The sequence below is a fragment of the Sus scrofa genome, chromosome X, assembly GCF_000003025.6.
Source record: "Sus scrofa isolate TJ Tabasco breed Duroc chromosome X, Sscrofa11.1, whole genome shotgun sequence".
In the NCBI taxonomy this organism is placed as follows: domain Eukaryota; kingdom Metazoa; phylum Chordata; class Mammalia; order Artiodactyla; family Suidae; genus Sus; species Sus scrofa.
In genome coordinates, this window is record NC_010461.5 from 122,837,720 (window position 1) to 122,909,332 (window position 71,613).

General features: G+C 46.5%; 1 protein-coding gene and 1 pseudogene across 3 annotated transcripts; both read left to right on the plus strand.

Annotated features, from left to right (window-relative positions):
- LOC100620453 lies at positions 22,988–23,826 on the plus strand (annotated as a pseudogene).
- Positions 34,422–45,257, plus strand: VMA21 (VMA21, vacuolar ATPase assembly factor). Of its 3 annotated transcripts, none has more exons than XM_003135457.4 (4): positions 34,422–34,675; positions 34,821–35,089; positions 40,628–40,737; positions 41,284–45,257. In XM_003135457.4, the coding sequence occupies exons 2-4, from the start codon at positions 34,980–34,982 to the stop codon at positions 41,424–41,426; spliced, it is 363 nt and encodes a 120-aa protein (XP_003135505.1). In that variant the 5' UTR covers positions 34,422–34,675; positions 34,821–34,979; the 3' UTR covers positions 41,427–45,257. The 3 variants fall into 3 exon arrangements, with proteins under 3 accessions (XP_003135505.1, XP_013841938.1, XP_003360530.1); XM_013986484.2 differs by having other exon boundaries at positions 34,456–34,675; positions 34,857–35,089; XM_003360482.4 differs by having other exon boundaries at positions 34,464–34,675; positions 34,821–35,348.

Below are 71,613 nucleotides of genomic sequence, written 5' to 3' on the forward strand. Positions count from 1 at the left end.
CGAGCCGCGTCTGCAACCTACACCGCAGCTCACGGCAACGCCGGATCGTTAACCCACTGAGCAAGGGCAGGGACCGAACCCGCATCCTCATGGTTCCTAGTCGGATTCGTTAACCACTGCGCCACCACGGGAACTCCCCCCTGATCTTTCAAGTCTCAGTTTACTTGTCATTTATTCCAGGAGGCCTTCCTTAATCATCTCTGCTCCCACAACTCCCGGGACTTTCATGATCCTGCAACTCACCATCTCTGCCTGCACCAAAAGTGGCTTTTCAAAAGCCCATCCTCCCCAAAGGACCGTGGCCTGCTGGGGGGCAGGGGCTGTTTCCGCTGGAGGAGGCCTGCAGGTATGTTCAGCAGGGCAGTGACAGACTCACGTCTGTGCTTTTCACGTGGACCTTGGGCGCATGTGTGCAAGGACCAGAGGGCGCTGAGACGAGGACCAACAGACTAGTTGGCAAGCTGTGGCCATCACCCATGCGAGAAGAGATGAGGCTTTGTTGGGGGATGTGGTAGTGGGGACAGAAAGCAGGAGAGAAAGAATTCACAGTTTATGTTAAAAGCCCCATGAACAAGACTTGGTGCTGATTGGATGTGGCAGCGGAGCAAGATGGGGGAATAGAGGCGGACTCCACATTTCCGGTTTAATCAACCGAAAGAGGCAGACCTGTAGAACATTCCAGTGATGATGATAGCTATTATCTTTAGGCTCATTATGTATGTCCTTTTGTCTTTTTTTTTTTTTTTTTTTTTTGCTTTTTCTAGGGCCGCTCCCGCGGCCTATGGAGGTTCCCAGGCTAGGGGTCAAATCAGAGCTATAGCCACTGACCTACACCACAGCTCATGGCGACGCCGGATCCTTAACCCACTGAGCAAGGCCAGGGATCGAACCTGCCACCTCATGGTTCCTAGTCGGGTTCATTAACCACTGTGCCACGACGGGAACTCCTATGTATGTTCTATACCCTTTACACATACTGATAATGATAATTATAAAAATAATGATGATAATAATAATAAACATTTATTGAGGCCTCTTGTGGCTCCAGGAAACATACATATCCATCCTAGCACAGGGCATGATTTGCCAAGGTCACACAGTAATCTGTAAAATGGACATGGTTACCAGGGTTATGACGACGTAGGGGCCATTGTTATCATGTCCATTTTACAGATGACATGGCCGCTACCTCACCAGCTGTTAGGAGGATTAAATCCATTACTGTACATAAAGCACCTAACCAATGCCTGGCAGAGATAAAGTACTAATTTTGTTCAATATCACCCCCAAACCCCACTCCTTCCCAGGTATTCCCTGGTCATATTCAAGACAAAACCTAAATCCCAAGCCTCGATTCTTCTCTTTTCCTCACTCTGTGAATGCCGTCCATCAATAAATCCCAGAGCTTCCTCCAAAGTGTATCTCAGATCTCACTGTCTCCTGCCTGGACGGCTGCAACAGCCTTCAGCCGCCTCAACTCAGCCATTCCTGTGCCTCCTAACTCGGGTTCCCTCTGCTGCAGCCAGACAGAACTTCTGAATGCACTTTTCAAAGGCAGCACTAATCGGCTTTTTTTGCCTGCTGTGAACCCTCCTGCATCCAGCACGATCTGCTTCCAGTCTTCTCCTCCCTAGACTGCCAACCACGTTGGAACCCGTGCCTAGATACACATACCTTCTCCCAACACTCCTGAGAACGTGCCAGATCTTGCCATCTAGAAAGCTCTTCCCAGGATCTCAGCTAGATGAACTCGTGGCACAGCAATGTTTTTAAATCCTCCTATTTGGCACAACTTGACCGTTGGCCATCAGAGAGGAAGGGGAGCTTGCTCAAATTCCCATCAAGGGGGTTTTCAGCTTGTTCTTTGAAAAACTTTCTTCGAGCTGTGTACCCAGCCCTATCCTTAGACATTTAGAAAGCAGAGAGGATTTTGTCTGGAGCTGCCTTCCCTGAAGGCGATCTTGACTGTGAAGGACGCTGTAAGGTCATGCAGAACTGTGAAGATGTAGGTATCACCATGAGCATCTCCTTGAGCATCTGTTGGTGTCCCTACGAATCCCACCCTTTGGTGGCCCTTACCCTCCCCCATCTGGCCTGGTCCTCGAGGTCAGAACGCAGGCGACCCGGCCAGTGAGCTGTCCCTACTGCTGCTGCTGGGCTGATTTCTACAAATTGTTACACCTTTGTAATGGCCTTGCCTCTGGCGCCCCGGTCATGCCTGCCCCTTTCAAGTTCCGTGCCCCACACAGCGGTGAAGGCAAGGTGGTGGCCTTGGGGAGCGGCGGCCTTTCACTGCATCCCCCTGCCCAGACTCCCGGAGTACCACGGGGGGACGAGGGTACCCAGAGAGCCCACGAGCATCTTCCTCCCGCCTGTGCCCTCCGGGCGATACAGAACGGCTCCGCAGTGCCACCTAGAGGCCGCCGGCGCCAGCCGGCCAAGAGCGTTTTTGTCTCCGTGTGGACTTGGGGGACCACCTGGCAGGGGCTGGTGCCTTGGAAGTTTGGACGTGTGCCTGGCTGGACCATACTGGGAGAAGGGCGTTTCTGGGTGTATGGCTGTGCACCCAGTCCCCTCGCAACCTGTCTCATGTCTCCTCCGCACCGCGATGGATCCACTTCTGACCACCATGGCACAGAAAGCTCTGGAGAAAGCCAGGAGTCCCTCCAAACCTCTAGTCTTGACCAAATTGTCGAACCGGAGAGCAGGCCCCTGCCACACCCCCGACGCGGGAGCTGTTCGGTAGATAAGCTGAAGGTGGCGCTCCCGGGAACCGAAGAGCGGGGACTGCCACTTTGGGTGTTGGGACAGTTAGCGAGCCATTTCCCAAAAGGCCATTTCAGCCTGCACCCCGCACCACGATCCAGATGGATGGAAGGGTTTAATGTCTCAGGGGAAGAAATGATTGGCAAATGCTCGTATAGATTTACAATGGGGAGGACTTTCGAAATATAACCCCAAACACAGAAATTATAAAGGAAAAGACTGGTAAGCGTAGTTAAGGTTAAAAACTTCTGTGCAGTAAAAAAGGAAAAAAAACCATAAAGTTAAAAACCAAAGTAACACACTTGGAAATAAGAACCTATATGGAAAAGAGTGGTTAATATCCTTAATATATAAGGAGATTTTATAAATCAAGGAAAAAAGACAAACACCTCAGTGGGAAAAGTGGAAAAATACATGACAGGCAACTTATCAAAAGACAAAGAGAGGACTGAGAAACATTAAGAAATGTCCAGCCCTAGGAGTAATCAAGGGAAGGAGCATTAAAACCACATAGATTTTTTTCAACTACCAAATGAACAAAATTTTCAAAGAGGGAAACCAACCCGTGGAGAAGATGAATGATGGGGCCTGGGGGATGGAGCAAGGGCGAGGCTTTTCTGGAGAGCAACTGGTTGTCACAGATGAAAATCCTTGACAAGCCTGACACATCCTTGTACCCAGCAATGTCATTTTTCAGCATGTCTCCTGAAGGCATAATAGCAGATGTGTGCAAAGAGTTAACTGCCCAGGGAGTGCTCACTGTAGCCGTATTTTTATCAGCCTGGAAAGACGTTCAGGCTGTAGCGTTAGGTGAGAAAAGCAGGTTAAAAGGAAATAGTATGCATAATATCATCCCTTGTATGTAAATAAAAGTAACGTATGCATAGTGGAGATAAAGAATAGATTAGGCCATGCAAGAAAATATTTGACAGGGATAGCCTCAAGGCGGGAAGGAGGAGTAAGGATGGCACATGAGGAGTTCCCGCCATGGAGCAGCGGAAATGAATCTGACGAGGAACCATGAGGTTGTGGGTTCGATCCCTGGCCTTGCGCAGTGGGTGAAGGATCCGGTGTTGCCGTGAGCTGTGGTGTAGGTGGCAGACGTGGCTCGGCTCCCGAGTTGCTGTGGCTGTGGTATAGGCCGGCGGCTACAGCTCTGATTGGACCCCTAGCCTGGGAACCTCCATATGCCGCAGGTGTGGCCCTAAAAAGACAAAAAAAAAAAAAAACCAAAAAACAAAAAAACAAAAAAACAAAGAATGACACATAACTTTTCTCCTCTTGGCTTTTGATATTCTCTTGTATTTCAGTGTAGAAATATCTACACTGGCTCTTCTCTGGCCTTCATTTTTCTTTTGCTTTCTTAGATTTTTTTTTTCCAATTATAAGAGTAATGCTGGCTTGTAAAAAATTCAGACCAGGCAGAAGCACATAGAGGCTTTTGCTCTCACCACTCCGTTCCCCAGAGAAGGACCCCTGTGGACATGTTGGTATATATTTTTCCAGACATTATGTATGTGTGTATAAACATACATATGTGTGTTTTAATACAAATGGGATCACAATATATACACAATATACACACTGTCTGTAACTTGCTTTTTTCACTAAACAACATGTCATGGACATGGTTCCGTGTCAAGACATGTAGATCTTCCTTAGGCTTTAAAAAAACACATGCATGCCTTTCACCAGCTGGAGGTTTTTACCATGTACAGATATACCCAAATCTTTATTTTCTCATTGCTCTGCAGTGGGTATGTATTACTCGCTATGGAGATATAATAAGATGTTGTCTTGAAAAAAATAGGAAAAAAAATCAAGAGAGGGAGGGGAAAGGGAGACGATTTTGCCTGTCCACTGTCACTTTCCTGTGGATTTGGGGGCCCTCCTACTGGGGAGATATCTTTGGTTCTTGAGAGCTGCCGGGGCTTGACAAGATCCAGAAGAAAAGACACGTGATTAAGGAAGAGAGATCCAGGGGCTTTGGGATTTCTGGTGGGCTTGCCCAGGCCAGGCCTCCGGGCTTGGGCGAGGAGGCAGGCAGCAGAGCAGAGATTCTAGCTGGGACTCCAGTGACATTTAGAGAGGACCATAAGCCTAGAAATGACATCTAGCATAACAACAGTGAGGGCAGAGAAGCAAACCGCCTTTTGATCTCTTGCCAAGACTCAGGACAAAGCTCTCCCTCTGCCCACACCCCAGTGACCTGTCCCCTGGCTCTGATGACCATAGCCCGCTCCAGGACGGCCCAGTTCACCTGCCTTCTTCTACAGAGGAGGGAAAGAGGAGGGCCAAGGCCAATGCCAGCAGGCAGCTGGTGACCGACATGAGTCTCAGACCCAGCAAATCCGATCCTGACTCTCTGATACATTTCCTCTTTTTTTTTTCTTTTCTTGTTTGTATTTACTAAGATTATTTCCAGAATAAAACTGCCTTTCCATCATAAAATGTATACACACTAATTATGTAAAAAGTAGGCAGTAAATATAAAAGCAGAAGAAAAAGTCCCAATTCTACCACCTCTCTGTGGCCTATGGAGGTTCCCAGGCTAGGGGTCCAATAGGAACTGCAGCTGCTGGCCTCTGCCAGAGCCACAGCCACACAGGATCCGAGCCGTGTCTGCGACCTACACCACAGCTCATGGCAACGCCGGATCCTTAACCCACTGAGCAAGGCCAGGAATTGAATCTGCCTCCTCATGGATCCTAGTCGGGTTCATTACCACTGAGCTGCAGTGGGAACTCCCATATTTTTTCAAGTTTTCTTGAAGTCACATCCATTCCCTTTCGGATTCTTTCCCACACAGATGATCACGGAAGACTGGGCAGAGGTCTCCGAGGCCCATTTTCAACTTGCTTGGCTTGATCTGACCCGCCCACCTTTGCTCTCCCACAGTCAAGACAAGCTATCAAGACAAGCTATCCCAGGGCCTCTGCTCTACCCAAGGCAACTCCCGGAGGCCCCACATGGACACTCATGGCGGTGGGGGGCAGCTCTTCCTTAACTGCAGGTGCCGTGTGGGTGATCCATCGAAAGTGCCCTGGGCTGCAATGTTACACCGGGGGCCCCCCGCGCCGAGCCCCAGACCTCCTGATAACAAAGGGGGCTGTCCCCGAGGTGAAATCTGGCCCCAGGGCTGCTGTGGAAAGGATTCCACACAAACCCTGGCTGAGAGATGGGGAAACTGCCCCAGACTCGGCGCCTGCCCACAGGCCTGCTTGGAAGTCAGAGGAGCAGCTCTGAGCGCACCCCAAGCAGAGAGGTGACCAAGAGGCAGGTGAGAGGACCGGAGCCACAGAGAGACGCAGGACCTTTCTGCCACAGAAAAGGTGGTAGAACTGGGTCTTTTTCTTCTGCTTTTATGTTTACCGTCTATATTTTACATAATTCGGATGCGGTCCTAAAAAGCATAATAATAATAATAATAATTTTGAAAATGAAAAAACATTTTTAAAAAGGAATTAATTTCTGGCCCTGAGTCTAATGACAGCTTTTTCCAAACTTGAACCCATTAAAATAAATCGTGGGGGTCCTTCCTGCTGAAGAATTGCAATTTTGCTTTGACATTTGACCAAAAGAATTTTTATTGCCTATTCATTTTTAAAATAAATTTATTTGATATGATTTAAAAATTTTTTTTCTAAAAAACAGAATGGTCTTGGGGACAGAAGAGCTGAAGAGCAGGGAGCTGGAAAGATCCCGGGGGTCCTGCCTGCAGGAGACCTTGGTTGAGACGCTGAGAGAAGGGAGCCAGGGCTCCCAGATCCCCTCCCCAAACCCCCTCCCCACCACACTGAGCCGTGTGGAAACATTCCATGAGCACAGGGGATGAGCAGAAGGGGAGGCAGCCCAGGGGAGCCTGAGGAGCGCGAGCTTTGGACTGTGTGACTGTGAGCAAGTGACTCAAGCTCTTGGAGCCTTAGTTTCCTGAAGCATGAAGAGCAGACCAGCATCTCAGGTCTGGGGGGAGGAGGAGCCAGCAGTTGATCTTACCATTGCTTTTGTTCTTATTAATTTTCATTAGGGCGAGCATATGTCCTGGCGGCTAGGGAGAGGCCCTTTTATGCCGCCGTCCCAGCATACTTATTAAACAGCTCTTTCTGCCACGTTCAAAAGTACACACCAGTTTGGAGTTCTTGATGGCTCAGCGGGTTAAAAATCCGGGGTTGTCACTGCTGTGGCTTGGGTCACTGCTGTGGCTGAGGGTTGGTTCCTGCCCTGGGAACTGCTGCATGCTGTGGGCGCAGCAGGAAAAAAAAAAAAAAAAGTCCCCCAGTGCTCCCATCAGCTAAGGCTGCTTGGATTCAGTTGTTCATGGTTGTAGAACAGCCGGAACAGTCCCTGCTCAAAATAAGCGCTTGGTTTGGTAAATTCAATAACTGTCGGTACATCAAACCGTTGCCACCCCTCCGTGTGCCTGAGATTTGAGACACAAAGTCCCATAAAAAAATGAGCAGTGTTCTATTTGTTTGCTTACTTACTGCCAAGTCAAAAGCCCACACAGTCATTTCATTTAAAACTCTAGAAAGCTTGTTGAAACAGTTGCAAGATGATTCCCACCAGCCAAAAGTGGCGGCTTGGGGACAGGCTCTGTCTGTGCTTGCGACGGCCTCACCTGGAAAATGAATGACCCAGAAGCACTTCCTCTCCCCACCTGTGCCATCACTTCTGTTGCGGAGAGGCGCCCGCATAGCTCCAGGCTGTGTTCATCTGACCCCAGAAGGGCTGATTGTTGGAAAAGCCCCATCCAACGAGTCTGTGCCACTCAGCTGGTCTCTCAGGTGGTCGTGGGAGTGGCCCACCTTCCTGTTTTAGAATATCAAAGCCACTTTACTGACATGAGAAAGATGCCAGACATATTCCACAGGAAAAGTAAGGAACCCTTCGGGAAAAGGAGGAGGCCCGGGATTTCACTAATGAAATATGTCTCATAAATGACTAGACATAATTCCCAGTGAGCATGATAATGTGAGGAGAAAAAAGAATGCATCCATGTATGTGTAACTGGGTCACCACGCTGTACAGTAGAAAAAAAAATGTATTGGGGAAATAACAATTGAATACAATTTTTAAAAAAAAGAAAGAAAGAAATATGTCTTCAAAGGAAGCTGTCCACAGTCATTTCTTTCAAGGAGAGGGCAGTTAAATTATAGAACAACAAAGGACAAAGCTGAGATACTGGCCCAAAGACACTCAGTCAAATTAGAGAAAAAGGACAGAGCGCCGCACTTGGCTGAGTAGCTGTACTGCCGGCTTCTGTGGGCACTGCTGGCATTCTTCCCACCCAGTGCCAGGGCACTGCCGCGCCCTTACCTGTCTTCACCCCAATGGAAGCCCAGGCAGGTGCATCAGCTTTACCTGTGCGGCCCAGTGGCCAGGGATTTAGCATCCTTCTGCAGATGTGGCTTAGATCTGCCATTTGTTTTACTGGATAGGTTCCTGGGGGAAGAGAACATAGGGCAGAAAACGAAAGCCTCTACCCTGGATCATTTCAAGGACAGAGAGATTTAGGGTAGAAATATAGGCCGAATGCCACAAAGCTCCGGTTCTGAAAAATACATATATAACACCTTTGTTCAGTTGAAAAACGGGAGTGAACCAACTGCAGATGATTCTGCAAATCCATGTGACTAGGTATTACAGTGCTTCAGAACCAGATAAGGACTCTGCGAGAGATGATACAGAAAAGAACACCCTTTGAGTACAAAATTGACGCAGTTTTTATGCGAAAATATTCACTGGGCCTGTCACGGACTAATCACCCCTCTTTTACAAAATTATTTCCCTTCCATTATCTCATTTGATCCTCACAGCAGCCCTTGATAGGGACAGAGGGGAGGATGATTATCCTCATTTGGGAGAGGAGCAGATTGCAGCTATTACTGCCAAAGCCACGTCAAGAGAAGAGCGCGCTGGAGCTGGACGTGGAACCCAGGGCTTGGATGCTCAGGCCAGCGGCTTTTCTGCCTCACCCAGGGGTCTGCCTCTGAGCAGACTGACATGTGAGCTGAGAAACCCCTGCCTGGTGACCAGGGGGAAGCATCGGGATCAAGGCACTGGGGTGGGGGGTGGGGGAAGAGGGCACACGTTGCCCCAGTGCAGGCCGACCCCATTGCTGGGCCGCGCACCCGGGACAGACCCGGTGGGAGCACTTTACCATGAGCAGCAGTCTGTATCACTCTCCTACCAACTCCAGGGGAAGGTAGGCTCTATAATTCAGCTCATTTCAGAGACAGGAAGGCAGAGGCACAGAGAGGTCTGGCTAGCGAGTTTGGGGTGATGTGAACCCAGAGGGTCTGATTCCAGAATGTTCTCTCCACATCTCCTTTTTCTTTTGCCTCCTGGCTAGACCTTTTTTATCCTGATGAATCCATAAAGAAGCGAAGGGCTTCTTTCTTTCAACCCTCTTACTTGAGATGGTCCGTTATTCTCACCCACCCACTGATTGCTGGAAAGTGGCTCCCTGAATCTGTCCACCTTTTCCGAGCAGCTGCCCCAATCCATGCGTCGATTTTCCCCAAAACCTGTCTCCCCTCAAATCCTAGGAAAAGTAACGCGCTTTTGTTCATAGAGACGTGGGGGCGGGATTGATGCCGGAATGGATTCGATCCACGTTTTTCTGGGCACACGTCGCAGAGTGCCTGGAGCAAGACCTAGATACCTGGCTCCCGAACAAATAAGACAGTTGCCTTAGGGTTCCGTTTTTCTTGCTTTTTAAGGCGTCGGAAGAACCCAGGCGAAGGAGGGGCCGGGCAGACGGGCCCCGCCCGTCGCCGCCTTCCAGGCGGTTCCCACGCCCAGGCGGCTGCCGGCGCGGCCCCTCTGCGGGGGCCGTTGGTGGTCCCAAGGCTTCGCTGAAAAGCCCCGGGCTCCTGATGTGAGAACGTGCAGAGAGGCCCGGTGGGCGCACAGGCAGCCCGCTTAGACTGCCGGAGGTACGGAGACTCGGAGCCGGACCGCAAAGCAGCCCCGGCCCGGCCCCCCGGCCCGCCCGCGGTCGCCTCCCCGCCCGCCCCGCCGGAGCACCTGCAGGGCCAGAGCCGCAGGGCAGGGAAGGCAGGTCGTGGAGGAAAAAGGCCTTTTGAATGACTTTCCCACACGTTCTGAACAAGTTGTAAAACCATGAGAAAGAGTACAAATATGAAATAACAATCAGCTCTAACCCTCCCAACCAGTGTGAAACGTACACGTTTCGGTAGATATTTACATTTATGTACATAGGTTTGTATATACATATGCACACGTATATACATATGTATGTCTATACAAACATATAGATGTACATTTACTGGAATTTTTACAAAATTGGGATCACACTCATTACCCAGTTCGGATCTTGATAGGTTAATGCTTATTGAGAGTTTCCCAATATTATCCAACAGTCTTCAAAAAGTGAATTGGAGTTCCCGTCGTGGCGCAGTGGTTAACGAATCCGACTAGGAACCATGAGGTTGCGGGTTCGGTCCCTGCTCTTGCTCAGTGGGTGAAGGATCCGGTGTTGCCGTGAGCTGTGGTGTAGGTCGCAGACGTGGCTCCGATCCCGCGTTGCTGTGGCTCTGGCGTAGGCCGGCAGCTGCAGCTCTGGTTCGACCCCTAGCCTGGGAACCTCCATATGCCACAGAAGCCGCCCAAGAAATGGCAAAAAGACAAAAAAAAAAAAAAAAAAAAAAAAAAGTGAACTGAACCGGCTTGATTATATGACTGTGCCAAATTAGTGTAACTATTTTCACGTTATTGGACATTTATGTTGTCTTCAATTTTTCACCAGTATAATCTCACTACGTTGAACGTCCTTGGACATAGTAACAGATGACATGTTACGATGATGAAAAGTTAGACTTTTGTTAAAAACGCCGGGAGGGCCATCAAATAGGTGTACTGAACAAAGGTGCCAACCCCAGGGTGGGGTGGGGGGGACAAAGTGGGTGTTGAGTCAAGCCCACGCTCCACTCTGAGGACAAAGCATCCTGGTGCAGGCCTGTGTCCACCTGGAGGAAGAGGCGGCGCCTTTTTCATGGCACCGAGGTCCTGCCCGTTGGCCCAGCCCTGGACAACTGCGGGAGTGGGGATGTCCTTTGTGAATCTACCCAAAGCATCGTACAAGTGAGCAGCCCTGGGGGCGAGGTTTCATTAGTGCTGATAACACGTCTAGGCGGAAAGCACTCCGTTCCCTGGTTCGCAGATAGGGACAGCGAGGCCGGCTGGTCTCCTGACTTCATGGGAACTAAGGTCTGGTCCAACTGTTGGCTGCACGTGGCCAAGTGTCCCACAGAAACCTGCGCGTTTATACTCCCATCAGCAGCGCAGGAGACAGATGGCTTCCTCCTCCCCTCCCGCACTGCGAAGGCCGGCTCTTTGAAACATTTACAGGCTTATGGGTGAAAAACACGCCATGGTCTAAATCTCTTTCTTTGCAAGTGAGGTTGGGCTTTTTTTTTTTTTTTTTTTTTTTTTTGTCTTTTGTCTTTTTGTTGTTGCTATTTCTTGGGCCGCTCCCGCGGCATATGGAGGTTCCCAGGCTAGGGGTCGAATCGGAGCTGTAGCCACCGGCCTACGCCAGAGCCACAGCAACGCGGGATTCGAGCCGCGTCTGCAACCTACACCACAGCTCGCGGCAACGCCAGATCGTTAACCCACTGAGCAAGGGCAGGGACCGAACCCGCAACCTCATGGTTCCTAGTCGGATTCGTTAACCACTGCGCCATGACGGGAACTCCCCAGGTTGGGCTTTTTTATGTGTGCTCTTCATTTACATAACTTCTTGTGTGTAGCGCCTATTCAATCTTTTACCCATTTCCCTCCCGGGAGATCAGGATTTTGCTGGTTGACTAGAAAGAATGTTTTAGGTTGAAAAGATCCTCCCTTGGATATTTTCTATAATTTATATTGCACTTGCGAATAGGAGATTTTTCCCTTTGTGTTCAAACTCATTATTGACAGATTATAAGCAAGCTTTGGCTTTTTGTGTGTTTAGTCTGGGCCCAGTCACTTTACTGAATTCTTTCATTGGTGCCAATAGTTTTCCAATTTTCAAGCTCTTCAGAGTTTCCTATGATCAAAAAATTAAAATAAATAAGAGTAAATTGGAAAGAGATACGCAAGGGTGTTAAGGAAGGCTAAGTAAAGAAATGTGCGGCATCTATGATTTGGAAACCTCAGCAATGCAAACATTCTCTTCCAAATTACTGTACAGATTCAGTGCATTTCTAATAAAAATTTCAGCGTGTTTTTCTTGTTGGTACTTGACAAGAAGATTCAAAACTTTAGACGAGAGAACAACTGGCCGAGAAAAACTGAGGCGTTTCTTGCCCGAGAAGGTGTGGAGGAAAAGGAACCCTCCTACACGGTTGGTGGGAATGTAAATTGGTGCAGTCACTGTGGAGGACAGTATGGAGGTTCCTTAAAAAACTAAAGATAGAGTTGCCATATGATTCAGCCATCTCACTCCTGGGTATATATTCAGAAAAGATGAAAACTCTACTTAGAAAAAAATACCTGCACCCCAATGTTTATAGCAGCATTATTTACAATAGCCAGGACATGGAAGCATCTTAAGTGTCCATCGACAGATGAATGGATAAAGAAGATGTGGTACATATACAAAACGGAATGTTACTCAGCCATCGAAAGAATGAAATAATGCCATCTGCAGCAACATGGATGGATCTAGAGATTATCATGGTAAGTGAAGTAAGTCAGACAGAGAAAGACAAATACTGTATGATGTCACTTATGTGTGGAATCTAAAAAAATGACACACGTGAACTTATTTACAAAACAGAAATAGACCCATATAGAAAGACATGGAGAAAAAACTCTTACGGTTACCAGAGGGGAAAAGGAGAGAGAGGGATAAACGAGGAGTTTGGGATGAACAGATGCACATTACTATGCATAAAAGAGATAAAACAACAAAGTTCTACTGCATAACAACACAAGGACCTATTATTTAATAGCTTGTGATAACTTATAATGGAAAAGAATCTGAAAACGAATATATATATTATATATACTGCAATATGACTTTGCTGTGCATGTGAAACCAACCCAACATTCGAAATCAAATACATTTCGATAAAAATTGAAACAAAAACCCAAGACATTTCTGAGGAACGGACTAAGGTAAGAGCTGTCTTTATCGATCACTGAGATGGAGGAAATGGACTATTTGCAAAGTGATAACAAAACAACTGATTATGCACCCTGAAAAAATGAAATTGGATCCCTACCATTCACCAAAATAAATTCCATGTGAATTAAAGACTTAAGGGGGGGGGGTGTCCGGGTCCAGCCAAGATGGAGTAACTGCATTCCACTCTCCCCCTCCCCGTCCCACTGATTACATGGGAAACCCTGGCTGAATACACAGGTCCCCATGTATTTGAGACTGAGAGGTGGAGAACAGAGGGAGGACCAATGAGGGGCCCCGGGATTCAAGAGATGATTGAGCAGTGAGTTCTCTAGATGTTTGTTTTTCCTCATCGCTTAGGCACTAGATCAGGCCACAGCCCAGAAATGCGGACCCAAGGAGTCCTGAGGAAAGCCTATCCTCTCAGGCCAGTCCCCTCCACTTTATTCGAAAATCAACTGCACATGAGCCATAAGTCTCAATGTAAAGCAGACAAGTATATGACCTTGGGAACATAGGAGGGAGAGCTTTTGGCCTTATGGATCTTAGGCAAGTCGCCAAAAACATAACCATTAAAGAATAATAAGTTGGGGAGTTCCCACTGTGACACAGTGGGTTAAGAACCTGACTGCAGTGGCTCGGGTCACTGCAGAGGTGCAGGTTCCATCCCCAACCTGGCACAGTGAGTTAAAGGATCCGGCATTCTTGCAGCTGCACCATAGGTCACAGCTTGGACTAGTTTGAGGCTTGGATTCAGTCTCTGGCCTGGGAACTTACATAGGCCATGGGTGCAGCTGAAAAAGAAAAAAAAATTGATAAACTGGATCTCAAAAATTTTAAGTGTTTGCTCTGCAAAAGACCTATAAAGAGACTAAAAAGACAAGCCACAGACTGGGAGAAAATACCTGCAAATCACAAATCTAACAAAGAACTTGTATCCAGAAAATATTAAACAAACAAACAGACAAACCTCTCCAAACTTAGCCGTAAAGCAAAGCAAACAATCTGATTGAGCAAAGAGGTTTAACCTGACACTTCACCACAGAGGAAATACAGCTGGCAAATAAGCACATGAAAAGTTGCTCAACATCATTAGTCATTAGGAAAACACAAATCAAAACCACAACGAGACATCACTACACACTCACTAGGATGGCTGAAATAAAAATCATAGGCGTTCCTGTCGTGGCTCAGTGGTTAACGAATCTGACTAGGAACCATGAGGTTGTGGGTTCGATCCCTAGCCTCGCTCTGTGGGTTAGGATCTGGTGTTGCCGTGAGCTGTGGTGTAGGTCGCAGACGTGGCTTGGATCCTGCATTGTTGTGGCTGTGGTGTAGGCTGGCGGCTGCAACTCCGATCCGCCTCCTTGCCTGGGAACCTCCATATGCCATGGGTGTGGCCCTAGAAAATACACAAAGACAAAAAAAAATCCATAAATAAAAAGTAAACAAAATTTTGTGAGAATACTAAATGCTGGTAAGAATATGGAGAAACTGAATCACTTAAGCCTTGCCAGTGGGAGTGTAAATGATACAGCCAATTTGGAAAACATTTTTGACAGTTTCTTATAAAGTTAAACGTGCGCATATCATATGACCAGCATCCTACTCTTGTATATCCATCCCAGAGAAATGAAGCTTCATGGTCGTGCAGAAACCTACGCATGAATATGCATAGTAACTTTTTTTTTTGGCTGTGCCTGTGGCATGCAGAAGTTCCTGAGCCAGGGCTCTAACCCAAGCCACAGCAGTGACAATGCCAAATCCTTAACTGCTAAGCCACCAGGGAACTCCATACAGTAGCTTTTTTTTTTTTTTTTTTTTTTTTTTAAATGGGTGTACCCATGGCATATGGAAGTTGCAGGGCCAGGGATTGAATCTGAACCTAGGCTGCAGTGCAGCAACGCTGGATCCTTTAACCCATTGCACCAGGCCAGGGTTCTGACCCACACTGCCGCAGAGAGCCAAGCCACTGCAATTAGATTCCGAACCCACTGCACCACAGCAGGAACCCCAGCTTTTAAAAATAATAGTCAGTAACCAGGGATGTTGAGCTTTTTTTCATGTGCTTGTTGGCCATCTGTACATTCTTTGGAAAAATGTCTATTCAGGTCTTTTGCCCATTTTTCCGTTGGGTTGTTGGTTTTTTTGCTGTTGAGTTGTGTGAGTTGTTTGTATATTTTAGAGATTAAGCCCTTGTTAGCTGCATCATTTGACACTATTTTCTCCCATTCTGTAAGTTGTCTTTTTGTTTTCTTTTTGGTTTCCTTTGCTGTGCAAAAGCTTGTCCGTTTGATTAGGTCCCATTGGTTTATTTTTGCTTTTATTTCTGTTGCTTTGGGAGACTGACGTGAGAAAACATTTGTAAGGTTGATGTCAGAGAATGTTTTGCCTATGTTCTCTTCCAGGAATTTGATGGTGTCTTGTCTTATATTTAGGTCTTTCGGCCATTTTGAGTTTACTTTCCTGCATGGTGTGAGGGTGTGTTCTAGCTCCGCTGATTTGCATGTAGCTGTCCAGGTTTCCCAGCAATGCTTGCTGAATAGACTGTCTTTTTCCCATTTTATGTTCTTGTCTCCCTTGTCAAAGATTAATTGACCGTAGGTGTCAGGGTTTATTTCTGGGTTCTCTATTCTGTTCCATTGGTCTGTCTGTCTGTTTTGGTACCAGTACCACACTGTCTTGATGACTGTGGCTTTGTAATATGGCTTGAGGTCTGGGAGAATTATGCCTCTTGCTTTGTTTTTGTTTCTCAGGATTGCTTTGGCCTTTCTGGGTCTTTTGTGGTTCCATATAAATGTTTGGATTGTTTGTTCTAGTTCTGTGAAACATGTCATGGGTCATTTGATAGGGATTGCAGTGAATCTGTAGATTGCTTTGGGTAGTATGGCCATTTTTACAATATTCATTTTTCTAATCCAGGAGCATGGAATATCTTTCCATTTCTTTACATCTTATTTAATTTCCTTGATGAATGTTTTATAGTTCTCAGCATATATGTCCTTTGCCTCTTTGATCAGGTGTATTCCCAGGTATTTGATTTTTGGGGGTGCAATTTTAAAAGGTATTGTGTTTTTGTATTCCTTTTCTAAAGTTTCATTGTTAGTATACAGAAACATGACTGATTTCTGAATGTTAATCTTACCTCACACCAGTCAGAATGGCCATCATTAGCAAGTCCACAAATAACAAGTGCTGGAGGGGGTGTGGAGAAAAGGGAACCCTCCTGCACTGTTGGTGGGAATGGAAGCTGGTACAACCACTATGGAGAACAGTTTGGAGGTACCTTAGAAAACTATACATAGAAGTACCCTATGACCCAGCAATCACACTCTTGGGTATGTATCCAGACAAAACTGTCCTTGAAAAAGACACAGGCACCCGCATGTTCATTGCAGCTCTATTCACAATAGCCAAGACATGGAAACAACCAACATGTCCATCGACAGATGATTGGATTAGGAAGATGTGGTATATATACACAATGGAATACTACTCAGCCATAAAAAGGCACAAAATAATGCCATTTGCAGCACCATGGATGGAACTAGAGACTCTCATCCTGAGTGAAGTAAGTCAGAAAGAGAAAGACAAATACCATATGCTATCACTTATATCTGGAATCTAATATATGGCACAAAGGAACCTTTCCACAGAAAAGAAACTCATGGACTTGGAGAACAGACTTGTGGTTCCTCGGGGGGAGAGGGAGGGAGTGGGGTGGTTGAGGAGCTTGGGGTTCATGGATGCAAACTATTGCTTTTGGAATGGATTAACAATGAGATCCTGCTGTGTGGCACTGGGAACGATGTCTAGATACTTACAATGTAGCCCGACAATGGGAGAAAAAATCATGTATACATGTATGTGTAACTGGGTTCCCATGCTGTACAGTGGGAAAAAAAATGTGGAAATAACAATAAAAAATAAAAATAAATACAATCGGGGAAATAAATAAATAAATAACACAAATAATAGTCAAAGGCTAGAAACAACCCAAATGTCACTCAGTTGGTAAATGGATGCAGAAAATAAGGTGCATCCATACAAAGGGACACTACTCAGTAATGAAAAAAAGCCAGGCTTAATAGAAGTGGACGTAACGGAGATGACATCAGCGGTTGCCAGGGGTCGGGGTGGGGGAGGGTAGTTCAAGGGAGTACACTGACTGTGATGATGGTTAAACACATCGATACATGCGGTCAAATTTCACAGAAGTGTACGCCAAAACAAAAAAGCTCGTGTGTAAAAAGCAGTGACCTCAAAGAAGGCCTTCGGTTCAATTAACAGTATCCTACCAGCGTCGATAACTGTGTTATGGTTAGACAACTGTTATCATTTGGGAGCTGACTCTCTGTACTCTTTCTTTCAATCTTTATGAGTATATAAAATTACTTCAAAATAAAAACTTCTAAAAACACTAAAATGAAAGGAACAGCTATAGATTTTTTTAGAAGGTAATACAAGACACCAGATCTTTAAATAGGGAAAGATGTCTTAAACGAGATACAAAAAGGTACAAACCATAAGGGAAAATACTACTAATATGAATTATGCTACTATTAAGAACTTCTGTTCATCAAAATAATCCCATATGTTGTCTCCTGAGACAGCATATGGTAAGGTGCCTTTTTAATATAGCTAATAAAACAAGCAAAACTAAAGCGTATACTACGTAGGCATACATAAATACATAAAATAATTGTTAAAGGCAATTAAATGAGAAACACAAAAGTGTATATGTCGATTAACAAGAAGAAATACAGCAGAATTGTTCAGAAGAAGACTGCCTGAGTTCAAAGTCTGACTTTGTCCCCAAATGCTGCCCATGACCTTGGCAAGGAACTTAATTAACCTCTCTGCTCTTCAGCAGCCTTGTGTGTAAAATGTAGCTAGCTCACAGGGTCTTTGGTAAGGTTTAGATGCGCTAATGCATATAAACTATGTGAAACAATACCTGTACTGTAGTGAGAGCCATCTAAGTGTTCGCTACTATTATTATTTTGAGGAAATGAAAGGCAGAGGGATGGAAGCGGTAATGAGACCTTATAATAAATTATGTTATTATTAATGTTCTAGTTTTTGAGTAGGCAGCAAGTTCACAAATATTCATTATACTATTAAAATAAAAAAATAAAACACAAGACATTCCAGCATATACCAGTGAGGATGGCATGAAATTGAGTGAAAAGAGAAGCCACATAATGAGAAGATACAGGTTACGATACACACATTGCCAAATAAAGTCTGGACTACATAGAGAGGTGGTCGACAAACTAACAAGAAAAAGACAAACAACCCCAAAACAACAACAACAAATGAGCGAAATATCATTACTAGGTATCTTTCATGGGTGAGGAAGCCAAACAGCCCATCCGTGGAAGGCAAGATGTTCAAACTCAATAAATGCAGATTTCAGTTACAGCAACATACTGACACCCTACTATTTGCCTAAGGCTGCCATAAGAAAATACCACAGACTGAGTGGCGACAACGACAGAAAGCCCTTGCTTCACACGTCTGGAGGCTGGAAGGTCAAGATCTAGGTATTGGCAGTTTGGGTTTCTCCTGAGGCCTCTCTCTTGGGCTTTTGCAGACAGCCGCCTTCTCCCTGTGTTCTCGCGCTGTTGCTCTTCAGTCTGTGTGTATCTGTGTCCTAATCTCTTATAAGGACTAGTTATACTGGATTATCCTAGTGACCTCATTTTATCATAATCATCTCTTCAAGACCCTATTTTCAAATACAGTCACATTCTGAGGCAGTAGGGGTTAAGACTTCAATATATGAAATTGGGGGAGACACTGTTTGGTCCACGCACAGGAATATTCATAACCTCATTTATTACAAATGTCCACCACCAGTAGAAAGCATTAATAAATTATGGTAGATGCATATAATCATATCATATATAGCAGAGACAATAAGTAAAATACAGTTATATGCAACAATATAGATTAATCTCAGGGACATCCCTTTTGGCAAAACCCCCCTAAATCATAATAATATATGCAGTACAGTACAAAGTTCAAAAGCAGATAAAACAATATGTTGTTTAGCTATAAATACAGGTGTTAAATTTAAGGAACTTCAAGGGAATAAACAGCGGCAACAACAAAACTGAATAGTAGTTAGCCTTGAGAGGGAAAGGAAAAGGATATATGTTTTAAAATAAACCAAGTAGTAATTATGTGGGTGTTTGTTGAGTCATTTTTTAAATCTTGTACATACTTCACAAATGTTTTCTATTTACTCATGATGTTATTTTTTAAATGTCTTTAAAAACTAGGCATTTGAAGAATTTTGAGGAAAAAAGAGCTGGAATTAAATCCATAATCACAATTCTTTACAAACAAACAATGAAAGGATGCTACATGCCCTCTTAACCAACATGCCTTGCTAGGCAGCCTCTAAAATGCTCTCTAAATATCCTCGCCTCCTTGTGTGTGTGTCCTTGTGTAATCCCATCTCCTTGAGTGTGAACTGGACCTAGAGACTCATTTCTAATAAGCAGAATACAGCAAGAGTGATGGGATGCCGCTTCCAAGGTTAGGTTACAAAAGGCCTGTGGCTTCTGTCTTGCTGGCCCTCCCCCAATCTCTCATCAACCTAAATGTCCATTGACAGATGAATGATTAAGAAGGTATGGTATAGATACACAATGGAATACTATTCAGCCATAAAAAAGAACAAAGTCATGCCATTTGTAGCAACATGGATAGAACTAGAGACTCTCATACTGAGTGAAGCTAAGTCAGAAAGACAAATACCATATGATATCACTTATATCTGGAATCTAATATATGGCACAAATAAACCTTTCCACAGCAAATAAACTCATGGACTTGGAGAACGGACTTGTGGTTGCCAAGGGGGAGGGGGAGGGGGAGGGAGTGGGATGGACTGGGAATCTGGGGTTAGTAGATGCAGACTGTTGCCTTTGGAATGGATAAGCAATGAGGTCCTGCTGCATAGCACTGAGAACTATATCTAGTCACTTATGATGGAACATGTTGGAGGATAATGTGAGAAAAAAGAATGTATATATGTGCATGTGTGACTGGGTCACTTTGCTATACAGTAGAAAATTGACAGAACACTGTGAACCAACTATAATGGAAAAAATAAAAATCAGTTAAAAAAAATCAATGTAATCCATCCCATTAAGAGTCAAAGCAGTAAAACACATTCATTCATAATAAAACTCTCAGCAAACTAGGAATAAAAGGGAACTTTCCTTTTTTTTAATGTCTTTTTAGGGCCACACCCGCAGCATACGGAGGTTCCCAGGCTAGGGATAGAATGGAGCTGTTGCCACGGGCCTGGGCCACAGCCACAGCAACGTGGGATCCAAGTTGTATCTGCAGCCTACGCCACAGCTCACGGCAATGCTGGATCCTTAACCCGCCGAGCAAGGCCAGGGATCGAACCCATGTCCTCATGAATACTAGTCGAGTTTCGTAAACTGCTGAGCCATGACGGGAACTCCAGAACTTTCTCTTCTGGAAAAGGGCATGTACAAAACAAGCAAGCAAACACCCACAATAAAATGCTCCTAACATCATAATTAATTGTAAAAGACTGAATCCTTTCCCCCTAAGATTGGGAGCACAGCACTAAGGATGTTCACCCTCATCGCTCTGTTCAACACCATACAAGAGGTCTTAGCCCAATAAGGCAAAGGAAACTTATAGACGCCTTCAGATTGGAGTGGTAAATAGAAAGATGTCTATATTCACAGGCAACATGACAGTCGGTGTAGAAAAATCCCAAGGCCTCCATAAAAAGCTTCTAGAACGGGATACAAGGCCAATATACAAAAAGTGAATTATATTTCTATAAAAGAGAAAAAAACAATAACAAAAGCATCAATTAAAAAAGAACAAGATTTTAGTACTCACACTGTCAAATTTCAAGACTTACTAGAAACAGTGGTAATCAAGACAGTGTAAGTCTTGGGGACCAGACTGACACAAATCAATTGAATGTAATGGAGGTCAGAAATAAACAGATACAGTCAACTGGCTCTTGGCAAGGTACAAAGGCAATTCAATGGCGAAAGTCCAGTCTTTTTAACAAATGGTGCTGGAACAATTGGCCATACACATGCAGAGTAATAAACTCGGACCCATATCTGGCACCCCTTACAAAAACACTCAAAATTGTTGTAGGTTTAAATGTAAAACCTAAAACTATAAAATATCTGGAAATACATACAGGAGAAGATCTTTGCAGCCTTGACGTGTGCAAAGGTCATTTAGATGGAACACACAAATGACAAGCCACAATAGAAAAAAATGGATATAATTTATAAATTGGACTTCATCAAAATACAATTTTAAAAATTGTGCTCTTCAAGAGAGAATGCTGAGAAAACAAAAAGACAAGCTACAGATGGAGAAAATATCCGCAAAGCACGTATCTGATACAGGACAAATGAATCAAAATCTATGAACTCTCTAAGCTCACGTGGTGGGCTGAATAAGGTCCCCCGAGATTATCTGGGGCCTAACTATTGGAATCTATGCATGTTACCTTTATGTGGTAACATTTTACGTATGTGATTAAATCAAGGATCTTGCAATGAAGTGATGATCCAGGATTATCTGGATGGTTCTAAATGTACTCACAAGTGTCCTAAGAAGAGGGAGGCAGACGGAAGTTTGACTGAAGAACAGGAGAACACGTTGTGTCCATGGAGCCAGAGGATGGAGAATTGCAGCCACAAGCCATGGAATACCCGCAGCTCCATATGCTGGGAGAGGCAAGGAATAGTTTCTCCACTGGAGCCTCAGGAAGGAACCAACCCTGCTAATACTTTCACTGACACCTTGACTGATACCCCAGGAGGCACAGCGCAGACTTCTGGTTTCCAGAATAGTATGAAAATTTACTTCTACTGTTTGGAGCCATTAAGTGTGTAGCAATTTGTTACAGTAGCCCTAGGAAATTAATTCAGCTCAGCAGTAAGTAAACAGCCCAATTAGAATATGGGCAAAGACTTGAACTGACACTTCATCCAAGAATGGCAAATAAGAACATGCAAACCTGCTTGACATTGTTAATCATTAGGAAAAAAGCAAATTAAAACAACAATGAGGTATCATTACACGGCTAAAAGAATGAGTAAAATTTTCTAAATAAATTAATATGTGGAGAAACAAGGCTCAGAGTTTGCTGGTGGGAATACAAAATGTTACAGACATTTTTGACAACAGTTTCTTGTAAAGTTAAATATACCTTTACCATAAACCCCCTCCTAAGTATATAACCAAGAGAAATAAAGACTGCCCACTACAGAGGTCTGTACATGAATATTCATAATAGCTTTATTTTTGATAATGAAAAAAAGCTGGAAGCAATCCAAGTGTCCCTCAACCCTTGAGTGGATAAGCAAATTGAGGAGGTACAATGGAATACTATTCAGCAATAAAAATAATACATTATTGCTATACAACAATGAGGATGAATCTTGAAGAATATCGTTCTAAGAAAACTAAGCTAGACACGAAAGTCTACAGATGCTGTGATTCCATTTGTACGATATCTGGAAAATTAAGACTCCTGGGATGGAAACCAGCTCATCGGTTACCAGGGATCTGATCTAGAGGCGGGAGCAGGAAACTTGATTTCAAAGGGGCGAGAGAGGGCTATTTAGGATAATGGAAAAAAATCACTCTTTTGATTATTGTGATAACTACGCGATTGTGTACGTTTGTAAAAATTCATAGAAATGTACATTCAAAAAGGATGAATTTTACAGTAAGTTTTATTTCAATAAACCAAAACATTTAAACTTGGGACGAGCTCTAAGTGGAAAAAAAGGACAATGTAGATCAATGTTATGGATATTGGAAATTGTCGTTGAATATGTTTAAGTGGGAAAAAAGTTTGAAAAATAGCAATTAAGAAAAAAACGGGTCTCTGCTGTTCAGTTGACTTTGTGTGTTCTGGCTTGTCCTCTGAGTTGCCACCAGGAGTTATTGAATGCTCTGAAGACATCCCTGGATCGCCAGTGAAAAATCTGTAATTAATCTGTACTGTGGGAAAAAAGGATAGTTGGTTGGTGGTATTCCTACTTGAAGGATATCATGTTTTCCAAACTAGCCATTGCTGTCATTCGTCGTGGCGTTCATTCTACAGTGGCTTCTGTGAACCAAGGGCATTGTCACCCAAAGATTATGAATGCTCTGAAGAGTCGGTGGACAAATTGACCCGAATGTCTAGGGCTTTCCACCATAACGTGCTTGAGAATGTGAAGAGTATGTTACTAAACTTTTCAACTACCACGAGGTCCTTCCTATGAATACAGAGGTGGAGCTGGAGAGACTGCCTGCAAAATTGCTCGGAAATGGGGATATACCATGAAGGGTATTCCAAAATGCAAAGCAAAGATCATTTTTGAAGCTGGAAACGTTTGCGGGAAAACATTCTTCCGCTATCTGCAGTTCCATAGACCCCACCACTCACGATGGTTTTGGACCATTTATGCCAGGTTTTGAAATCATTCCATATAACGATCTGCCTGCTCTAGAGCATGTGCTGCAGGAGCCAAACGTTGCTGCGTTCATGGTAGAGGCAATTCAGGGTGAGGTGGGCATCGGTGTTCCAGATCCAGGCTACCTCATGGGCTTGCATGAGCTCTGCACCCAGCACCAGGTTCTGTCTATTGCTGATCAAATACAGACAGGATTGGCCAGAACTTGTCGATGTCTGGCTGTCGATCATGAAAATGTCAGGGCTGATATAGTCCTTCTAGGAAAGGCATTTCTGGTAGTTTATACCCTGTCATCTCCGTGGTATTGTGTGATGATGATATAATGTTGACCATTAAGCCAGGGGAACATGGTCAATGTATGGTGGCAATCCACTGGGCTGCTGAGCGGCCATTGCAGCCCTTGAGGTTTTGGGTTCGCGCCTCCGCTTGTGATCAAGGAGGATGAGATTCTGGGGTGGGTGGAGGTCATTACCAAGACCATCTTGTCTTTCCGAGGGCAATGCCAGTTGGCAGCGGCCCCCGGGGAGCCAGCTGGAGACAGGCAGGTCATTGACGTCTTGGAAAAACCTCTGCGTTTCTGTGCTTAATGCAGAGGCATCGTCCACTCCCCTGTGTCGAGGGCTTTTTAAAACACACATATATTTTTCAGTTCATACATAATAGAATGACATTTATAAATGTGCACTTTTGAAATAATAAAACAAGAAACAAACAAACAAACAAACCGTGCACTTTGCCATGTAACATAACCAAGAGAATGTCCTGGCATCTATATGTAAATATTTTGTGTGCACATGCGCTTGCTGAGGCGAGAAGCAGCCCTATACATAGACAGCCTTTTAATCAAGCCCTTCCGTGTAATTCATATATGTTTTTATAATTTCCTGGCTGGAATAAGAGTTGGTAGTTGAAGCAGTTATATGAGGGCATTGCATAGGAGACTTGCTTAACATTATAAAGTCGAATCGCAGTCACTGACTTCTAGGAAGGGTTAATAGTGAGGCTTCTATAAAATACTAGATTTAAGTAAAAGCTCCATGTTGGCCAACTCCGGGATGCATTCTCTGAATGTCCTTGTTTTGAATTCAGAATTAATGTCTAACATTCCTAGATGATGTGGTGTTTGATAGAATTTGTTGGAAGTGTTTATTTGCAATGTCAAAAAAAAGACATCCGTACATACCCACGTGCGTAGGTGTACAGACCTGGAAGAAAATACATGAAGATATTAACAGTGATAATCCATGGGTATCAGGATCCCTCATTCATTCACTCCCTCCTTAATACATGACCTTGCGAAAGACACAAGGTCATGTATTAAGGACCTTGTCCCTCTTTTGACCTTCGTTTTACATGAGTGAAGTGACAGAACGGGGCTTTTGTATTTGCTATTCCCTTGCGGTTCCCTTTGCTTGGGACATGGCTTAGCTAATAGCTTCATTCACATTTGGCTTAAGCAGCACCCCCTCCGAGAAGCCTTCCAGGTCCTTTTTGACTGAAAAGGCCCCCATCACTGTCAGTTCCCTTACTCTGTTTTATTTCTTCTTCGTGGCAGTTATCAGTGTCCAACTTTCTTATTAAGCTTATTGTCTGTCTGTCCCACGAGCATTTGAGCTCTGTGAGGAAAGAATGTTTGTTTTCTTCACTGCTGTTTCCCAAGCACTGAGAACAATGCAGGCACTCGGGAGGTACTCAGTAAATATTTACTGAGTAGTTGACTGAATACATCTTCCAGAATCATACTTCTCAAATCTGTCACCTCCTCAAAAATGCCCGTGATCTTAAGGAACTTACAATCCCATCCCAGGGACATAAGCCGAAAGTGAATCAACTTAAAAAAAAAAAAAAAGTTTAAAAATAAAATAAAGGGAGTTCCCGTCGTGGCGCAGTGGTTAACGAATCCGACTAGGAACCATGAGGTTGCCGGTTCGGTCCCTGGCCTCCCTCAGTGGGTTAACGATCCGGCGTTGCCGTGAGCTGTGGTGTAGGTTGCAGACGCGGCTCGGATCCCACGTTGCTGTGGCTCTGGCGTAGGCCGGTGGCTACAGCTCCGATTCGACCCCTAGCCTGGGGTGCGGCCCAAAGAAATAGCAAAAAAACAAAAAAATAAAAATAAAAATAAAATAAAGGAGTTCCCCGGTGGCTCAGCAGGTTAAGGATCGGGCGTTGTCACTGCTGTGGCTCAGGTTTGCTCCCTGGCCCAGGAACTTCAGCATGCTGTAGACATAACCAAAAAATAAAATAAAAATAAAATAAAGCATTTCTCCAAAACAAAACAGCGAAACAGCTACCACTTAAGTCACTACAAGCAGCACTGGACATAGAAGGAGGAGGAGAGACTGATTCAGGAAGCAAAGAGGGGGCTTGGGATTGGCAAAGTGACTTCTGAGGAGAGCCTTTGGGCGACTGGGGTTGTGGGGGCCCGATCCGAAGGACTCTCATAAGAAATCCTCCCCTCAGATATGCCTTGATCTTATATTATAGCTCTTTCAGGAGTCATCCCCTCAAGAAACCTGGAAAACACTCTCTCTGATTCCCCTACAGCAAAACCTCGTGTATCATCAAACAGCCTTCATGTATCATTAAAAATTCAGGACATGCCCAGTCTGTTCCAGCCGCCTTCCCAAGTGAGAGGCAGCTCAGCTCAAGCAAAAGGGATGCGCTCCCATGGAGTGCAAGGCAGCAGCCACGCTGCGGACTGCAGGCCCTCGTGGGCTAAGACCACCGAAGGGTTGCGGCTCCCCCAGCTGCCTCTGTGCCCGCTGCAGGGGTCGTGTTTGCTCTGCAGAGGCCCAGCAGCTGCCAGACTTGGCCACAAGTGTTTACCCTGCTGTGCTGGCCACGGCCCAGGTTCCTTGCCTGCCTTTGCTCCTTCTCTAATTCCACAGCCACCAGCCACTCCAGGCACCTGGTCTCTGAGAGGTCTCTCTCGAAGGATCCCCTCCCCCAAAGGTGCTCCTGAGCACAAGCAACCCTGGGTGCCTTAGGGACATTGGGAATGACTGTGACCAGCCTGGGCTGGTTATTATTTATCAGTCTTTATTGTGCATTAGCTATCGCTTCCTAATACAATTCCCTTTGTTGTTGCTGGTAATTGTTCATCTCCCCCTACCAGGATCTAAGCTCAATACGGGCAAAGGTTTTCACCGGTTTTGTTCACCCATGTATGTATTCACAGTGCCTTAAACAACGGCCACTGCTCAAGTAGAGCCTACCGCGTGCCAAGCCAGGTTTTAAGCACTTGGTGGCAATGATATCATTTATAATCCTTCCAAGAACCTATGAGGAAGGTCCTATTTCGATCCTCATTTTACAGGTTAGAACCCTGAGGAACAGAGACGTTACATAGCTAGTCAGTGACAGAACGGGTATGTGAACCGGGCTTACCCATAACCACTAGGCTACACCGGCAAAGAACGAAACTAAACAGCGCCGTGTACGCAGTTGGCACTCCATAAGTGAATGAATGATGGAACCAACGGACAGAACTGCGACGCGATCCCCCTTGGGTGGAAAACCTGGTCTGCTCTCCTGCCACCTCGGCTGTCAGGACAATGACAGCCCCTGTGTCTCCCCACGGGGCCCCCTCCGCCCCTCCCTCCCGCCCCTCCTTTCCTCCGGGCGATGCTGGGGGGCTCCTTTAGAAAGCGGGTGCAGCAGGCAGCAAGCCCCCTCTTCAGTCATTCTTTCCTCTGGGTGTTTAACGGGGCCACCAATGCTCCCCGAGCACCTACAATGCCAAGGACTAGAGAAGCCACAAGGACTCAAGGAACTAATCTCTGCGCTCACAGATCAACAGTGGGAGGGAGGTCTGGGCGAAGGCGAGGTGCGATGGGCCAAGCCACCCGGACCCGGGACAGAGGGATGCAAAGCAGACTGGGATGAGGGCTTTAGGGGACATCTCAGGTGCTGGGGACATTTAAAGCTGCTTCACTGAAGAGGCAGCATTTTGGCTGAACTATTAAAGATGGGCGGGCCTTCAAGATATTGGGGAGAAGCGCTTTCTGAGCCCCAAAGGTGGCTGGAATTGGACACTGGGGACAGAGGGTCTTACCTTGCACCTGAGGGCAAGGGAGGGTTAGGCAGCGGGGGCCGTGCTTTCAGCCAGGGAAGGGGTGCCCGGGCTCTGCCTGAGTCGCGGAGCAGAGGGACCTTGTGGGTGTGCGCCCCCGCTTTACAGGGATGATAGCTTTCCTCCCTCCTTTCCTTCCTTCTTTCTTTCTTTTCCTCCCTCTCTCCCTTCCTTCCTTCCTTTCTTGCTGCACCCTCAGCCTGTGGAAGTTCCAGGATTGAACCCGAGCCACAGCAGTAACAGCACCACCAGGGACCCCGCTGATGTCTTTTATTGAGCTTCTGAGTCCCACCCGAGGGAGGTATGGGCTGGTGTTCTCGGCCCTGTCACATTACAGGGACCCCCAGGGCCATCTCCTGACACGGGGCCTCCCTCGTTGTCCTCTCTCCCATCTGTCCTGACTGTGCCACTCGCTGTCTTACCTCCAGCCACCCTTGCGTCTAATTGGGGCCCCGCTGCCTCCCCTGGGGAGTGGCAGAGACGGAAAGCTCGCCCCACTGTGCCATCGCCTCGCTTGGCACGCTGTCAGGCAGGCAAGGGGCGAGGCTCCGGTGGGCTCCCGCTAAGTGCCAGGCCCCACCCCTCAGCCCCGCAGTCGGGGCCTTGGCTTTGCCATCTGGGAAATGAAAAGCTTGGATTCTGTGATCTTGAAAGGTCCTTCCAGCTGCAACATTCGAGGGGAGGATTTCAATGCCCTCCTTTTGAAGCTCCGAGTTCTGTAGGAAAATGATTACCATAAAAATGTTTCCAGGTTGGTGCACTGGCTTCTGTCAGGGCCTCACTGTTTGACAACCACTGTGCAGACTTAAGTGATATTTACACACAAAAATGTTTTACTGCGGGACGCCATCCTTACCCCAGTGTCAGGGGCCAAGGATAACACCCCGTTACAGGCCTTCCCTGTTAGATGAAGAAAGAAAGATTCATTCACTCATTCAGCTAAGCCCAACTGTGTACACAAATCTGTAGTAGGTGCTATAAAAATATGCCTGATCTCACCAAGGGCTCGGAGAACACAAAATGATCTGATTTGGGGAGGAAGGGACTAGTCACCTAAGAGCAATCCACCCTCTGCTTCCACTTCCAAGGGGCTGGATGCTTCCATACAGCGCTCTAATAGCCCAAGAGGTAGAAAGTGAATGCGAGGAAGCAAACTCCAGGTGGCTTCTGCTCCTGGGTCCTGGTCCCCTCCCGGTGAAGCCCTTCAAACACCTGAACTTCCTTCTGCTACCCAGCCGGTTCCTCCAGCCATTCGTCAGGTGACACCTGGGTGCCAGGCTCACCACCCACCATACTGACTCTCGGCTCTCGTTCTTTGAAGCAGCTTGCTGTAGTTCCTCCTGGGAATCTTTCTCTTATGGCAGATCACCAGGCTGCCAGGGGGACTTACGCTGTCAAAAAAACAAGCAGTTCTCAGAATTCCCTCTGTGGCGCAATGGGATGGGCAGCGTCTCAGCAGCACCAGGACCCAGGTTTGATCCCCAGGCACGGCACAGTGGGTTAAAGGATCCAGCATTGCAAATGAGGCTCACATCTGATCCCCGGCCCATGAACTCCATATGCCCTGGGGCAGCCAGGAAAGAAAAGAAAAAACAGGCGATTCTCCCACTGCCACCTTTCTTCCCATATATCCTGGAAAGCCAGCTAGAGATGCCTTTAGTCCCGCCCATGTTCAGGCCCGACATTGGCTGATGGGGAAGTGAAGATGGAGGCAAGGGGGAAAAGGCACTGAGTTCCTTGTCTCCGGAAGGGGAAGTAGAGGCTGGAGGACCACTTGGCAGTTAGCAATTTTAGAACGGATTTCTTTAGTGACGGCGTGAGCCTCTATCGAGTCACACATGCCCAGAGACAGAGTTTGCTCTAACCTGTCTCCTGAGGCTCCGGGCCTCTTTGAGAAGAGGGGTAAGAATGATGGCTGTCTGGGCCAGGCCTTTAGACACGTGGAAAGCCACATGCCAGTGCCATGTGTCCAGATAAAGCATGAGGCACCAGTGTCAAGGCGGCGCTCCTGAGGGAACGTGGGTGGCAGGGGGCTGCCAGGCTTCCTGCTGGCTGCAGAACTTTCCAGCAGAAAGTTCTTTTAACTATAATTGTCCTGCAGTCAGATCTCAGCCTGCTTTGGGATCAGAGGACTGAGCGTACAACTTCTCCAAATCAGGATTTCTAAAAGAGCAGCTATTTTTGTGGTGCAAATGTTGACCTTCTTGGTTGACAGGCCAACAGACAGGGGCCTGCTCGGATGGGCTTCTCAAAGAGACTGGCTCCTCTCTCACCCCCTCTGGCGTCCTTAGGCCTGAAGTACCAGCTTGTCCACCACAAGGCGATGCTGGGCGTAATTCTTTGCAAGAAAACCTAGCTCCCCTAGGGCTGTACACAATGAGGTGCTCAGAGCCTGGAGGGTGGCAGGCAACATGGGGAGGCACGAAGCTTGGCCCTTACACATTTCGGGCACCCTAGATGAGCTCTGTACTCTAAGGACGCTTAGGGGAACTGCTCTGGGAACCGATCTTGTACATTCTTATTCTTCTGGCCTTAATATTCTCCCAGCAGAGTTTAGGGAGCAGAAAAGCAGCGGGAGGTGGGGGGGGGAGGGAAGCTAGAAAGGTGGGCCCAGCAGGATTCTCAGTGCAGCTCTGACTGAGGGCACGTGCTCAAGGCCCTGTGAAAAAGCTATCAGCCGTGCTCTCCTCTCCCCGACTCGTGTACAGTGTAGGGTGGACGTCTAGGAGCCCAAATGCACAACTGCAGGAATAGGAGACAGAAGGTGTCAACTGAAAAAAAAAAAAAGACAACCTAAAAGTTGCACATTTATATTTTATTTGGGGGGTGGGGGTGCTTCCTGAGGGCTACAGCCTGGGAAACAGCCTCTCTGCTCAGAGGAACTGTTCCTAAGAGGTAAGCGAGAAGCCAAGACATGAAGGAGTTTCTGTTGGGGAAAAAAAAAAAAAGCAGTTGGAATATCAAAAGATGCCAGCTAATCCCCCCAAAGCGTCATCTCCGGTGAATGAATTTCGTGCTTTTCTCTGTATGGAAAGATGCATACGTCTGGCTCGTTGACCGTCTTCCTTTGATCTGCACGTGAACTATCCAGGGCCAGTGTCCTGTTTTCCTCCATCCTGAATTCCCCACAAGTGCACCGACAACAGGTGGCTGCAGTGGCCACTGGCAAGACTGCAAACTATTGTGCAGGCTCGAAATGCCACAGGGGATACTGAAAGGTAGATGGCTCAAAGGAGAGGGGACAGAAACGGAGGCAGTGTCACTCCAAAGTGGCCCATGGGGTTTGTGTGGGTGATGAGGGCAGAAAGAGGGAGTTGGAGGGTATGAGGAGGGGGAGAATATAGGGGGAGGGGAGAGCACACGGGAGAGGCAGGCCCTGATCCGGGGCCTAAGGAGCTAGAAAGTATATATAAACCTTTTCGCTTTGCCAGAAGGTCTGTGGGTGACGGTACTTAGTGCTCTGCAGGCCTCAACTCCTAAGCTCCGGGTCCTGTGGGGCCCGATGGGTGAGACGGGTCCTCAGCATTCCTTGACTGCATTAGCAGGTCCCTTCACCAGCTGCAGATGCCAGCTTAGCTGTCAGCCGCAGAGCTGGAAGGATCTGCCAGAGGTAAATTTATATGGGCAAGGGAATGAGACTTGGGGACAAGGGGTGCTGTGAGGCTTCACTCAATTCCAAAATCTTCCTTAGCCTCAGTTTTTCCACCTGTGAAGTGGGGATATAAATTGTAGGTATTGCGAAAAATCGGCGCTGTAAAATCAAACACTGGACTCACGCTTTAGGACAATGGTAGTGGCCAGAGGCAGAGGGAGATGAAATAATGGAAAGAGGCAGAATTCAAGGAAAAATTCTCATCCTCGAGCAAAAGTTGCCTTTCATGAATAAATGTTGGCTAAATTAGCTAATTCTCTGATGCAAAAGACTTCAAAAGATAAACAGAACAAAACAAAAAAATCCCCCTGGCATCTCATTGCCCAGGGGGTCCTGACACAGAAGGTTTTTACTAAAACCTCCTCCAGCCAAAACCGGTTAGTAATTTTGTTTTTTTCCCTAGAAAAGGAACTAACATTTTTACCAGGGGGCATATTTTACCAATGTGTATTTTTAGAAAAGAAAACACATCGAGCCCCACATTATAAAGAGTTACTGTCTCCCCCCCCCCTTTTTTTTTTTGTTAAAGTATGAGTTTTGTTGGCTGTGTCGTGGAGCTTACTTCTACTGTCTTCATGGTTTAGTTTTTAAAATGCCACACTGCGCAAAGGTCACTTCAGAAAGTACTGGTTGGTGTTTCAAAGACGGAGCTTCCTCCCCGACACCCTCAGCTGGCCGTTCAAGGGGGAACTAGGGCAGGAGGTGTTACGGCTCCATGAGTCAGTAAAGCAAAACTGGGGGCTTGTTGTCAACTTGAATTTTGGGCGCACACTTTCCATGTCACTGGGTTTGTACTAGAGAGTCTAAAACAGTACAGAGGAAAAAACATTAGACCGATGCATTAGAAACTATGGTTTCAAAAAAAAAAAAAAAAGAAACTATGGTTTCTCTAATTCCCATTACTGATCGGTGAATTTGGAGCAAGTCCTTTCCTATCTTCAGCTCTCATTTCTCAACTAAAATGAAAAGGCCTGACTGGGGCTCTTCCAGCTTGAGAATCGTTTTCTGATTCGCAGGGGACATGCTGGAGGCCCACTTGCAGATGCCTCCGTAATGGCCACGCCTCTCGACGTGCTGTTTCATTCCCATGGCAACAGCTCTGTTTGAGCTCCCCTGGCCTCTAGCTCTTTAGCAGCTGCTTCAGGTAGGAGGTTTTGTCGGGGGCCATAGTGCTTGACTACTTCTCTTACCGTTTCTGAGTTGATGCTAAAAGTCCCTCTCCATTTACCGTGAGGTGAGCTCACAGTCAGTGTTGGTAGAGTGTGAAAATGAGATGAGCCAGGCTTTTGGTCCCATCTCACATCTCAGTTATGAATCATTCTTGATGAAGTTATCACACAACTGCCCCGGAGGCTGCTAATGTGCCAGCCTGGGAGGCAGGAATTGAACTATGCCCCACTAGATAAATGTGTGACCTCTAAGTCCCTACGGTCACCAGGCCAGTTTCCTCATCCGTCCCAGGAGGAGTTTAGAATACTGTTATGAGCTGGATGGTGTGCCCCCCTCACCCCGAGTTCATATGTTGAACTCCTAACCCCCAGGGCCTCAGAATGTGACCTTACTTGGAAATAGGGTCACTGTATCTGTAATTGGTTAAGATAAGGTCCTATAGGAGGAGGATGGGGGTGTGTCCCTAGTCCAACAGGACTGGTGTCCTTCTAAAAAGGATAAATTGGGGAGTTCCCGTCGTGGCTCAGTGGTTAACGAATTCGACTAGGAACCATGAGGTTGCAGGTTCGATCCCCGGTCTTGCTCAGTGGGTTAAGGATCCGGCGTTGCCGTGAGCCTGTGGTGTAGGTTGCAGACGCCACTCGGATCCTGTGTTGCTGTGGTTCTGGCGTGGGCCGGCGCTACAGCTCCAATTCAACCCCTAGCCTGGGAACCTCCATGTGCCACGGGAGCGGCCCTAGAAAAGGCAAAAAGACAAAAAAAAAAGGAGAAATTTGGACACAGATACAGACATAGGGAGAATGCCACGTGAAGAGAAATGCAGACATCACAGGGATGCTTCCACAAATCAAGGCTCACTAAAGATTGCCAGCAAATCACCAGATGCTGGGTGAGAGGAATGGAATAGATTCATCCTCATCACTCTCAGAAAGAACCACCCTCGCTGACACCTCGACCTCAGATTTTATCCCCCAGAATTATGTGGCAATAAATGTCTGTTGTTCAAGTCACTCAGTCAACTTGTGGAATGTTGTCACAGCAGCCTTTGCAAGCCAATACACCTATTATCGGTGGTTCTCAATCTTTTCACTATCCAGAATGCTTTTTCTTTTTGTCCTTTTGTGGAACTCAATTCATTTATTTAACATGTATTTATTGAGCACCTGCTGTATGACAGGCTCTTACTGTAGGCATTGGAGATACACAAAGTCAAAAAGCCAAGATCCCTCCCTCTTGTGTTCATTCTGTTTTAAAATATTTAGTTGGTCAAGTGCAGCATAGTTTCTTTTCATTTAGTCATAATTTGTGTATTTTCTCATGAGATAACAACGATTACTTCATCAATGTGATATAATTAGTGCCCCCAATCAAAGGAAGGTGATTTTTTAAGTAGCTATTGGTCCCTTACAGCAAATGAATACATTCAATTTAATTAGGTTTTTTAAAATATTAAAAATTGTCACACTGCCCTTTACTACATTTATGGATCCCTAGAAGTTCAAAGAACTCATCACAGGGGTCCTCACACTTTCCTTGGAACGGGCCAGATAGTAAATATTTTAGGCTTTGTGGACCAACTGTCTGTCACAACCACACAATGCCGCCATTGTAGCATGAAAAGCAGCCTGTAGGTAATACAGACGAATGAGCATGGCCGAGTTCCAATAAAATTTTATTTATGGACACTGAAATCTGAATTTCATGTCATTTTCATGTGTGGTGAAATTCTTCTTCTTTTGATTTTTTTCAGCCACTAGAAAATGGAAAAAACCAGTGTTAACTCACTGGCTGTAGAAAAGCAGGTGGCAGGCAGGCTGTATGTATTTGGTCAGCTAGCCAGTTTGTCGACCCACAAGCTATACTCTCTCGAATTCCACTTTGGTTCTGCGATGAGGTGGTTCCTACACCCGCAAGGGTCTAGATGAGGCCCAGAGAGGGATTACTAAATTTGAACTCCAACCCGGGCTTCTCACTGTCCAGTCCACGGCCCCTAACATCGCTCTCTGCGGCTCGTTTAGTCCTGATTTCAGATGTGGTCTTTGTATCCATGCGGTGCAGAAAATAGATGTGTGGTCAGCAGGCCCTTCCAGGAGTTGACCATGTAAGGGCTGTCCTCTTATTAGCAGCCAGTGGCAACCTAATTTTGTCAAGCCTGACCCTAGGCTTACGCACCCTTTTCGTTTATCCTTCTCTCGGGTTGCGCAGTCCGAGAGGCCCATCTGTCTCTTACTATTTGAGTCCCTGCTGTCTCATTGGCAGCTTTCTGAGCAGCTGCAAAATATGTTTTTAACTTTAAGTGGAAGTTGGGATCATCAGCGTCTGGCCTGGAACAGCCACTCTCAGCAAGGGCTCTTTCGGCTCTGACAGTCCCTAGCTTTACAGATCGGGTGAGTGTTAAACTAACTCCTCCCAGCTTTCCCAGGCTGGACTTTCACTGCGGGCAATAATTAATGAGGCGTTTGCTCAAGGGCTGGGGAATAATGTGCACTGCTTTTTTGTGTTGTTGTCGTCGGAAACTGCTTGGTTGCCTAGCACCCCAGTCGTCTGCCTGGTCGTCCTTCCTCGCAGATCATCTATTCCAGTCGCCTCGCAACAGCAGCTCGGCGACAGGGGCTGGAACCGGAACGAGAACTGCTCGCGCGCGCTCAGAGGGCGCCGGCGGCGGCGGCAGCACCGCCCTCCGGGAGGACTATGCTGCGAGGCAAGTCCCGGCTCAACGTGGAGTGGCTGGGCTACTCGCCCGGCCTGCTCCTGGAGCGCAGGCCGCTCCTGGCGGGGCGCACGCCCCGCAGCTCCGGCCGGTAAGTCACGTGAACGCTCGCGCCCGCGACTGCGCCTGCGCCGGCCGCAGCCTGGCGTCACCTCGGCGCGCCGCGCCTGCGCGCTGCGGCCCACCGCCCGGCGCTCGCCGGTACTTCCGGCACGGCCCGCCTCGACCGGTCGCCTGCCGAGCCGAGCCGCTGAGCTCAGCCCGCCTCTGAGCACCTGCCGCGGGCGTGGCGACGCCATGGAGCGCCTTGATAAAGCGGCGCTGAACGCGCTGCAGCCGTCCGACTTCAGGTAGTCCCGAGCGGGGCCGGGGTCGGGCGGGGGCCTGGAGCGGGGCTGGGGGGAAGGCCCGAGCCGAACGGGCCGGCCTGCGGTGGGTGGGCGTGAGGTCTGGCCCCTCCGGGCCGGGCTGCGGGCTGGAGGAGAGATGGGGAGCAGGTGGGGGCCTGCAGCGTCTGCGGCGCCCCCTACCCTGAGGTAGGGAGCGAGGACCTGGGGTCATGGGGGATATAGGTCGGCGGACTGACAGCTCCTGTTTCTGTCCTATCACTTTTCTCTGTGTTCTGTATTGCGATATTGCTGTCTGCAGTCTTTCTCCCCACTGCAGGTGAGCTCCCTGAGGACAGGAACCGGCCTTCTCCACCACCGTGTCCCCGACAGGGCCTGCATGGTTGGGGCTTAATCGGTGTTTGCTGAATGAATGAATGAAGTAATGGCTGTCCCTGGTTTGAGTCTGCTTTACTTGGGCAGTCAGCTGGATGGGAGCTGGTGGCTGAGCAGAGGGAATCTGAGGAGAGAGCAGATGGTTCTCGCGGACTAGCTTGGCCCTGACACCTCAGTAGGCCCCGGGAGTGGGGAGGCATTCAGTGATGACCTGAGTGCAGCGTAGGTGCTTTGTTACATACATTATCGGAATTAAGAAAGTGCTTACTTAGGTTCCTGATTTTTAAAAACAGTGAAGTTGACTTGGGGTAAGTGACTTGCCCAAGATCACATGGTTAGGTCACACGCTTAGTAAGTGTTCAAGCTGGCGGTTGTCCAAGCCCACTGACTCCAAGGCCCATGATCTTTGGCGCCCAGTGATGTTTTTCACTCTCACAATGGCAGTGCGGGTGGGTTTTGTTCTTCTTTGTTTTGTTTTCTATTATTTAGTGGTGAGGCTACCAACAGCTTATTTTCATTAAGTTGACCTAGAATGCAGTAGAGCCTTCCTGGACTGATTCTAGTGTTTCCTGATGGAATTTGCAGTAAGATCTACTTGCGGTGGAAGGCTTGCTTGCCATGAAAGGGAATGTTGTAAGTTCTTTCTGCTTCGTGTTTGCTACAGAAGTTGATAGGAAGGGGGTGAACTCTAGATAGTTTTAAGAGTAGGGGTACAATCAGGTTCATCTAATTCTGAATGTTGCCGTTTTTCATTTCTAACAAGTCTCAGTAACACCTAAGCCGAGACACATAGGAGAAATCAATTGAATGGCATCAGTTGCTTGGTTTTAGAGTCAGTCACCAGTGATAACCAAGCTGGCTTATGCCAGCAGAACTGCCAGCTTCAGTGGGCTGTGGCTGCAAGCCAAGGAGAAAATGTCCTATAAACACTAGCAGAAATTTGAAAACTAGTTTTCAACAGTTTGTATGCTTAACTTTGTACTGTGTTTGCGAGAATGAAAGTCAAATTTGGGGAGCTTAAGGTAAAGAGAGAAGTGAGAAGTTGGAGATAAGCTACAAATTGTTAAGATATGCTATATGTAGAGTGGGGGGGGGCTAGAAATTAACATGCAGAAAAGATTATGTCTGGGTGGTGGGGTCATAAGTGATTTTGTTTGTTTTAAAACATTTTTATGGTATTACAGCATCTTTTCAATGATAAACTTTTCTCCAAGCCGGGGGGGGGGGGGGGGGGGATAACAAATATTAAAGAGATAATCTAAAGAACAAGAGAACCAGTTGACCTTCCCTTTCTCTAGATTCTTAAGCTTTGTTTCTTTATCAGGTTAGATGATCTGAACACATACTTTAACTCGCCAGAAAAATACCTTGAGGAGTTCCCGTCGTGGCTCGGTGGTCATGAACCCAACTAGTATCCATGAGGACGTGGGTTCGATCCCTGGCCTTGCTCAGTGGGTTAAAGGATCCAGTGTTGCCATGAGCTGTGGCCTAGGGCACAGATGCGGCTCAGATGGATCTGACATTGCTGCGGCTGTTATAGGCCGGGAGCCAGAGCTCCAATTCGACCCCTGGCCTGGGAACTTCCATATGCTGTGGGGTGCAGCCCTAAAAAGCAAAAAACGACAGCAACCAAAAAAAACACCTTGAAAGTCAAGTGTTTTTGTTGGGGGTCTACAAAAGAAATGGCCAAATACTGACTTTTTGTATGTATGTATGTATTTTTATTTTTTAATAATGATTTTTATTTTTTCCACATGTATGCTTTTTTAAGTTTGTTATGCAATTTTTAAAGGTTATACTCCATTTACAGCTACTGCAAAGCATTGGCTGTATTCTCCATGTTGTCCAGTACATCCTTGCAGGCTGTCTTACACGCAGTAGTTGGCACCTCCCACTCTCCCACCCCATGTTGCCCCTCCCCCCACAACCCCTAGTTTGTTCTCTATATCTTCGAGTCTGCTGCTTTTTTGTTATATTCACTAATTCGTTGTATTCTTTAGATTCCGCACGTGAGTGATACCATGCAGCATTTGTCTTTCTCGGTCTGACTTACCTCACTTAGCATAATACCTTCCAAATCCATCCATGTTGCTGCAGATGACATTATTTCATTCCTTTTTAATGGCTGGGTAGTATTCCGTTGTGTATTTGTGTGTGTGTGCGTGCATGTGTGTGTGTGCCACATCTTCTTTATCCATTCATCTGTTGATGGACACTTAGGTTGCTTCCATGTCTTGGCTATTATAAATGATGCTGCTGTGAACATTGGGGTGCATGTATCTTTTGGAAGTAGCGGGTTTTGGAGGGGATATGATTCTGTATTTTTTATAGAACGACTACAGACACTCATATTCTTCATGAAGATTACACAGGAAATTCTTCTAAAATTTTTCTACTAGGAAACAGTGTAAGAGAGCTTATGTATATCGGATGAGAATTGTATAGGTCAGTGATCACCGAAGTGGGATGTATTACAAGAGGATTCACTGAAGTATGGAAAGAAAATAATAGAACGTCTCCATACATTTATTTTTGACCTTATCCTTTTAAATATCTATTTTTACATGTGTTTTGTATTTTAAAGAATGCATCAGTAATATGTGTATAGATAACTTATTTTTAAAGTCATTATACCTATATGGGGGTGTGTGCTCAAAACTTTCCTTCAGTGATGAACTGTACAGTCAAAAAATGTATATAGACCATTGGGGTAAACTTGAGATATTCCCTCCCTTTCTGGATTGCCAGAAACCTCCCCTCGAATTGTATACCCAATTACAAGAACCCCTTTGCCTGGGTTTTCTAGGGATACAGACAAATGTGCAGGTGTCTAGGACACCGCTGTCATGTTAAGTGCTGTATAACAGATAGGAACTAAGCAATGACTCGTTCCACCTGGTGTCATCAGGCAAGGTGTCTAGAAGAGAGGCCATTTGGGGCGGGACTTCGAAGACTGGGCTTTCTCCTTCCCGGAGATACAAATAAAAACTGGAGTCTCTTGCTGAGGATTACCAGAAAGAATTAAGTTCAAGTGTTGACCCTGAGCCTAAAGTTAGACAGGTGTTAAGTTTGTAGGGGAACACAAAGTTGCCCCTGCCAAAATGTCTCTTTGGTATGCAGATTGTTTCATACGGAAAACAATCAAACCCCGGAAAACAATCAAACCCCGAAGGACTTGGGAAGAAACTTTGACCTTCCCTCTAATTGCCTAAAAAACTTTAGGCTGAAGGCCTGTTCCTGGAAGAGAGCTGTCATCGGAGATCCCTGCGGAGTGTGAGCCAGGTGTGGGGGGAACGGAGCCCAGAAATCAGAGTCCACTCTGTGTGGCGTAGAGCCAGCGCGGCCTTGCCCACATCGGTTCACCAATCACTTGCTTCTCCATCTCCGCCCCCAGCACCCTCTTTCGTTAGCCGAAGACGGTGTTAAGGCGAGGGTTTCGTCATTTGGGCCAGTTAGTCGGTTTTCCTGGGTCTCTTCCATGTATGCATGGTATTAAACGTCGTTTGATTTTCTCCTGTTAGTCTGTCTCATGTCAGTTTAACTCGTAGACCAGCCAGGAGGGTAGAGGGAAATGCCTTCCTCCCTGACACAGTAGTGCGAGGATGGTTAGATTTCAGGGGAAAAAGGACCTTGAACTAAAGTGTGAAAGCCGTAGGGTTACTGCTCTTAAACATCATGTCATGTCTGAGGTGCGCATGTATCCCGGGTTGCTGGCAGCTTGCTACAGATTCACGGGCAGTGGCGCTGCCCTTTTGTACAGGGCAAATGCTGACATGTTTCGACTTGTTAATAAGTCAGTAAAACATGAAGGAATATTTGAAAGTGGGAAATTATTATCGTGTGTTCATTTGGAGTCCTTTTTCGTGCACACACATTTTTAACAGAATTGGAATAGCATGCATCAGGGGTTGGCAGAGGTGTTCTGGAAAGAGCCAGATAGTAAATATTTTAGGTTTTGAGGGCCTTGTGGTCTGGCGCCACCACTCAGCTCTGCCTCTGTAGCTCCTGGAGTCTTTGGTGATGCCGAAACAGACGGGTGTGGCTTTATTTACAGAGGTAGGCAGGGGCCTGCTGACATGCATGAAACACTGTAGTCTGCCTTGGTCATTTGTCACATGGGTCATTTTCTGAGTAATCGTCAACATTTTTTTTAACGTCTCCATATTGATAATGCATCCTTTGTGAAATCATTTTCCTATTATTGTTACATTTTAAGTAACAGCTTATCTGACCAGTTTTTCTTTAAGCACATAATATTAGAAGCTTGATTGCATTCTTCGGAATAGCTGTATTGCGTTCTGGAACAGAACTTTTTCCATCGAAATATTTCTGCCGATTGTGAAATAGTTTGTGGATGAGTAGAATTCGCTGGATAGAAAGTATTTTGCTCTCAAACTTTCCATGCAGCGTGTTACACGAAGGCTCTCTGAGTTGTGTTCTAGTACTTAATGACCAAGTTTCCTTCGGCTGCACCCAGATTGTTCCAGGCTCCTTTTTCTTTGGGGATTCTCCTACCTTGTCTGTACCGCACTCAGCCAGCCACTGATAGGACATATGCTTTGCGAAGGCACGTGCGTGTCTTGTTTTCCGTGTATCTTCTGCCCCCGCCCCCTCCCTCCGTTGTGAATCCTGTCCACGGTGCACCTGACACAGCCCTGGGGAGATGACACAGCACTTTTTTGCCCTTTACATTTCCCTTCCCATCGGATCTGCCTGGGATGTCTGGGATCTTCCAGTGCTGAGTCCGGGACACTCGGACACGCGGCTCCTCCTTCTCTGGCCGCTGCTTTCAGGGCGGGGGCAGGGCTTCCAGGGTCTTTTCGGTGGGTATTTACAGCATTTATGGACACAAGAAGCGCTGGAAATGGCTGTGCAGGCTCTGATTTTCTTTGTCTGCTTTCTTCCAGAAATGAAGGTTCGTTAGCCTCCACTCTGAAGACGCTCCTGTTCTTCACAGCTTTAATGATCACTGTGCCTATTGGCTTGTATTTCACAACTAAGTCTTATGTTTTCGAAGGTAATCCTAGACCACGAAACAAGACATTTCCCCCCTAACTCTGAGGTTCTGGGCTTTTAGGACCTCTTTACATCTGTGAACTGACTAGTCTTCATTTCGCGTCTTCTGTTTGGCTTTTCAAAAATCATGGTGCTCCTGGGCATCGTCCCTCGTGAACTGAACTCTCCTGGCTCAGTTATTTCGGCCCGCCGTCCTGCTCCTTTGTGGTTTTCTGTGGACGAGCTTGTACATCCTTTCTTTTAATGGCCCTTTGAGAGCAAGAGTTGGCTAACATGGAACGAGGAATTTGGGGGAGTGTATCCTTGGTGGCAGACATTGGAAGGAAGAGGAAATCCAGTCCCTTTTTTAGGTCCCAGTCCTTAGATGAAGTGATTAAGTATGGGTTTTATTCAAAGTAGTGTTCCTCCTGTTGTTCAAATCTTTGACCAGAGTATTCCTTTTCAGCTGTCTAGTTAAGGAAATAAAGCTAGTAAAAATTAGTACATCTGTTTTTTTTGTATCTTGCTAACTTTTGGAATGTAATGGAAACTTTTTTTCTCTTGATAGGCGCCCTTGGGATGTCCAATAGGGACAGCTATTTTTATGCTGCTATTGTTGCAGTGGTCGCCGTCCACGTGGTGCTGGCCCTCTTTGTTTACGTGGCCTGGAATGAAGGCTCACGGCAGTGGCGTGAAGGCAAACAGGATTAGAGTGAACATCACGTTTTGATAACACTAAATTGCTTTTTTTAAATGGTGAATGCATCGGGGGTATTGGTGATTTCAATAAAGTTGAAAGAACATGTTAAAATCAATCTTACGGAGTCACGTTTGACTAGTGTAAATTTTGGTCCTTCTAAAACAGTGGTTTGTATCATCAATTTTAACTGTATGAAGCTCTCATTTGCAAATGAGAATTTGGAAAAGTTAAAGTGGTTACAAATAAGTATGTTAAATTTGTTATACCTTATTCTGGGAAGAACTTGATTCTTTCAACGACAAAAATTGCGTTTTTTGGGTTGGCTGTGAGTTTTACTCCTCTGGATGTGTTCAGATGTGCAGGGTGGAGAAAATCTAAATGTTATTTTTGATAGAATACTTTCCCTAACTGTCATGAAAATACCAGATCTTTGAACTTGAGGTTGTGAATTCCTATTGAAATCTGCTTAAATTGTGGACACTGGAATTAATTTGAATGTCACTGAGAAGTTTTGCATCAAGTGTAAACCCTAGTCAGTAGAAGTTTTTCATTACGCTATTTCATGGGGGCACTAGGCTGAATCACAACCGTTCATGTAAAAGGACTGGTTTGTTGAAGACTGCAGATAGCAAAGTAAGGAGCTAGCTGCCTGGGTACCTGGCCTGCTCCCTAAAGGCCCCTTGCAGGCCAGCCTCCTGCTTTCAGACCAGCTCTTTAACGATCCGCTTTGCCCTGTCATTCAACAATGAATTTAGGCTTTTATTATAAGGTTTGTGTAAACTCCCCTTAAATTTGTTTTTCCTACTTCTTAATAATGTAAATGAATGAAGTTACATGTGTTCATTTTTGCCTTCTTAAGGAGTGTAAACAAGCCTGAAAGTAGATTATTTTTATCACCCAGGAAGTATTCTCCTTGGGATTTCCAGTCTAGTCTTTTTAATCAGTGCTGTCATATCCCAGACACTTAGAGCTAGGTACTCCTTGAGGTTTTCTTTCTGATAGAAAAAGACCCCATGGTTTTTTACCTTAGTATCCTTAGTCTGTGTTCTTTGCAGCTCCTTGGTACTACTTTTGTGTAATCTAAACATACGGCTGGAAAAAATGCCTATTAAAACAGGAGGAAAATTTAAATTCCCTGTAGTGTTGCTACCTGTCCATCCGGTTTGATACACACTAAAAATTTGGTTTAAGTTCAAATCCTGCCAGTTCTACCTGACGGCTATTTGCATTTTTTTCAGATGAGTGATTATTGGCTGTTTTTTCCTAGTAAAAATGTACATTCTACCTTTCTTTTTCTTTTTTTTTTTTTTTTGGCCGAGCCTGCTGCGTGTGGAAGTTCCCAGGCCAGGGATCGAACGTGCACCGCAGCGGCAACCTAAGCCACCGCAGTAATGACACCCGACCCTTTACCTGCTGAGCCACAGGAGAACTCTGCTACCTTTACTCTTTTTAACTAGATATCTCATTGTACCAATATCTTGATTCCTGAGACAGTGGCCCTGGTTATGAGTGTTGGCCATTACTCGTTCATTCACCTGTATTTTCGATGTTGTGGAACTGGATGAAAGGAGTAGAGACGTAGTTCAGCATAAAATCAAAGAAGGCATTTGGGTTTCTTTGATTGCTAAGGAAAAAGAAAAGGTGATTATTGTAGGACTGTTTTTTATTCTTGCCTATAGCTAAATGTTATCCACAGTTGAAATGTCTTAAGCAGTTATTCTAAATGTAAAATGTTTTCTTAAAAGACTCCAGTTTTAGTATGTAACTGTACAAATTTAATATGGAATTGTGGAATATGAGTCTGTTGTACCCTGTGGTAGATTTCTAGGTGGTCCCCTCTTTAGATGCTTTGTGGTACTTAGAATATGTCCACCTAATTTCGATAATGCCAAGGTTTTTCGTGTACTTTGGGGATCTTCTGCTGTTTGTAAAATATTAATGTCCAGTGTTGGATTATTTTGTTTGATTTCAGACATTGGCTGAGTGTTTTTCTGCGAGTATTTAAATTGGGGATTCATGCACAAGCAGCTGTAATTTCCTCTTAGAAAAGGTACCAAGCATTTGAAAGACTCGGATGCTGGGGTTAATATTTAGGCCTATTACAATAGAGACTTGTTTTCAAACAGTTACTATTTTCCTAGGGTTTTAGCTGTTAACTCACTAGTTTGCTGCTGTTGAAATAACATATGCTATTTGACAAATGGATTTATTTTTCAAGATGTCCCAGTGATTTCCTCTTGTACAATGTATATACTTCAGGATGTATAGAAAGGAAAGCTACAAATGAGCCCTTATATATACCCGTTGAAAGGTAGGAACATGTCCACTCTTGTTTGAAAGCTGATTGTGAGAATAACCTCCGTTAGGGAGTGTAACTTGAAGTGTTAGTGCAGGCTACTGATTTAACACATTACCTACCTTCTTCGCCTCACCTCCCATTTTGCCCCCCAGAGTATAACCTTTTTTCTCACTGTGCTAAAAAATGGAAAGTCTGCTGTAGAATGCATCTGATGAATTAGCTCTTCAAGTGGGTACCATTTTACATGTGACAGCAGAATTCAGTTTTGAGTTGTGACCGAAGAAATTTAAACCCTCCATTTAAAAACAAACAAAGCAACCCTATGTTTCATGGGAATCTAACAGAAATATCCTGTAAGATTATTGTCATCATAAAAATCTGTCCGCTTTGCCCAGAAAGCAGCCGATTGACTTATTTGCTGTTCATTTTCCATTTTCATATACAGTTTATGTGTACAGATAGAATACCCATGGAGACGAGTAGACACAGTTAAGCAGATAGGCTGTGCCCAAGGAATGATGAAAGCTGAAGGTACCGATGTAAGTGTGTCTAGTGTGTATTTCTCGTCTCCACACAAGTTCATGTTTAGTGCTTTGTTTATGCCCCTAGTGAAGCTGCAGACCATTGTCAGGCCCATTTTATAAATGGTTCGCCCATGGCGCAGCATTGTCGCGCGTCTTAGGTCAGCAGCAGATTTCTCTGCTGTCAGCCACTCCGTCCTCCATCAGAGTAGTACCGCTTGAAGTCGCACTCTCCTCTTACATTTAAGATAGTTGTTGCAAGAGTTGGGCTGAAGCAGCACCTTCATAACGTGGTGAGATTTCTTTTTCCTTTTTGTGTGGGGCGGGGGGAGGGTCACCTGAGAAAATCAGTGGTTTGCAGGGACTTTGGGAACCTAACGATAAATATTACATGTAATCTCTGCACAGATTCATCCTTTGTATGTTCATTCAAATGGTTAAAATGGAATTTTCCTCAGCTTATCATCACTCCTGGCCACACTTTCCTTGCCTGTTCTGTGGCTGCGGCTACTTGCGAGTGATACCTGCGTTCCTTTGACGATGTTCCGTAGGTCATATTTGTCAATTGCACAACTAGTCTTCCTTTTTCTCAAGTTCAGTGAAGTCTCGCTGGACAGTAATGATAGCAATAGCTAACTAACATCTGCACAGCACCTTACAGTTTGCAAAGAACGTCCACATATTCTCGTTTTTTTCTTGCATAGTGAACCTGTTACAAGATGCCTCTTGACATCGATGCTAAAGTGTTACAGTCTTTTAAGTCACTAGAGTCGCTGAATATGCTGTAGTCTTTTCTTGACCAGTGCCCTGACGGGGGCAGGTTTTAGATGCGCCACCGTGAAAGCTGCGTGTAACCTGCAAAATGGGGGGCTTGAGTTCCTTCGCCACTTGAATCAGATTTACTTTTGTAAGTGATGCTTTTCTAACCGTTATCTGGATGGGTTTTGTATTCATTATATCCTAACCTGTAATTTGTATAACTTTACCATCTGTTGTCATTAAAAAAAGTGTTTGTAATGCCACTTTGATGTCTCCTGATTCAATTAATAGTAAGTTTATTAACCTTCATTTTTTTTTATATTTGTTTTTGGCCTCTCTGTTTATACCACCTAGAATATGCACAGAGCTGTCAAGGGTAAGCTTTTATGCAGTAAATGTAAGCCAGAGATGCTCAAACTGGTGGGGGCTCTGAAGGATGCTGAGACAGGAAGAGCTGGTTACACTCCCTATGCTGGGCCCATCAGAAGGGGTGTAGCAGTGGGGAAAAGAAAACGGCTCCTTGCTGTGTGGCTTTTAAAAAGCTTCATTTGGGAGTTCCCTTTCGGCTCAGGGATCCGAATCCAACTAGGAACCATGAGGTTTCAGGTTCGATCCCTGGTCTCGATCAGTGGGTTAAGGATCTGGCGTTGCCGTGAGCTGTGGTGTAGGTCGCAGACATGCGGCTCAGATCCCACATGGCTGTGGCTGTGGTGCAGGCCGGCAGCTGCATCTCTGATTTGACCCCTAGCCTGGGAATCTCATATGCTGTGGGTGCGGCCGTAGAAAAGACAAAAAAAAAAATTAAAAAACTTCATTTGGGGCGAATGGGATGCACATACCACTGAAGGAGTGCGGTTGGGACTTGCTTGGTGGCTAATGAATTAAAGACAGGGGCATTCAGTTTCTGGTGACGTCCAGCATGCCACCCCCTCGGGCCAGTGCCCTGTTTCCTCTGTCCTCTAGGCTACTTGTTGATTGTACACCTGACCCCTGAACAGCACGAAGTTTGAACTGCGTGGGTGCACTTGCTCATGGATCTTATCAGTAGTAAATGCTGCAGTGCCACACAGTCAGAGGTTGGTCGAACGTGCAGATGGGGGAACTGCAGGTGGGGAGCATAGAGTTGGAGGGTTTTACGGGGCATGGAGGGGCCACATCCCTAATCCTCACTTGTTCAAGGGTCAGCTGCTAACGCCAGCTCCTTTGTGTGCTTATTAGTAAATAGTATCCACTTGCATAAAAGCTTTGAGATGTCTTAGTATCAAAATATACAGATGACATACAATTTTGTTTATATGCAAAAGTACAGGTTATAAAATGTCCAAGGAAGTCAGGACACAGGTCATGGCGATGCGGAAACCACTGGAATCACCTAGTAGGATTTCCTGCCTAGCCCTAACCCATACCTGAATCAGAACCTTTGGAAGCGGGGCCTGGAAGTACATCTTCCTAACAGGTTGTGCTCTAGCGCAGCTGCTTTGAGAACCGGTGCTAGAGACTGAGAATCATATATGTATGTTTTTAATGCCGGACTTGAAGATGTTTGTATAAAGCAGGCCTGAAATAGCAGGCTCTTTGTTAGGCAAAGATAGAACCCTTTATGATGCTGTATTGAAGGTTTAGCTTAAAATTAGAATTTCTGGGGTCCTCGGCCACCCGTACTGACTGTGCCCCACTGTTAATGAATTACGTTCGCTGAAAACTGTAGTACAGTAGACAGCCCACTTGGAGACGGCTTGGGCCTGCCGAGAAACGGCCACTGCCGCTCTTCTGATGCCTTCCCCTTATTCGGCATCCTCATTGCTGTGGTCTTTGGAGAGCAAAACCTAACTCAGGAGTTTAAGTGAATTCGGTCTCAACAGGAAAGGAAGTGATGGGGAGAACCGGAAACGGTGTCTCAGGCATCGCTGCCCCGAAGACCCCTGCCTCCCAGTACTGTTCCTTCCGCTTCATTTCACATACACCCTGCTGTTGCCCAGCACAGATGCGTTTAGGTTAACCCCCCTAGAAAGTACAGGACTGGGGTGGAGAGCAGCTGCTCACAGCCCGGCCATGCAGTTGATGCATCCCTTCTAAGGAGCATCAGGCTGCCCTGGGGGAATGGGTGTTAGAAATGAATCTCTGTGTCTTTCCACTTCTCACCACCCTCGGTGGCACTGCCCGCCTCTAGACCTGCCTCGGGCCTTCTTCTGTTCCCCAGACCTCGCATGCTCATCCCCACCTCACAGCTTCCACGGACTCTTCCCTCTCCCTACATCATTCCAGAGCCGGCTCTTTCTCGCCCTTCGGCTCTCAACTCACGTCACCTGCCAGGGAGGCCTCCTCATCGAAAGTCCCAAGTCCTCCATCGCTCTGACAACACAGAACGTTGATAGGAGTGATTTCGTTTGCATACTGTCTACCCCCCTCCATGGAAGCGGAATGGCCAGCGCCTAGCTTTGTTTTAGTGAGATGCTCTCGGTCAAACGCAAGTAACAGAAAACGCAGTTGAAATGATGGAAGAGGCCAGGGGTGGGGCTCATCCCTTGGCCCGGGCTAATTAGGGCTCCCGCTCCGTTCCTCCGCGTCTTCTCCGCGTGCTGAGGACATCCGCAGCCTTCCCTCCAGCCCGCGGCCGGAATGACTGCAGCCATGCCCGGCTTCCTCAGCACCCTGCGGACCATCACCTAACCACCCAGCAACCCCCTGGGTTGGACTCTGGAGTAACTCCAGGTGCGTGCCCAGCAGTGAAACTATCCTTTTGGCCACACGATGCCGAGCATTGGTGCGTTTAGGCTCGGACAAGTGTCCAGTCCCGAACCAATTTCTTGGGGATTAGACCGGTTGACTCGGGCCACTCAGTGCCCAGCCCTGGGGGAGGGGTTTGATGCTGGAAGCCTCCCAGCCATGCTGACCGCAGGGCTCAGCGGATTGGGTAAGTGGATGAGGCAGCGTGCAGTATGTTACACGTGTGTGTAGATACGGATATGGCTGTGCGTGTGCGTGTGGATATAGACGTAGGCACAGGTGTGCATGGAGAGGTGACTTGGGAGTCAGGATGGGGCCGGGCCTGTGACCAGGCCATCTGCCAGAGGATCTTATGGCTGCATGAGGGCTCGGCCCTAGGAGGTGGCAAGATACCAACACAGTCCCTCTGTCCCAGATTTTGTCAGGTCTGCCTCAGAAAGAAGACGGAAACAGGTGGAAGGTCTTCCTGTGTAACTAGTTCTCCTAGACTGTAGCAATTGCAGTTGTCCAGCTAGGCTCCCACTGAAGACATGTCCTGAGGACAGTAGTGGCTGGAGGCGGCCGGACATTAGGTCTTGAGAACATTCGCCGGCGCTCCACTGTGTGATGCTGCAGTTCTGAGCAGCAGCATCAGGTTCGGCTCTGGCTGTTAATTAGGCAGAAAAAGACACAACAGAATCTGGTTTTCTAAGCTGTGTGTAAACTGTACAAATACGCACTTTAAAGAAAAATGTATGTTGCAGAGCCAGACTTTGTTATTTTAAAAATATTCACAATAGGAAATGAAAATGTTTTGGGGCTGTGAAAAATGAAGTCTGTTCACATTCCTACATTCCATTTCCTTCCAAAAAATTGGACGTAGGACAGATTGAGAGCACTGGGCCTTGTTTCCCCCTAGTACTTCTGCTTCTCTCAGCTGGAGACACAGCCCCTGTCATCCACTCTTGGCTCACTTTTCTCTCCCAGCCCACCTTGTAGCAACTAGAATTAAGATTAACTAAAAGTTGAGGGGAAGAGGCATAGAAAGCTCAGTAAAATGGAATAAGCAAGACAAAAGAGTTCCCCTGACTGCTGTGGCAAAAGGGCTGGCTGGTGGGGAATGCCAGCTGTGGTAGGCAGAATCCCAAGATGTCCCCAAGAGCCCCGGGCCCTGTGTACATACATGCTTGGATAGTCCAGCAGAGTAGCTCCCTTGATTTGGTTGCTGTATTCTTTTGCTCGGGCTCCCGTAACAAAGGATCACAGACCAGGCAGCTTAAGCAGCTGGAAATTTATCTTTCCACCCATTCCGGAGGCCAGAGGGCAGAGATCCAGCTTGGTTCAGGGCTGGTTCTTTCAGAGGCCTCACTCCCTGGCGTGTGGACGGCCGCCTCCTCCCCGCGTCCTCGCATGGTCTCCCCTCGGCGTGTGTCTGTGTCCCAATCTCTTCTCATAAGGACACCAGCCACGTTGCGTTAGAGCCCTTCCTAATGACCTCGTTTTGAGGTGCTGGGGGGTTACCACCTCAGCATTTGGGTTTGGGGAAAACACAATTCAGCCCATAACAGTTAGGCCGTATCGATGGTGGGCAGAGTAGCGGCTCCTCCGAAGGGCTCAGAGTGTTCATCTCTGGAACCTGTGGATGTGTTAGCGGACCCAGCAAAGGGGAGTTACAGGTGAAGGGGAGACGAAAGTCAGTGTTTAGCGGACCTTTTTAAAAAAATTATTTATTTATGTATGTATTTATTTATTTATCACTGTACCTGTGGTGTGTGGTTGTGGAAGTTCCTGGGCTGAGGATGGAACCCGCACCGCAGCAGTAACCGGAGCCACAGCAGTGACAGCACCCAGTCCTTAACCCGCTGAGCCACCCGGGAGCTCCTAGCTGACCTTAAAAGAGAGAATCACGGATTATCTGGGTGGGCCCAGAGTTAGCCCAGGGGTCTTGTGGGAGGTTAAAAAAATGGCACCCCAGAGATATATTCACTTAACGATTCCTAGAGCCTGTACATGTTACCTCAAATGGCAAAAGAGGGGATGCTGATTGCATTTAGGATTTTGAGAGGAGGAATTTACCTGCATTGTCCTGATGGGATAATCTTTGATCGTCCCCGATAACCCCGATATATGTATATCCTTCCTAGCAGGGAGGCAGAGAGAGTCTGAAAGAGACCCACACAGAGGAGAAGGCCATGTGCAGATGAAGGCGGGGATTGGAGCAATGCAGCCGCAAACCAACGAGGCCTGGAGCCCCCAGAGCTGGACGAGGCAGGGGCTCCCCTACAGCCTCTGAGGGAGGGGGGCCCTGCCAACACCTTGATCTCAGAGTCCTGCCTTCCGCAACTGTGAGAGGATGCATTTCCATCGTCAGTATTTATTGTTATTGGCCTTGTTTAGGGCCGCACCCGCGGTGTATGGAAGTTCCCAGGCTAGGGGTCGAATCCGCTCCAGCTGCCGGCCTACACCACAGCCACAGCAATGCAGGATCCTTAACCCACTGAGCGAGGCCAGGGCTCGAACCCGTGCCCTCATGGATGCTAGTCAGGTTCATTACTGCTGAACCACGATGGAAACTCCCATTTCCATTGTTTTAAAGCACCAAGATGGCAGAAATCCCTTAACAGCTGCCCCAAGAAACTGCTTAAGAGAGTTCTGGGGCAAGTTTCAGGATTTGGTTCTCAACCGGCCTGACCCCAACCCCACTTCCTGCCAGGCAGGCGAGCTCTAGCCTTCCCCGCATGTCTACGCAGGCAGGTACCACATCAGCCCGCTGTGCTCACACTGTGTTTGCCCAGTGCCCTGCCCCGTGCCCGACACGGACCAGCTGTCCAGTGTATATGTTGGGTAGATGAACGCCATTCCACATTATGTGCCTTTTAAGAGTTTTTTCCATTGACTTTTTTTTAATGATAATGTAAAGCTTTATTTAGAAAAAAAGAAGGTCATATTTAGGACAATGTCAAAAGTTTTTTTAACCAACTCCCAGTTTAATGAATAATAGGGACGTAGAAAGAGGTCCTTCAATTTAAATATGAGAGTGCTAGAATGGAGTGTTCAAAGGATGCAGAGTTTAAATTTATTTGGCATTTTATTTTATTGATTATTTACTTTTTATTGAAGTATAGTCGATTCGCAATACTATTAGACTTTTGAGTGTACAACATAGTGATTCAATATTTTTATAGATTATACTCCAATTAAAGTGATTATAAAATAAAGGCTATATTTTCCTGCAGTGTACCTATCCTTGTTGCTTATTTATCTTATACATAGTAGTTCATACTTCTTAATCCCCTACCCCCATTTTGCCCCTGCCCCCCACTTCCCTCTCTCCACTTTTCTCTATGTCTGTGACTCTGTTTCTGTTTTGCTGAATTCATTTATTCTGTTACTATGCTTATTGAAATGGTAATTTGGATAAAGACAAATACTCTGCTGTCACTTATATGCATAACCTAAGTAAATAAAATAAATGACTCCATTGACTTTGTCATGAATATCTGCTTGCTGTTTCCTTGAGCCCCTGAGGCAGCGGGGCCTGCCGGGGAAGAGAGTCCCCCAGGGCAGGTGCAGCTCTGCCAGGGGCTCACCCTTCACTAGGGGCGGGGCATCCGCCAGAAGTAGGCCCTGTATCTGCCCTCGACACAGTGCTTTCTAGAGAATGTACATTATTCATATTGGATATTATTCGCACACATGGTTTTTCATAGGTCAGAACTAGATGCAGTTTTCATTCAAGAAGGCACGTGTTCTCTCTGTTAATGCAGAAAGTTAATGTTCAAAAGTTTAATGTGGGGCAATTCCATAATAATAAGTCATAATTTTTATGTTTCGAGTTGTCTGTTTCATTAAGCTTTGGTTTTAAGTAATAGTAATAGGTCTTCGTATAATGACCTTCCGATAACTTCGTGGTTATCTCCGCTGCAAGAGGTTTAGCAGAGACCACCAGGGTGGCTGTCTCAGCAGGACGCCTCTAACCGGAAACAGCAGATGTTTTCATAGTCACAGTGAACTCAAGAAACAAGCCCCAGAACCCTGCTCACATCTTAAAATGCTCATAATTGTTTTTAACAAACTAAGCATTAATACGTTGAAAAGTTAATTATTTTCATTATGCATATGCAACTTTTGGGGTGGGTGCTTAATAGGATCTCTCTGTCCTAAGCTTCACCTTCTTTGGGGGTGAAGTTACTCTCTTTCGTGTTTCGAAGACTCTGTAGTGGACTCTCTGAGAATCTGTCAGACTGTCCTTTGTAAACTGGTCCAAAGGGCTGTGTCGCACTTCCTCATCCAAATTCTGAGTTGTGAAAGGTCCTAGATGAAAACTATATAGCACATTACACTTTTAACAGGCTTTATTTTTTAAGAAGAATTTAAAGTTCAGAGCAAAATTGAGTGGAAAGTAGAGACTTGTCTACCTCGTTAAGCCACTCCCAACCTGCCGGCCTCCCCCAGCTACCGTCTACACCTCAAACCATTTGGTACATTTGTTACAAGCAATGACCCTGCACTGACACATCATAATCACCCACCGTCCACAGTTCGAGGTCAGTCTTGTGCTGTACATTCTGTGGTTTTGGAGAAATGCATAGTGACAGAGTAGTTTCACTGCCTCAAACCTCCCCCGTGCTCTACCCATTCACCTTCCTCTCTCTGTGCCCCCCCCACCCCACCCCACCCCGTGGAGACCGCTGATCTTTTCACTGTCTTCATAGTTTTGCCTTTTCCGGAATGTTCTATAGTTGGAATCCTGCAGTATGTAGCCTTTTCAGACTGGCCTCTTTCCCTTAATCACATGCATTAAAGTTTCCTCCACATCTTTTCATGGCTTGAGAGCTCATATCTTTTTAATGCTAGGCAATATCCCATTGTATGGATGGAGCACAGTTAGTCCCTTCACCCACTGAAGGACGTCTTGGTTGCTTCCAAGTCTTGGCAATTATGAATAAAGCTGCTCTAAATACATGTGTGCGTGCTTTGTGTGGAGCTAAGTTTCCAGCTCCTTTGGGTAAATACGAAGGAAGATGAGGGCTGGGTTGTATGGTAAGACTGTGTTTAGTCTTGTAAGAAACTGCCATGCTGTCTCCAAGGATGGCCGTACCAGTTTGCGTTCCCACCAGCAATGAGTGAGAAATCTTGTTGCGCCACATCCTTGTCCGCATTTGCTGTTGTCGGTGTTTTAGATTTTGGACCTTCTAATAGGTGTATGGTGGTATCTCACTGTTGTTTAATTTGCCCTTCCTGAGGACACATGGTATTGAGTTTTTCATGCGTTTAGTTTCCATTTGTATATCTTTGGTGAGGTGTTAAAGCACGACTTTATAAAAATATTTTAATAAAGATTAAAAAAAACTGACAAAATTTTCAGATTTTTCAAATTAGAAAAAAGGTTTTTTGGTTTTTTTTTCTGCTTTTTAGGGCCGCGTCCACAGCATATGGAGGTTCCTAGGCCAGTGATCGAATCAGCTATAGCTGCTGGCCTACACCACAGCCATGCGGGATCCGAGCCGCATCTGTGACCTACACCACAGCTCACGGCAACGCCAGATCCTTAACCCACTGATCGAGGCCAGGGACCGAACCCGCAACCTCATGGTTCCTAGTCGGGTTCGTTTCTGCTGCGCCATGATGGAACTCCTCAAATATATATATATATTTTTTGTCTCTTTGCTATTTCTTTGGGCCGATCCTGCGGCATATGGAGGATCCCAGGCTAGGGGTCGAATCAGAGCTGTAGCCACCAGCCTACGCCAGAGCCACAGCAATGCGGGATCCGAGCCGCGTCTGCAACCTACACCACAGCTCACGGCAACGCTGGATCGTTAACCCACTGAGCAAGGGCAGGGGCCGAACCCGCAACGTCATGGTTCCTAGTCGGATTCATTAACCACTGCGCCACGACGGGAACTCCTCAAATATTTTTTTAAAGTCATCTTGTTTGTTTGGCTGTTGCTTCGCATTACAGTTCTAAGAAACATTTTGTAAAATCTAAAGTCTACCGACTAAATATACACTGGATTCTTGAGGGTTAGTCCCAGTATAATTTAGAGTCAGCCCTCTGTATCTGTGTTTCTTCAGCATCCATGGATTCGACTAGCCATGGACTGCGCAGTATTCAGCATTTACGATTGAAGAATGTTCATAAGTGGACCTGTGTAGTTCAAACCTGCATCATTCAAGGGTCAACTGTATAGATTAAGAATGCCTCATTTGGGAGAAGCACACTGGTTAAAGGAGACAGAAAATCTGAGTTTTGCTTCCTTCTTGCCACCAAACATTTCATCTTAGGCAAGTCACTTCCTTTTCTGAACCTCAGTGTTTTCTATAAAGTAAGGGGAATGGCTAAGATTCAAGTCTGGCTTTCTTTAATTTTTGTATTTTATGCCAGACACCATCGTGGCCCCTGTCATTATACAGAGATCTGAGCCCCTTCATTGCCTCCTGGTAAATTTAATATTATCATCTTGAAAATTTTCCATATTTCTATTCTGTGCTGAAATGAAGAGCTTTGAGTGAGGCTGAAACCTAGCAACCAGCTCTCCTGAAATACCTCATTGAATGTGTTGCGCATAGACTGCATCAGGGGAGAGTCTATGCAGCAAAAATGGTAACCACGCTGCAGCATTAATTTCATTTGGTGACTCACCCACTCTGTCATCCAAAGATGGCATTGATCTAAATTGTGACCTTTTCTTCTACCTCATATCATTAGAATAATGCCAGTAAAAGGGCAGTGACTCACCACTGGAGCAGATTCTTCTAGAGAAAATTAGCAGAGCTTTGTCATGGAAATCTTGGGCAAAGGGTCTTTTATTAACTTCACCTGGTGAGCAAGCCCATCCTCTGCCCGGCCAGCTAAGGGCCTCTTGTGTAATATGTCCTGTGGATCCAATCTAGCCCAGCCATATTACTTTGTTGATGCTGTCGCCCTCTGACTGTCATTTAGGCTTTGAATGCACAAAATAATTTTTCACCAAATCAGTTGTTAGTTGCCATTGCCTCTGTAATTTGAAGGGGCTTGGAGGGGCTGGTTTTGCACTCTGAAATAGTTTTCATACATAGTTTGTGGACACAAAGCCCTCTGTGGATGGGTAGTAATGGTGGGTCTGCACCTTGTAGAAGTGGATACTCAGTGACAGGGGAAGAAACATCTAGAGATTTGAGTATTAAAAATAAGGGCTTGTAATTAGTCATACTTTGCTTAGTATGTCAACATACCCCGATCTTATTAAATTATATGTCATGGCAATATTTAAGAAGAATAATTATCATTGGTGTTTAATTTAATCAACACTTTTCTAGCCTACCAAATTCTAGGAGGCACTGGGTGTAGCGGCTTATACGCCTCTGGTAAACTGATAACAGACGATTGAATGTACTTGAAAACTTAATACTCCACACAACCGTAAGCAAGCATCTCGCCATCATCTAGTCTCATTCTACATTGTGCATTTGAGGCTCAGAAAGGGGAAGTAGCCTGCTGAAGCTCACACAGCGAGCCACAGGAAAGCTGAGACAGCTCTTCAGTGCTCCAACTCCCAGGCCAGCCCCTTGGTATCTCGGTAGCCCCTCGGTATCACAGAGCCCCTGGGGATAATGTTGAGTCTTCAAGAGGGTGTTAAATGATCTTCTGTGCCATCTGCTTGTGAAGTCCACACTATATTTAGAAACGTTGCTTTTCCAAATGGTCCCAGTATGTAAGGTCTGGGAACCAAAGGGAGTACATCAAGATATTTTAAAAACTCCCCCCCTACGGTCCATCTTGGTCTCTAGTAAACAAGATGCTTTTAGATTCCTGTTGTGCTTATAAGTCAGCAAGATTGATTTCCGTAAGAGACACAAGAAATTTAGTGTCATGACTTCATGGAACACCACATAATGGACTTCTGCTTTGGCACAGAGTACTAAGAAAATCTTTTGCTCAAAGTAGTGGAGATAAAATCCCTAATTTGTAATCATTGGAAAAGATCCTTTTGGTGAATAAGGGGCCAGTGATCACATTTTGGAGGTAATTTTAACTCTTGTATCCCTAGGTTAAGTTGCTAGTTAGTATTTCATCATCCTTTTTATAAATTCACTTCCTAGCATATATGTTGTCTTCTTTCTAAACGTTTGCATACTTTCCCAAGAAGCCAGCCTGAACTAAAAGTAGATAACTTGAGTCAATTGTTTATGTTTCAGAATTGTTTTAAATGAATTTTAAGAAAACATAGGGCAATTCGGTAATTGGTTGAATCATCAAGCTAAAGTGAAGCTTCCAAGGTTATAAATAGCAGTATTTACTGGTTTCAAATATCCATGGGGGAAGACTCAATGAGATTGGATTCTCTCATGCACATCCTAGTCTGTGAAATTCTTGAGTTCGTTTTTCTGGGCGCTGATGCCATAGAGATCTTACTTTTTATTCGTTCATTCAGATACGAATTCATCAGATGTTTAGTGAGAACCTTCCATGTGCCAAAGCTGGGGGAAGGGGCAGAGAGGCATGAAGGGCATGGTTCCCGAATGCAACTAAGTCCCTGACTGGAGAGGGGAAATGGCAAGTAGGTGCCTGCAGGTGACTTACTGGAGGCACATAGGAGTCAGTCCCCCTGGGGTTGGGGGACTTCACTAAAGCTTTCATAAGACAAGCACATGCCAAGGCCCAGAGGTGGAAGGGAGTTCAATGTGGCTGGAGCAGGGCTGCAGAGCTTCAAGGGGAGAGGAGGGGCCGAAGCACAGGGCTAGGGGTCATGAGATTGGCAGCAGGGAGGAGTGCAGGGTCTTTGGCAGGAGAAGGACGTGGTCAAACCCATGCTGTTAGTGGGCAGAAAAGTCGGGGGACTTTGCTCGTAGTGGCCGCGGTCTTGCTGATACAGACTGTGCCGTAGTGACCAGCCCCGTGTCAGTGCCCTTGGGGAAGGAGGGAGGGAGGTTGTAAGACAAAGGACCAGCTTCCTTCCAAGGTGGGGAACAGCTGGATGAATTGTGACATTCACCGAATGGCAAAAGTGAATGAACCCCGCTGTACGTGTATCCACACAGACAATGTTGAGGAGGGAACGGAAGTTGAAAATAGGCCATATGCAGTGCAATACTATTTATGTCAAGTTGAAGAATACACAAAACAATAAGGCATATTGTTTACGGATACGCGAGTGCACCTGGTGAAGAGAAGCTGGTCCTTCCGCAGTGGGGGGGGGGAGGGAGCGGGGTTTGATCTTCCTCTGTCTCGTAAGGCTTTATTTTTTCAAGAGTCATCTGAAGCAAGGATGGTAAAATGTTAGCACCAGCGAAATCTGGGGAGTGGGGACATGTCTGTTGTATTATTTGCTGTACTTTTTAGTGTGTTTGAGATGTTTCAAAACACAAATTTGAAGTAGAAGAAAGGAAAGAAAAACACTATGGCATCAATTACTGTACTCCTGGCTACAAGTGAGAGAATAAGAAACAGGCCTAAGGATGGATTTTTAATTACCCCACCAAACGCTGACAAACTATAGTCGACTGTGGGCTGAATCTGGCTGGCTCTTGTTTTTATCTGACCTGTGAGCTAAGAATGTTTGTTTTTTTTTTTTTTTCCCCATGTTTTAAATGGTTGAAAAAAAGTCAAAAGAAGAATATTCTGGGGTATGTGAAACTTACAAGAAGTTTCAACCTCAATGTCCATTAATAAATTTTATGGCACACAGCCATGCCCGTTCATTTAAGTATTGGCTGCGGCTGCTCTTGCCCCCGGCCGGGGCGGAGCTGAGTAGAGGCAGAGATGGACTGCAAAGCCTAAATTATCTATTGGCTTGGCCCTTTAAGAGTTTGCTGACCACATGCAAACAAAAGGGTCCAAAGTTTCGCGGTCACAGGATTGATGAATTCAGTAGTGTGTTGATGTTGGGGCTCCAGGTGGTTCTCTATATGCACGGTTGGTATCACATGGCCACGTCCCAAGGTGGATGTGGATTGATGGGTTGTGGGGGGAGGGGGTGCCTCCTGTATCTCTTTCTGGGAGAGAAATGATGAAGATGATAGGGCTTTGGACCAGGGACCTTTCACAGAGTGGAGGTGGGTGGATTCTGGGTATATTTTGAAGGACAAGCCAGTGGGGCTGGATGTTGGGGAAAATAATTGAATCGAGCAGGACTCCCGGGTTTCATTCCAGGAGGTGGGGCAGGTGCCGTCTTGGCAGAGGTGAGGGGCAAGTCTCAGGGTCCTCACGGTTTCACCGTATTTTCAAGTAATAGGGGAACAAATAAAGCAGAGGCAGGGTTTTTGCTTAAAAGAGCTCTAACTCAGAGTGATATTGTTCTACTTGGAAGAAATAGAGTTGTCACCAAAACAGGTTCATTTTGCCCAGACACACAGAACAAGCCAAAACACTTGAGATGCCGAGGTTTGTAGCAAAGAGAGGTTTTATTCGCAAGGCAGCCAAAGGAGGAGACGAGAGAGCAGGTCTAAGATTCACCTCCCTGAAGCAAGGGGCTGAGGGTCTTTATGGATGCGGAATAGAGAAGCAGGGTGGTCTGAGGCATGCGGAGCGAGCGTGGGGAAAGGTGGTTGCAAGAAAGTGTGGTGATGGTCCCTCCGGGCAGGCCTGACTAAGCTCCAGGCCTCTGCACGTTCAGAAGTGGAGGCACTTAGCAGGATCTGAGGGTGGAGTTTTCGACCTTCTGATGCCAAAAGGTCCCCGTTGGAGGGTCAGTGGTCTGTCCCAGTCTGAACCCTAACCGGACCCAGCCGATCCAAGTTCCTGAAGAACAAAGTGCTTTCATACCCACTTCTCCTTCTGACGCTCGCCTCCGGATGTTGGTACGATGGGATTTGTTCTCATTTTCCAGGAGAGGAAACTGGGATGCAGAGAGGGGTTTTTTTGGTTTACCTTTGGTTTTTTCCTTGTTTAAATATTACCTGCAAACTTTATGTTATTTAACATTTTCAAATATCTTCCTATTATTTTCATATCCCCATACCAAAAAAAAAAAAAACAAAACAGACAGTAATTTGCGTTGTTCGCTTATTTTTAGACAGTTTCACGTAAGTGTTTTGAATCATCTCTAAAAGCTTATTTCCACAGCACATAACAAAATTAATTAAATTGCTTTTTGAAGCAAGGCTGCTTTATTTCCCACTGAAATGATGACTCATGAGGTCCGACTGAGCCTCATTTATATTCCTCCCCAGCAAGTAATTTAAAAGCAAGTTATATAGAAAGGAAAAGAAAGAACAAGGAAAACAAACACACAAAGAAAACTTTCCCTTGCCTCCCTCTTTGACTTCTTCCTGGATGTGGAGTGACATGGGGGGAAGCTGCCAGGGTTCCTTCACTCCCAGGCATTCCTGTGGATGACAGTATTGATTAACCTGCATCTCTGTGTCTGGGTTGTGTGAATGGGTCCAGGGAAGGTAGATTTTGGCCCAGGAAGAGGAAACCTTTTCTGATCTGCCGAGGAGCCCAGTGTTGGTAGCATCCGGTGGTGGGGGGTGGGCCAGGGAGCTTCTTGAAACATGGGTGTAATCACGGCTGCTTGGTGGTGGCGGGTAAAGCGTGTTTTAGTTGGCAGTGCATGGCCTTGGCATATTGAAGGAGTAGAAGGAGCCCAGCCATTCGGACCCGTGGGAGACAGGGCAAGATAAGGTTGTGTAGCAAAAGGTGCGGGGTGGAAACACTAACCTGAAATAGTGCCATTTGCAGCAACGTGGATGGACCTCGAGATTAGCATCATCCTAAGTGAGTCCGGCAAAGACACATACCGTATGATATGGCTTATACCTGGACTTTTAAAAATGATACAAATGAACCTATTGACAAAGCAGAAACAGACTCACAGACTTTGGAAACAAACACGGTTACCAAAGGGGAAGGGAGGTGGCCGGCGGCGGGGAGGATAGACTGGGCTTTGGGGAATGGCAAAGTGGCAAACGCACACTTTTGTAGACGGAATGGATGGTCAGCAGGGACCTGCCGCAAAGCACAGGGAAATCTGCTCATATAGGGATGGATCTGCTTCTGGGTTTGGCGCAACCACTTTGCTGTAGAGAAGAAACGAACACAGTGTAAATCAACTGGACTTTAATACAATTAAATTTAGAAAAGAAAAGCAATCCCCTGAACAAGAAAATGCTTGTTTTGATGATCATTTTTTTTTATTTTATTTAGAAACTTTTCAGCACTTGGAAGCATGGCACCTGGCACACAACAGACATGTAACGAATGTCTGCTGAATGCCCGCCTACAGGGATTAGGAAGGAGAGGAATGACGGAATGTTCTTTGAGTTATGGGCCAAGTGGGCATTTCACCTGCTACTGTTACTGGTGCCAGTGGGCATTGGGAGACTGTCCATTTTGGTTTTTCGATCTGTTTGTTTTTCCAAAAAATCCAGCAGAGCAGGTCTGCTGTGATCCAGTGCCATTTCTCTCGAAACTGTCCCACCACCCGCAAAGGACCCCTCCCCCCCCCCCCCCCCGGTCAACACACACAATGACATTTCATGGCAACAGCTGAAACGCAACCAGTTCATTTTCTTGCTTTTGGATGCGACATACTCTGTTCCTTGCTCCAGTGAATTTGCAAGCAATTTCCCTGATAGAAAGGGAAGGAGGACCCACAGGGGGTGGTGGGGAGGGGGGGGCAGGCGATTTTTAGGGATGGGCACAAGTTGCTCAATTTGTTTCCGAAAGCAAGAAGCATGTGCAAACTCCTACTTAGAGGCTATTTCTCCTTGATTTTCAGAGATGCACAGGTGGGTGGGTGGGTAGCACCCCGGGACTGAAGCTAGATGGAGATGATTGGGGCCCACTCCCCCCACCCCATTTTTAAGAGGCATGTCACATGGAAAAGCAATAACGTTAAGGAAAGTGTATCACACCTTTTGGGGGACACTTTTGACTAATTCCCATAATCGCTCTGTGCCGTCATGTCCTCATGGGTGAGTAGAGACCAGGCAGAGGTGCCCTTATTTGGATAATTATTTCCATTTGCTGATTAATGGTGCTCATTTTGAAATTGATTGTGGAAAATGTACCCACACGAAATGAGAACCCACCCCTGTTACCAGCCCGGTCCACTTTGCGAAATCACAGATGTCACTCAGAGGCTACATTCTGCAGAAAATAACTGCAATTTAAAAATAGGAGCCTCTGATAGACGCACCTTCGAGTCTGCATCTCTTTCATTACCCTTCCAGCCAGAGCACAATTACCTCCTGAGCTGTTTGCTAACAACAGTAATTAACTGCAGGCCTGGGGACGGACAGACACATCCAAGTCAGAATACTTTACCCGGCTGAACACTCAGATGGTGAGAGCAGAAACCTTTCTTTTATAATTTGCACTGGTCACTGCTCCAGCAAACCCTACAAGGAACACAGCATTTTCTGTATGCATGGAAAACATTTCTTCCCAAGCTGCCACCTCGGGCCACGTCAGGCCACCTACCTGCCACCAAATATTAGGGACTCGCTGCAAAGGTTTCAGAAAGATCTCATCTTTCAAGATCCAACTTTTTTTTTTTCTTACCAAGAACCTAAAAACAGTAAATAAGAGAGTGATTTATATTATAATAACTACCCCTCATTATTCCTTTATCTTTTATTAATCTCCTTATTATGAATTAGGGGAATATGCTAAAAGAGAAGATATGATTGCTCTTTCTGCTTCCAGAATAAATAACAGTCATTTTCCAGTGGGATGCATCCCCCTTTTCTACAGGGAATGACTTATTTGCTTCAGAACGGAACAAAATGAGAAATTATGACATCACTGAATCCACTTCTAAAATTAATATGAAGCGCTTGTCGTGAAAATGTGGCTCTTCCCAACGGGGAACCATGCGACTAACAGGCAGTGAATCAGAGATGCGAAAATGTCAGGCTGTCATTTACCTGAGCAGTTTGTTTTGGTTCTGAGCAGGGGAGCCTTGAGGGCCATTGGCAATTGGGAAAAGAAACACAAAGATAAACAAGACCAAAAAATCAAAACCCCCAAAGAGTTGCCACCCACATTCTCATGAGCTGGCCCTGTCATCACTGAGGTCTCATCTGAGCGCCGAACCAACGAAGCTGCCATGGAGAATGGAGACTCTTAGACCTTGATGAATCCAGACCTTTCCTAATAGTCTTCCTTACTTTTTTTTTTTTTTTTGAACATCTTTTAGAGCATCTCTTCTTACCAAAATGTAAGGTCATTAGGGGAGAGTTTTGTGAGCACATATAGGCTGACCGAAGTCCATGCATGCATGTGTGTGTGTGTGTGTGTGTGTGTTCAGGGACTGAGGGGTGTCCTCTCACACCCACACCCACTACACCCATCTGCAGCCCCCGGGCTGGGAAGCTCATGGCCTTGAGGAGCCTGGAAAATTCTAGTCTGTGCCCAAGTCGTCTGGTGGTGGTGGTGGGCACAGCGTGGCAGCGCTGGCGCCGCCCCAGGCCTGAGGCCACATCAGGCAAACGAGAGCCCCAGCCAGAGTCAAGCCCTTCAAGGCAGGCCCACGCCCCAGGCCGGGCTGCGGAGCCGAGCTCTCCCAACCCCCTCCTTTGCCTTGACCCCCGTGCCGGAGGAGCGTCTGTTAATGCGGATCCGGCCAAAATCGAGTCTTAGGCACGAATCATTGCGGTCCTTGGGACCTCGACTCATTCGGTGACATTTATTCTAGAAAGAAGCTCAGAAGCCTGGGACATCCTTCCTCACTGATAATAAATTTTCCCTTTTGGGGATGTAAACATCATTCGAGGCCCAGTTAAAATGTCCCCCATTTCTTGCAGTCAGGAAAGAACATTCATAACTCACCTTTGCCATATGTTCTCGTCCCAAATGCTTGTCATCTCCATTAAATCGCTCCTAACTGCTCTGAGTGTCGAAGCCTCGGCAGAGTTGGGCAGCTGGATTTCGGAGCGTGTATGTACAGCATTATCTGACCTGTATGGAGCCGACCAAGATGCTGGGTCCTATGCTAGTGTGAGGGCACTTCTGAGACGTATTAATTGACTTCGGTTGATCTTTGCTGCAGCTCAGGTCCTTGGCCAGCCACAGTTTCCTTGCCGAAACCTGGAACACAGCTAAAGCCTCTCCAAATTAAACTGCTTGCTCCGTCTGCTGCCCTGAAACCAAACAGCATGGAGCATCTCACCAGTTCAGTTCTGTCAGTAAGAGAACCACGGCCTAGGTACCCCGCTGTGGCTGCACCTCCACTCTGGAGCCATTCCAGAGAAGGGGGCCAGGGTCTGGGCCAGAAGCACAGCTGACCCAGCCCACCCCATCCGCACGCCCTAGCTCCTCCCAGGACAGCCTCCCCCCAGACCCAGCCAGCTGGCTGGGCTGTAGGCGAGCAAGGCCGTTCCCTTCCATCCTGCAAACCTCACTGGTGCCCGTGGTTCACCAGGCCTTGTACATGGCAACGTCAGTATTGAGCCAGTTAAGACCTGGCACCATCCGAGTGTAGCAAGGGGCGGAGGACAGAGGCTAAGACAAGCAGGCCAGTACTACGTGAAAGCGCACTAAGGGAGGTGTGGACAGGCTGGGCCCATGAGGAGCAAGTAGGTAACTCAGGCCAGAGGGCAAGGGCAGCAAAAGCAGGGGTTAGGGGTCATCTGGGAGGCAGCGATACCTAGGCTGAGCCTTTTGTAAAACTGAACATATATGAGTGCCCTGGTGGCTCAGCAGGTTAAGGACCTTGTGTTGATACTGTTGTGGTGGGGCTTTGGTCCTGGCCTGGGAATTTCCACGTGCCTCAGGTGTGGCACACAAAGAAAGAGTAACAGGAGTGTTTAAAAAATGAAGTATCATTTGTTTGTTATTATCAGAGACTATGTATTTGTTGTAGAAAACAACTACTACTTCCAAATATCAAGAAAAAAAAATTATTGTAAAACCACCACCAGAGATAGCACTGCTTACATTTGAAGCATATCCTTTTGGCCTGTCACCGACTATGGATGTTACACGAATGCTTTAAACACGTGCCCACATCATGAATGACTGATTTGTTGCTTCCTTTAAAAAAAAAAACCTAATAATACACAGCAAATATTTTTTCATGCCATTAAATGTTCTTCCACATACTATTTCATTGTTTGAGGTACCACAGCTGACAGCCAGTTCTCTAGTATGGCAATTTTTGTTGCATAATTTCCATTTTCACTATCATTAACTCTGGTGACTCTCCTTACATTGAAGTCTTTTTGCACATCTGTAATTATTTCCTTATTACCAAGTCACTTCAAAGTATTAAACAGCTAGAACAATCTCTGGTAGCCAGCTTCCAAGACAGCCCCAGTGGTCCCCGCTGCCCAATGGTCACGCCTTTGAGTGACCCCCTGTCATGAACAGGGCTTCCCGTGAGACCGATGAGATATTGCGGAAGTAACAGGTATGTAGTACTTCTTTAACTTAATTTTTGAATTCTTTCTTTTTTTCCTAGCTGCGTTCTGGTATGATTAATGCGTAAAAATTGCAGATATTTAATACATGCAGTTTGATGTTTTGATATATGTTTACATTGTGTGCATGGTATGGTCACCACCATCAAACTAATTAACACCTCCGTCACCTCACATGGTTACCGTGTGTGTGTGTGTGTGTGTGTGTGTGTGTGTGTGTAGTGAGGTCATTTAAGATCTACCTTCTTAGCCGATTTCAAATATAGACTAGAGTACTGTTAACTCTAGTCACATTGCTGTACATTCGATCTTCAGAGCTTGTTAACCTTGTGTCATGGAAAAGCTTTAACCCTTCGACCAGTATCTCCCCATTTCCCCAACCTGCCGGTCCCTGGCAACCACCATTCTGTGCTCTGCTGCGGTAAATTCAGCCATTTTAGATTCCACACGTAAGTGAGCTCGTGCAGCATTTGTCTTTCTCTGTTTGGCTAACTTCACTTAGCATAATGCCCTCCAAGTCCATCCACGATGTCACAAATAGCAGGATTTCCTTCTTCAAGGCTGCACCACATTCCGTTGCACGTATAAGCTGTGTGCTTCTGAGACTAGGCCATACACAGAATTGCCACTCTGGCCTTGCTCTCTTGGGCTACTTGTTCTGGGGAAGCCACCACCCTGTCATGAGGACATGCAAGCAGCCCCATGGGAGGTCCATATGGTATGGAAGTGCGATCTGCCAGCCACCAGCCCAACTTGCCAGCCATGTGAGGGAATCACCTTGGAGGTAGGTCCTCCAGTTTCGTTTAAGCCTGAAGATGACTGCAGCCCTAGAGCCGGAGCCAGAACCCTCCAGCTGCGCCACTCAGCAACCGTGAGCTAAGTGATAGTCATTGTTCCTGTGAGCCGGTCAGTGTGGGAGTCGTAAGTTACACAGCAATAACTAACTAAGGCAAGCATGTCACTTTTGCTGTATTTTCTCTTTGCGTTTTGGGAGCCTTACATCTTTTTCAGATGTCTGTTGACCATTTTATTTTCCTGTTCTACCTTTATTGCCAGACTTCTAGGATGTTGGGGTTTTTTTTTTTTTTTTTTTTTTCTATCGATTTTCAGATCTTATTTTCCTTCAGTGTTTATTTTCCTGAGATGAGGACATGGCCCCTGCCCATCATCCAGTCTGGCCTGGTGCCTCTACGCCTTCTCTCAGGAGGTGGATGAGAATCGAGGGAGGGCTTCTCAAACGGAGGGTTCCTAAGAATCGCCTGGAAATGCAGCAGGTCTGGGAACCGCACCTTGAACGACCAGGATTTGGAGAGATTCTTTGGGCGGTCATTTCTGGAGGAAGTCTTTCCAAATGGCAGTAAAGCAAAAAGGAAGAGTTAACGTCACCTCTAGTCCGTGACCGAGACACACCAGCCCCATGTAACACCAAGCAGCTGGACTTCTGGCTTGAAGCGGGCAGACAGAAAGGCAGCACCGAGGGTCTCTGGTGTGGGCAGCAGCGGGGAATGACTAGGGGAGAAGTGGGTGGTTTTAGCAGTGGGAGAGAGAGTGAATTCTGTTTCAGAACTTGGTAAAACCTGAGGTGCTTGCCAGGATGTGGAGAAGCTTGGAAGACACCCCGGGGGTAGTTGGTGGGTATGGAGCTCAGGACACAGGGCAAGCCTAGATGTAGAGGTGAAGACGGGCTCCCCGGTGCAGGTGTGTAGACGCTGAGAGAAGAGGATCGGGATCCAGTACACAGCCTTAGGACAGGAAGAAGACCAAGAGGGTTGAGCAGCAGAGCATGCAGCTTCAAATAAGCATCAAGGGATGTTTCGAGAGCTACTGGGATCGGGGCTGGAAATTGGCCCTGCACTCAGCCAAGGCCAGGGTTAGAGGGCTGAACGGGAGAGACCCCAGCTCAGACCATGCTGGCTGGGCTGTGGAGATGGGTCCTGGGGGGAAGGGGGTAGAAGCCCCAGGGGCTGGGGGATGGGAGCGGGAGAGACCACGTATCTTAGAATTCGAAGACGTAGCTTAGGTTTATTTTTCTCTCAGTTTCAGTAATATAAAGGTGGTATGACTGATTTCTCAGATAATAGACTAAATTTCATTATTTCTCGTGAGAGAAATGCTAATAAGACTCTGAGCTTTTAGTCTGTGCCAAGTGACATGTGCACAGATTCTCATTTTTACTCTCTCAATATCCTGGGAGGTATGGCTTTTTTCTCTCTCTCTCTCTTTTTTTTTTTTTAAATCAGTGCCCACAGCATGCAGAAGTTCCCAGGCCAGGGATTGAACCTGGGCCACAGCGGCGACCCAAGCCACAGCAGTGACAATGCCAGATCCTTAACCTACCGAGTCACCAGAGAACTCCCGGCCTAATTCCTTTTTTCTTTTTTGGCTGAACCCCAATTGTCACCTATTCTGCAGCTGCTGGAACGCTGGATCCTTAACCCACTGTACCGGGCCGGGGATCAAACCTGCCTCCCAGTGCTCCCACACCACTGATCCTGTTGCACCACAGTGGGAACTCTGTCCTGGCCCACTTTTAAAATGAAGAAATGCAGGGTCAGAGAAGAAGTCAAGCAGCTTGTCCAAGATCACACGGCCAGTGTAACTGAGGTTCGGGTCAAGGTGTGGCTGACTCTAAAACCCCGGGCCACCTTCTCGGTGCTCCGTGAGTGCTTGCTGGTATAAAAGGTCCTTTGTGGCAACAACTTGGGGCAGGACAGCGCTTGTCCTTAGAATGCATGGCTCCGTAGCAGTGCCACTCAGTTTCGTTCCCTGTGAAAGAATGTTTCCTGCGGTTGAGTCATCTGCTCTGACGTGGCGCTGCGAATCAGACAGATCTCTGAAATAAACAACTTGTGTTTTCTCCCTCGGCTTCCAGGGCTCCAGAGTCGCCGGTTTCCAGGAGAAGTGCTGCTCCTCCCTGTCTTTGGACAGCTCCCCCTCATCCGAGAGGCCATCCGCTTGCAGCCTCACTCCCCTCGCCCGCACTCCCTGCCTTTCTGATCTTCCTCAGAATCATGGCTTTCAAGGGCCATGCAAGTACTCCCCTCAAATTGCCATTTTCAGCCCAGGCCTCCCCTTTGAACCCCAGACTTCTGCACCCGACCGTGAAGTCTGCTGCCCCTCTTGCTAACTTCCGCATCTCCGGGAGTAGCAGCCGCTCAGGCCCAGACCTTGGAGTTAACCTGACATCCCTTTCTCATGCCCTGTATCTAATCCATCAACGAATTCTGTCCATATTTCCTTCTACATATAGCCGCGTGTTGGAGTTCCCGTTGTGGCTCAGCAGATTATGAACCCGAGGACGCAGGTTCGATCTCTGGCCTCGCTCAGTGGGCTAAGGATCTGGTGTTGCCAAGAGCTGTGGTGTAGGTCGCAGACGCTGCTCAGATCTGGTGTGGCTGTGGTGTAGGCCGGTGGCTGCAGCTCTGATTCGACCCCTAGCCTGGGAACTTCCGTATACCACAGGTGCGGCCCAAAGAAGCAAAAATTAATTAATTAATTAAAAATATAAATAAAGTCTAGATCATGTCCCTGTTCTGCTGACAGCTCAGACTTAGAGTAAATCCAAAAGTCCCGTGGAATCTTCCTCTCGTCACCCTCCCTCCACCCCCTCCTCTGCTCTCCCCCCTTTTGCACTTAATGAGCAGTGGGGGGAGAAGGGATGTGATTGGCTTTAAAGAACAGGTAAGACACGAGCCAAAGGAGAGCAGAGTGGTTTCTGGTACATGTGAGAACTTTCCTTTCTAAGTAGATGGCCTCTGGACGGGGCAGCCAACACTTCTCCTCACGGTGACTCAGGAATGGAGGGCCACCACGTGTCTAGAGGGATGGCTGGGGATTCTTGCATCCACAGAGAGAGGCGTTGCTCCCCTGGGGTTTGGTGTGTTGTAAGATCTTTCTGCTTGTTTGGTTATTGTCTTGAGCCTTTTAATCCCCTAGGATGTGTCACCCAAAACGGTAATAATCAAATGTACAGTGTAAACATAAAAGCTAGAGGACCCCTTGTCTTGATTGTAATACTCTTGAACCTAATGATAATGAAAAATAGCAATGTCAGAATCTAATAGCATCTGGGGTTGGCTTGTCCACTGCCCCCTGCTTTCGTGGATTGGGAGGTGGGCTACGAGAAGTTACCTTCTGTCACGGTTACTGTAACAGAGGGTCCCACCCACAGCCCCACCCTGCTTTCTCTTGAGCACTGTTGATCAGGCTCGCAGCAATAGTGTTTTGGGGGGAATTAATGACGTGTTCACTTTCGAGGGCAAGTGCCCTCATCATCTACAGTGTGCTTCATGAGAGATTGTGATTTTAGGCTTGTCAGTCGATTTCTGCCAAGGTGGTATTTTGAAAGCAATATATTATTTCCAGTGCTGGTAGAACGTAGGGCTGTACCCATGTGCTGTGCTGTCGTGGCAAGTTTAAAAGCTCTAATGGATCAAGAGCTATTGAGCCAAGTGGAAACCATTTAAAAGTATGCAAAAATGGGTCCGAAAATAAAGTCATTATAGTAACTGGAAAGCGATTATAGATCCACGAGACGAAATGGGCTGAAATTGCTTGTAGACATCTAATTACAGTGTACTAACTTTCTACTTGGCAAAGAGGTCAGTGTTTCAGTTGTTACGTTTTGAAACGCTTTGCTTGCGTTTGGAAGCCATCAAAGCCAATGAAGAAAATACAGACCTGACGGAACCAGGTCACATCAGTCCGCGGATGTTAGTGAGAAGCCCAGGCTGCCGTTGACTCTCACTGGTGGGTGCTGTGCGCAACACAGCAGACCCGAGGAAGCAGCCCAGTCTAGAAGCGCTCTGGAAGCACCTACTGTGTGCCGGGGGGCTGTTAAACAATGCGGAAGTGATGCTCAGTCTGGTAGGAGGAGATGAACCAGAAGACATGACTCGGTCTGCAGTTGAGTGTGAGTCGAAGGGAGTGCAGGCTTTGGAACGAGAGCCCCCCTGAGTTCAAAGTGCCTCTGCCACGTCATCGTCGTAAACCTGGCTGATGTATTCCGACTTTTCTGAGCCTTCGCTGTCTGTCAGTGGCTAACGGTGGCCGCTGTGGTGAGGATGATGTGCGACGAGGTAGGTAAAGTCTGTTTACCTGCGTACCTGGTACAGCAGCAACATTCAGAATAAGGCAGCTGAATGAATGGCTCTGTTTTCATTTGAACCCTGAGAAGGGGGGGCATCCACGCGTCCTGAGTGCTGGGCTGGACACGACAGAGGAGAAATGCACAGAGGAGGTAGGAAGAGCTCCAGGTGACGTGGCCAGTGGCTGCGAGGACGACGCATAGTCCACCGCCTCCCAGCTGCTTTTCCTATAAAGTTCCGCTTAGGAAACGATGCTGTCGTATGGTCCATGGAGTTAGACAAGGGGGGGTCTTCATAGTCAGAGACAGACAATAGGATGCTGGGTACCAAGGGATGTAGGAAAAGGGGAGATGGGGACGTGTTCAGTTGGTAGGGGTTTTCAGTGTGGGAAGATGAAAACCATTCTGGAGCAGGATGGTGCTGATGATGGCTGACCAACAATGGGAATGCACTGAACGCCACTGAACTTCACACTTGAGGATGGTAAATGTTATGTTATGGGCACTTTACCACAATTTTTTAAAAGAAGAAGAAAAGGGGTAACAGATGGTCTGTAGACCTCAGAGAGAGAAAACTGCATGAAGATTGAGCAATACATTTGATCCTTCATTTTATTATTAAAAGAGAAGGCTTAGCATATGTCCAAGTTACTGTAATTTTCAATCACAGTTTGTAATGAGCTGAGTCACCTCTCTTTATTTCCTCCTTCTGTGCTTTCAGTTCGGAAAATGGATTTGAAATGTACTTGGATAAGTGGAAGAACACGTTGCACTTGCACTCACTGTCAGGCCATCGGAGCTGGCGTTTGGGGAGGTGTCAGACCTGGGGATGAGTCCTTTTGCTGTCTTTCCCAGGGCCTCTGCCCAAGGCTTCTGGCAGTTTCTGAAAACTGAGTTGTGGCCTCACCTGAGCCCTGTGGCACAGTATGGTTTCCAGGGGTACCCCGTGGCCCGGCCCAGGGGTCCAAGCCTCAGAGTCTCTGGCCAGCCGTAGGCCCCGCACCGTGGGTCCAGATTGCGGGCCTGACAGGTGTGATGGGTTGAATGACATGTTGAGATCCCAACCCCTAGTACCTCAGGATGTGACCTTCTTTGGGGTTCGTGTTTTTATCGATGTAAACAAGTGAAAATGAAGTCGTTAGTCTGGGCCCTAATCTCACAAAAGGAGAAGAACCAGACAGGAGGAGCCACGGGGAGGAGAAGGCCAGAAACGAGCAACCAACCCTGCCCGCCCCGCACCTTGATCTTGGACTTCCAGCCTCCGGGATTGAGACCAAAAATTTCCATTGTTTACACTTTCTAGTTTGGGCTGTTATTAGTATTATTTTTTTGAACAGTAGCCCGAGAAAAACGATATAGCAGGTAAAGCATATTTTCCCCTGATTCCCTTCGCTGGATGCTGACAATGTGGCATATGGCTGCTCATAGCTGCTGCGGTCCCCCTGAGAATTCTCCCCTCGCCTCACGTCTCAGGGTCCCCCAGCGAGCAGACAGGGGAGGCTGTGTTCTTGGGCTCCAACGAGGGTGCGTCGCCCTTCCTGTCTCTTCCTAATGGGCAAGTTCTAGAAGCTGAAGGAGACACTTTCTTGGAACAAGGGCCCCATCAGGTGTCCTCACCTCAGTCACTCATCACCAGAGCCTACCTCGGAGAGGGTCACTTTTCAGATTGACATAGCCCCTCTTAATGTATTCTTGTCACTTCAAAAAGGGCCGTGAAGTTGCGTGCTGACATGGAGGGGCTGTTCTAAAGAATTTAGAGCGCTAAAGACTTAGTCAGATGGACATCAAGTTATGCTCTGTACATTGTCGGTCAAAGCACCTCTGCTCAGCTCATCACGATTTTTCAACTAGGACCAAGGAAATTGCTGTCTGATTATTCTCTCCAGCCCCATCCGTTAAGGAGCCTTTTCCAACCGAGTGTCTAAAGACTTGATCAAAATACATTTTTTTTTTTTGTCTAAAAAGATTGGTCTTGACAAATGAGATGAAGAGCTGTGGCAAGTGGTTCGGGGAACAAACTTCATTTCATCAAAGCACACTGTCTTCCTCACACATTCTTTCTGGTTTAATTTCTCCCCAGCAAGTTCCACTGCCTGAATTTGTGCAAAATGTGCTGCAGCTGTGGTGGCAGTGATGTCGTATGGGAAACGGAGTCAAATGCGTCGATTTTCTGCTGGGATCCTGGCATTTTCACAAAGGTTTTTGCTCCCCACCCCGACTTGTCCCCCACCAAGAACTGTAACCGAGACCTCGCCTCTAAATTCCAGACCTGTCCAGCTACCTGCATCTTGAACACCTCCACTCAGCTGCATCCCAAATCCTTAAACCCAACCCACAGAGCAGGTGGAAAATGAGAATCACCAACCCAGATGTGTTTCCCCATCAGCCCCCGCCTCCCAGGTAATGGTACCCACTGATTGGCCACGAAAACCCTTCTTCAACTCCCACCCTCAACAGCTTTCCGTTTTCATCCCCATATC

Excerpts from the sequence above, each read along its gene's own strand:
- VMA21 (XM_003135457.4), top strand. The coding sequence starts at position 34,980 with ATGCTGCGAGGCAAGTCCCGGCTCAACGTGGAGTGGCTGGGCTACTCG. Across the intron at positions 35,090-40,627 it reads ACGCCCCGCAGCTCCGGCCG|AAATGAAGGTTCGTTAGCCT; the intron begins GTAAGTCACGTG and ends GCTTTCTTCCAG. Across the intron at positions 40,738-41,283 it reads TAAGTCTTATGTTTTCGAAG|GCGCCCTTGGGATGTCCAAT; the intron begins GTAATCCTAGAC and ends TTCTCTTGATAG.